Genomic DNA, 63,130 nt, shown 5'->3' on the forward strand with positions numbered 1-63,130 from the left:
ACATCGGGAAAATCCCTCACAACTGGGACAAAATCAATACTAGGAGTCTCAGCTCCAACATCCCTTACAAATACTAAATATGACAGACAACCCTTTCTAACCATACGCTGGGCCTTCAAGAAAGAGATCACTCTACTAGGAACATAATCAATCATGCCACGCCACTCGATCTGCGGTACACCCGGCATAGCCAAAGTTACTAACTTAGCATGACAGTCTAGAATAGCATGACACAGAGATAACCAATCTATGCCCAAAATAACATCAAAGTCCACCATGCTCAATAGAAATAGATCAACCAGACCCCCAATAGTCATAACACATGACCGGTACACACGGTCCACAACAACAGTATCGCCCATCGGGGTAGATATATGAACAAGTAAAGCAAGAAACTCACGGGGCGTACCCAAATAATGAGCAAAATATAAGGACACATAAGAATAGGTGGAACTGGGATCAAATAATATAGAGGCATCTCTGTGGCAGACTGAAATAATACCTTTAATGACATCATCTGAAACGATAGCATCTGTCCTGCCTGGAATGGCATAGAAACGAGCCTGATCATCGCCTGATCGACCTCCCCCTCTGGGGAGACCCCTGGCTACCTGACCTCCACCCCTAGCTGGGTGGGTGGGTGGTAAAGTAACTGGAGCAGAGGTTGAGGGCTGACCCCTCTGCTAAAACTGACCATCACGAAGTCGAGGGCATTGCCTCCTCATATGTCCAAACTCCCCGCACTCATAACAACTACCCAGTGCTGGAGATGGGGACTGAAGGGAACCCCTCACACCGGAGTGACTAGTAGATGTACTCGACGCAGAAGAACCTTGAGCTGATGGGGCACGAGATGAACTCTGAGCTGGGAGGGTGCTGAGTGAAGACTGGCCCTGCTGAGACCCATGATGACCACGGCCTGAAGATGCCCCACGATACTCTGGACGAGCCGACTGCGCAGGCCTGAAAGAACGACCTCTACCATGCTGGAACTGGCCCCTCGAAGGAGCACCGCTGTAACTGCCTAATCCTCGAGGCCTCTTGGCCTCCCTCTCCTCTCGCTCCCGACGGCGAACTGTCTCAATCTCATGAGCGATATCAACCACCTCCTCGAACGTAGCACCCAATACTCTCTCTCTAGTCATCAGAATACGGAGATGGTAGTTAAGGCCATCCACAAATCTCCTGATCCTCTCACGATCCGTCAGAGTCATCCAAATGGCATGACGAGCCAACTCAGAAAACCTCATCTCATACTGGGTCACGGTCATATCCCCTTGCGTCAACAACTCAAACTGCCTACACAGCTCCTCTCTGCGGGACTGCGGTACATACTTCTCTAAGAAGAGAGCGAAGAACTGCTACCAAGAAAGGGATGTTGCACCGACAGGCCTACGCCTCTCAAAATCCTCCCACCAATAAAAGGCAGCCCTCGAGAACTGAAAGATGGTAAATGCCACACCACTAGACTCAAGAATCCCTGATATACGGAGCATCCGCTGACACTTGTCAAGAAAACCCTGGGCATCCTCGCCCTCAGCACCACTGAACGATGGAGGCTAGAGCCCACCAAACCTCTTAAGATGATGCTGCTCATCATCGGGCATAACTGGTACTACGAACTCCTGAACTGGTGCAACCGTCTAGGCTGGAGGTACCCCCGACGTCTATAGTCCCTGCATTGCCTACTCAGGTGTGCGAGCAGCGGGGTCTTATTACCTCCCCCGACCTGTGAAGTAGCTGCTGTTGTAGTGGCTGAAACTGCCTAAGCCAGGCCAGTGTAAACCGATAAGATCTGTGCCAAGGCCTCTTGAAGACCCAGAATCACGATGGGCACAGCTGGTGCCTGAACTGGTGCTGCTGGAGCATCCGTAACTGGAGCCTGATCCGGAGCTAGGGCAGTTGGTGGATCTGCAGGTGCTTCCCTCACTACTCTGCCTCTGCCACGACCACGACCGCGCCCACAGCCTCTGGTGGTCTCAGTTGGTGGCACTGGTGGTCATCCACCTCGTCCGGTAGCTCGCGTCCTCACCATCTGTGAGAGAATAGAATGACAGAAGTTTAGTTCTCGAATCAAGAAAGTCGTATGACATAATTTCAAGGATGTGAAGTTTTTATCCTAAAGGTTCTGCAGCCTCTCGAGGACAAATACAGACATCTCCGTAGCGATCCGCGAGACTCTACTAAACCGGCTCATGACTTGCGAGACCTATGTAACCTAGGATCTGATACCAACTTGTCACGACCCCAACTCCGATCATGATGGCACCTAACACACTGCTAGGCAAGCCCGACCATATAATGACCTTAACCCGTTTCTCACACAGTTCGTGATTAGTTACCACAGATAATTTACCAAGTCATAATACTTGAAGTCTGAAATAAGAGCTGAAACATGCGGAATCTTAATAATAATCCTACAACATAGCCCAAAAGGATCCGGTGTCACTAGTCTGAGCCTCTAATACAGGTTTATCAACCTAATACATGTCCATCTAGGGAATACTAATTAAAAACAAGGATAGAAGGGAGAGATCAGGGCTGCGGATGCCATGCAGCTACCTCGATGCTCCCGGATATGTGCTGCTCAACTGAAATAATCCTCACTCAGCCTCAGATGCTCCTGGATCTGCACGCAAGGTGCATGGAGTAATGTGAGTACTCCGACCCAGTGAGTAATAAACATAAATAATGGTTGAGAATAAGAAATCATAGAAAAGTACAAGGTAATATATGATTAGGCAATTTAAGACAAGTAGAATGAAAGCGATAAACCAATGAAATCGAAGTATAGAATTACTACCACGGATAAGCAGATAAATGACAGATAAATAAGGAAATGCAACACATAAAACGGTACTCTCTAGTACCCGCTGCGGCATGCAGCCCGATACATTTATTTATCGTCGACGGCGCTCATTGGGGGTGTGCAGACTCCGGGAGGGGACCCTTACGGCCCAAGTGTAATAACAAGTCATCTCGTGGCATCAACTAGGCCCTCGGCCTCAATATCGATATAATACTGTTGCGGCGCGCAGCCCGATCCCATACTCAGTCCAAAAATCACATAAGCCCCTCGAGTAATAATAAAATAGTAGTCCTCAGCCCAAAACATCATTAGAAATATTATTTAAGTTTCAAATTTGAGTAAAAGTGGCTGAGTTTGTAAAATAATATTAAACAATAGGACTGAGATCGAATAATATGTCAAATAGTGAAGAAACAGTGATAACAATCCCCGAAGGGTCCAAATAGTTGGCACAAAGCCCAAATATGGCAATCAGTCCAAATAATGATGATAACAATTATGCTTCAATCAAATACGCGGTAAAAACATCACTCGGGACGGACCAAGTCACAATCCCAATAGTAAACGACCCCACGCTCACCATCAAGCACGTGTCTCACCTTAATATAGCACTACGATGTGCAAATCCGGGGTTTCAAACCCTCAGGACATTATTTACATTCATTACTCACCTCGAACCGGCTAAAGCTCTAGCTCGCTATGCCCTTGCCTCTCAAATCGACCTCATCGCGCGTCGAATCTGACCAAAACCACAACGGATACATTACAATAGGCTAAGTGAACAAAACCCAAGCGAAAATAATCGAAAAGCATCAAAAATCCCGAAATTAGCAAAACCCGAGCCCCGGGCCCACTTCTCGAAACTTAGAAATTTTCATATCAACGGATTTCTCATCTCGCCACGAGTTCATACATATCAAAATCACAAGAATCGGAGTTCAATTGACCCCTCAAATCCCTAATCTTAGCTCTCTTAAGTTCAAGCCCTAACCTCCATTTTTAGTCCTTGTTTTTCTTAATTTTTCAGTCTTACTTCATGTAATAACACCATAGGATTGTGTTTGAGGTCCAAGAATCATTACCTTATCGAAGCTCCTTGAAACCCCTCTTCAAAATCGCCCACAATTCTCCAAGCCCGAAGTGAAAAAAAATGACAAACCCTATAAAATTCGCGAAGGAGAACTTAACTACCTTCTCCTAGTCATAACCGCTTCTGTGGTCAGAAACCGCTTCTACGGTACAGCTTCTGCGGTCCTACCTCCGCTTCTGCAGAATTCCTTAAGTCCAGTCTGACCGCATCTGCGGTCCTATAGCCGCATCTGCGGTTCCGCAGGTGCGGTCACCTATCTGTATCTGCGATCCCAGCCTTTGCCTTGCCTTTCCGCTTCTGCGACCTCCAACCCGCATATGCGACATCGCACCTGCGGCTTCCAAATCGCAGGTGCGAAAATACTAGAACAGCAGCAATCTGCAACATCACAAGTCCAAATTCTTCCTGCTTAGCCATCCGAAATGACCCCGAGGCCCCCGGGACCTCAACCAAAAGCACCAACACCTACTAAAACACCATCCAAACTTGTTCCAATCATCAAAACACCTCAAACAACACCAAAACCATCAAATTACATCGAATTCAAGCCTAAGTTCTTCTAAAACTTCCGAAACACGCATTCGATCAAAAATCCAATCAAATCACCTCCGAGTGACCTGAAATTTTACACACACATCCCAAATCACATAAGGAAGCCACAACAACTCTCGAAATTCCATTTCGACTCTCGGATCAAAATCTCACCTATCAACCGAAATTCGCCAAAATACTAACTTCGCCAATTCAAGCCTACTTTTACATCGGACCTCCAAAACCACTTACGATCACACTCCTAAATCACAAATCATCCCCCGAATCTAACCGAACCACCGGAAATCACATCCGAGCCCTCTAACTTATAAGTCAATATCTGATTGACATTCTAAACTAGGCTTTTCTTAAAGAGACTAAGTGTCTCATTTCCTACCCAAACCAATCCAAATCAACTCGATCATACCAAATACAGAAAATGAAGCATAAAGAAGCAGAAAATGGGGGAAACAGAGCGGTAACTCATGAGACGACGGGTCAGGTCATCACACAAACGCTTATGGTCATAGCCAATTCCTTCATGAACTGGAGGACTCCCTCAAAAGAGAGTTTAATAATTGCCTTAAGATGGAGGAAGACTATTGGAAACTTAGAGCTAGAGTTCAATGGTTAAACGAGGGCGACTGTAACTCAATTTTTTTTCCATTTAACTGCTACTAATAAAAGAAGAACTAATAAAATACTCTACTTTAAGGACTCAGATGGTAATTGGACTGATGAACCTTCTAAAATAATGGATCATACCTACTCTTACTTCCAACAAGTGTTTAAGACAAGCCATACTATGTCAAACTGGAAATCTATCAAATTTGACCCCCTCAAGTCACAAATGTATTGACCTGTCACCGTTTGATAAATCCTTAACCTCTCAAGAAATAAAAAATTCAATATTTTCATTCAAGCCTTTAAATCACCCGACCCTGATGGTTTACACCCATTTTTCTTCCAACAATACTAGGACATTGTTAAATCCTCAGTATCTAACCTTTGCCTGAAGGCATTTGAATCAGGCACGCTCCCTGACAATATCAATGATACCTATCTCTGTCTCATACCAAAAATTCCTAATGCTAATAACCTAAAAAAACTTCCGACCTATTGGGTTATGTAACACCATCTACAAAGTGATTACCAAATTGATTGCAAACAAACTAAGACACCACCTGTCTTACATTATCAGTCCTCAACAAGCTAGTTTTTTAAAGGGCATAAGGCCGAGTGACAATGACATTATCATTCAGGAACTCATACTAAAAATGCACAAACAACTTGGCAAGAAAGCCAACATAATTTTAAAAATAGATGTGGAAAAAGCATTTGATCGTTTGGAATAGTCTTTTATCCACAGAACTCTTTGTCACTTCAAATTTCCTCCTAAGATCACCAATCTAATAGTGAGTTACATTACCACTAGTAGGATCTTTATTCTAGTAAATGGCAATAGAAGTAAGTTCTTCAATCCTAGTAGAGAAATCAGACAAGGTGATCTTTTGTCTCCCTATATATTCATACTTTGTATGGATATGCTATCTACCCAAATATCTTATAATGTGGACATTAAACGTTGGTCTCCTGTCAGACTGGGGAAACATAATTTCCCCCTATCTCATCTATTTTATGTGGATGACCTTACTTTGATGTGCAATATTGATAACAACTCACCTACCACTATTCTCTCATGTCTCAAGAGATTTTGTTTCCTATTCGGTCAAAAAATTAATAGCTCAAAATAAAAAATCTTGGTGTCCAAGAATTGTCCAATTACTACCTCCAAGTATCTAGCCAAGTTATTTGGTATTAGAATCAGCAATACCTTTGGTAAATACTTAGGATTCCCAATTACTAATACAAAACCTAAATCCTCTGACTATTAATTCATTCTAGATAACATGTCTAGGAGATTATCTTCTTGGAAAGTAAATTTCCTAAATATGGCAGGCAGAACTACTCTACCAAATTTTGTTCTAAACAGCATGCCCAACCATATTATGCAATACAACTTCTTCCCCATAAAAATCCTCAAGCACATAGAAAAAATTCAAAAATATTTTATCTGGGGTACAACAAATACAAAAAAAAAAACCTCCACCTCGTCAGTTGGAAAACCATCACTAGTGATAAAAGCAGAGGAGGTCTAGGTATTCATGTTGCCAAAGATAAAAATGTGGTCAATTTAGAAAATCTTTCATGGAGACTGATTCACATTACACATTTCCCCTAGGTCCAAATCCAGTCCTCCATCTACGGCTCCAACACAAACCTCAAAGGTACCTCCTTCATATGGAAAAGCATTATGAAAGGTTGGGAACTATGCAACAAAGGAATCAACTGGATCCCTAGTAAATATTCAAAAATGAATATATAGGAGTCCAATTGGATTCCAAATTTTCAAAACCTTAGGCAAACCATCCAAATGCCTATTACAAACCAAGCCAAATGTCTTAGAATAAGCGATATCTGGATTAACAATACATGGGACCTCAAAAATCTATCGTTTGACTTACCCAAACCATTAGCTAATAGCATTCTTTCTATTATCCCAAAGGATAGCCCCATAGATACCCCTACCTGGGCTCTAACTGGAAATAGTAAATTCACGTCAAAATCTTGTTACAACCTTGTTTCATCAAACGATCAAAACTTACCAGATTTCAACTGGATATGGAACCTCCAATGCCCTAATAAGATAAAGTTTTTTTTGTGGAAATGATTTCATAATAAACTTCATACTCGTCCCTACCTCAACTATATTGGTATTAACATAGATCCTAATTTCCCAATCTGTAAAATGAAAACGAAACTACTGATCACATCTTCATTGGGTGTAAAATGATTCACGACACCTGGGAATTAAGAGGTCTTTATAAACAACCCATTAGAAACCAACACAATTGGCTAACTAATATAAGAGACCTCAATACTCCAGTCTTATCTCCTTTCCTCACATGACTAAACCTATTCCCTTTTATAATTTGGAATATTTGGATTAACCGAAATAAAAACAATGTAGACAACACTTCTCACAAATTCTCCCTTGGAAGTTCTATCAAGTTGGCCACTGAATATAAACTCCTCACCCAGAAAGAAAGATTGAGAGTCCACACCCATGCAATCAACATTACGTGGCACAAACCTCACAACAGTTTTCTTAAGCTAAACATTGATGGTGTCTTCCGTGAAAAAGAATATTTGGCAGGATTAGGAGGAACCATCCGAGACAGCAGCGACCATTGAATATTAGGTTTCCAACACCAATGTCCGGCATCTTCAACACTCCAATCAGAGTTAGAAGCACTCAAGGAGGGTCTAAACTTAGACTTGATAAAAGGGCTTACTCCTTTAGTAATAGAAACTGACTCAACTGAGGTTATTAAAGTACTGCATGAAGATTACCAATCTCACCACACGACTGTTTCTTCTTGTAGGTGGTTACTGCACCAACTGAAGGACCTAACAATCTAGCATAACTTCAGGGATGGAAATCAAGTTGTGCACAAGCTGGCAAAGGAAGCTCTCAAGAATCCAAAATTTCATGTTGTGTTAGATAGGCCACCCCCCCCCCTTTCGTTATAAATAAGCTTGACACAGACAGGGATGGTTATGTTTAACTTATTAAGTCTTTACCTACTAATGTCTATATTAATCTTGCCAACTTAGGCAATATCAGTGTTCTTACGTCGTCTAGTTATGGCGGTGATGTAACAAACTCTATTCCGTAGTTATAATATATATTTTCCTGTTTTGTCAAAAAAGTGATAAATCTTGCTTGTGTTGTTCAATTACATATCATGCAATTCATGTGGTGATTTATCCCTTTTTCCATATTTAGTAACTCTTATTTTTTTGACTCCACAAACTAAAAAAAGAAAAACTTACATTTTAATTGTCGACTAGCTGAAGGAAAATAACATCGCCCATGAAGACACATTCTGCTTTGAGGTTGGATTTATTATCGTAGTCCTCTGCTGTTGAACCGATCAAAAACGCCATGAACAATCATTGAAGCTCGCTTAAGTTTGAGTTTGAAAATTTGTGTTTTTTAAAATGAAATTTATTCTGAACGGATATTGTTAAAATAGATTGATATATTTGAATTACAATTTTGGTATAATTTGGTGAAAATTTAAATGTTGTTTGAGTTGAACATTTGCATGTATAACTAAGTATCTTTTGTGTATCCTATAATCATATGTATCCCTTATGTATACGAATATATTTTGTATACCTATATATACTTGTGTGTGAGTTACGTGTGATATACATATGTCATAGAGAAAAAATTTAACGATTTCAACTCTGAAGACTCCAAATCAATTCAAATCACCTAAATCTTCCTCAAATTTTGTATATTGCCTCGTATTCTCAATGATATTCTAAATATACCTATTGAAAATATAACTACTTTTTTTTGACAACTTTTTACTGGCAAAAATGAGTAAATGATTAAAATGGCTAAGAGATTGTAAATGTTTCGTATTTCGAGTTGTTCTCGTAGTTCTCCCATTATTCTGTAAAAATTTCATGAGGCGTCGTATTTGGTCACCCCCATTTAATTTGTACGTACTTTAAACAATGTTTAACTAATACCTATTTTTTTGATAGCTTCAGATATATCACTTTTCTATTCTTCTTCGCTGCTGCATTCTTCTTCTTTGTATTCATGTCACATGTATCCAGGAGCTTTGTCGTTGCTTTCTTCTTCTCTATATTCATGTTTCATGTATCCATGAGTCGTTTGACTTCTTCTTCTTCTTCTTCTTATTCTTCTTCTTCTTCTTCTTCTTCTTCTTCTTCTTCTTCTTCTTCTTCTTCTTCTTCTCACTTGCAATACACCATTTGCAGGTTGTGCTTAGGGTTTCTTCTTCTTCTTAGTTGCAGAATGGGTTTGTTAGATTTATTGTTGTTTTGACAATTTGATGCTTGGGGTTTGTTTTTATTAGATTTGAAAGTTATGTTTTAATTTGAGCTCATTTGAAGTAGATTTCAGTATTGAATTGTGTGTTCGATTGTTGAAATTCGAAGAATAGATTTATGTTTTAAAACTTAAGATTCGATTTCTGAATTTGCATTGAAGATTGAACTACTTAAGATATGAATTTTCTGAAGTTATATTTGAAAGATAGAAGAACTTAAGATTTGATATATGAAGTTGCATTGAAGAAATTGAACTACTTCTAATCGTGAATGCTAAATTTTACAAGTTTTTGTGCAATGTGAGTATAACTTAAATTATCTGTGCAAAAGCCCCCATTTATTGGTTGGCCGGAGCACCCAAACAGCCTAGAAAAAATAACATTGTATAGCCGCTTTCAAAATAAATAGCCGAAAAAATATATATTTGTGTGTGTGTATGTGTGTGTGTGTGCGTATATATATATATATATATATATATATATATATATATATATATATATATATATATAAATTTTAAACGTTATTAGCAAAAATTATATAAATTTTAAACGTTTTTTTGATTATCAAATATAAATAATTTTGAGCGCGGGCTAAAAATATTAATACCCCAACCGCCTATATTAGCGGTTGGCTCCACTCGGCAGTCGGCACCACCATGATCTCCCAAACAATATTTAATGCTCATTTTATTCAACTTTATATGGTAGTAGTATGTAATTTAAAATATAAATTAACCATTAATTTAATTTATCTATATGTATCTATCTATATCTATCTATATTATTATAAAAACACGAATTATTTATGCTAAATGTTGAACGGCTAAAATATCCTTAAAATATTGATCGACTTTTATGCCCTTAAATATTTGTATAATTTAAAGATATAATTGTAAATCACCTACGACTAGAATTCTATTCCGATTTAAATTATACATACGCCGAGCAAAAAGGAACACGTGGGAAGGTGAAATTAATTTTATATTTTTCTTAGTGTCTCAAATTGCAGTCACTAACTTTTGTTATATTTTGTCAGTCATGCTAAATGTTGAACGACTAAAATATCATTAAAATATTAATACACTTTTATGCCCTTAAATGTTTGTATAATTTAAGAATATAATTGTAAATCACCTGCGGCTAAAATTCTATTCCGATTTAAATTATACATACGCCGAGCAAAAAAGGAAAACTTGGGAAGGTGAAATTAATTTTATATTTTTCTTAGAGTTTCAAATTGCAGTCATTAACTTTTGTTATATTTTGTTAGTCTTTTTTTAGATTATGTATTCCACAAGTTTCATGTTGATAAATTACCGGAGTATCCGGTGACTACTTTTGCTTACCATTAAAACGACTCGAAGTCCCCCTATTATCGGTATATATATATATATATATATGGTTTGAGTTTTTTTATTCCGAATGTTGTTCAAATTGTATTTTAAATTTAATAGTGTAAATCCTTTTTACACTTTAGTTTAATATTGTGTTGCAGGATATTGTATATTTTATGGGTTAAAAGCTTATTACTTGTGCTTGGCTTTTGAACGGCCTAATATTGTCAAAAAAAGTCTCACTATTTGTGTATTACTGTTAGACTCAAATATAACAGTATTTTCTTGTAAGTATAGCAAGTTCATATATTTAAGATTACCAGTTTAATTTAGTTTACTGAAGAAGAATTAACCGCTATATGTATATGGTGGATTTGGGAATAAAATGATAGATTTTAAAAGGTATTTTTTTTAAAAAGATAATTATTTGTTGATAAAATTGTCATATTTAGAACTTTTCCTAATTTGAAAACTTTGAATTCAATTCATATTTTATATCTGAAAACTTTTGAGTAACTTTTAACTATGGGTAAATTGTCGCATGGATTAAAAAGCAAAAGTGAAACTTTATTGGATTTAAAAGTCTTTCCTTGTAATAAAGACTGCGTTAAAAGTAATACATAAATATATTTTATCTGCTATAGAAACTTTTGGCTAAAGAATCCTTAAATGAAAGGGAAAGACATGAATTAGAAAAGGAATGGTCTGCATTTTACCATAAATTTACAATAGTACAAAAAAAATCACGTCCTACAATCATGATGGTTTTTTTGTTAATCTCTTTTTTTAAGTCATGTCGTAAGAAGATATTTGGATATATATAAAGAATTAAAATCCAAGTAACAAACATTCTCACACTATCTATTAAGATTCAAGTTATGTTGGTTAATTATTTTACCGTTTTGTTTTTAGTTATAAGGCCCCACATGCGAGGCACGTGAAATAGAGACTAGTACTATATTAAAAGCACGAAGGCCCTCAACGAAATGTCGTTTGCTTTTTTTACCCTTAATAAACAGATTTTACACTGGACAAAATTGTCATTCAATTATTTTTCCTATAATTAGGAGTTTAAAATCAACTAAAATTTTGGTCATTAAATATTTTCCTATTTGAATTGTGTAGCAATTCCTAATATTTAGGAGTTTAAAATCGATTATATTATTCTTTATAAAAATTCTTCCTTATTTTAAAACTTTTACTTATTAGAAAAGCTGCATTTATAAAATTACAAAACCTTGAATAGTTGGAAGTCCGTAATGTAGAATACAATTCCTTCACTATATTATGTTATTAGAATACTTTTAGTTGGGGCCGAGAAAAAATTGTTTATATATTTGGTTAATTTTTAATTATCTTCTTTTAATTTTTTGTTACCTTCGAAGTAAATATGTGAAATTTACACACACACACACACACACACACACACATATATATATATATATATATATATGTATGTATGTATATATGTTCACATATTTACATTATATTGAAGTCATTTCATCGGTAATCTGTAAAATATTTTAATACTTAGCTCATCAATTAGAATAACAAAGAAAATACTTAGAATATAAATGAGAAAGAAAGTGAGCGAAAATTAGTCCACGAACGTTAAATAACACTGGCGGTTCAATAACATAAAGATCCAAAACTAAAGTACTCATTGATTCTTTACTATTTTAGAATAAATTTTTATTTAAAATTAAATTTTGTAATGTATTTGATAAAAGTGTAATTACAATTAATATTTTAGATTTGTGACGAGCTATATCTCTTACACTTTTATATCTTACACTTAGATTATATCAAAGTAAAAAAACTGCAGCTAAAAATTCATAATCTATTTATTTACATTAACATATCTTGCACTTTTATTATAACTCAAGCACACATTTTAATATAATATTAATAAAATTTTATTTTAAATAGTTAATCATTGTGACAGGATACACGCGCAACGCGCGTACACTAAAACTAGTTTATTATATAAGTGGCTGTCATATATTAAAAGTAAACTTAGTTCAAAATATTATAATTGTTGAAAGGCTAATGGATGAAGAAAATCCAATTATAAAATTTGAATAATCAAATAAATTTACGTTCTTAAAAACTGAGAAAATCATTGGACATAATATTATTTGCAAAGTAATTATAGCGATTTACATTCTTGAAACGATATCTTACTGAAACAATCTTATACATTAATTTGAATAATAAAATGAATCATATTTTTGAAAGTTGTGAAAGTCCAATTAATGGAATAGCTTCAAATATGTTTGAATGTCTCTAAAACCAAAAAAAATTCTCATATAAATCGAAACATAGTTCTAAAACAAATTAAAAGAAAGATCAACACAGCTAGTACTCCATCATTTAGTACCAGTTGGATAATTTTGTGATTTGAAAATCCAATTAAAGGTATGCACACTAAGATATAATCTAAAGATATGAGTTAAGCTTTCAGTACCACCAAAACAATATAATGGCATGGATGAGATCTCTCGGGTTCCAAATTAAGAGTGCTTCTCCCTGTATGGGTCTTGAGTGACGCGAACTTAAAGTAGTCGAACCGTAATTTCGAGATATCTAAGGATTAGACAAAAAAAGGTTAAGGAGTTAAGCCTTCAATACTATCAAGAATATGATAAGATGAATGAGATTCTCCATTATTAATCAGAAATTTCGAGTACAAATTTACATTAACCGAACCAATATATTTCGAGAATAGATGGTTAAAAAAATGAGTTAGACTTGTTGTAAAAATAAAAATGTGCCTGTAAGAATTGGCTAAGTTGGTTGGGTGAGTGGTTTTCCACATCGGAGACCTGTGATTGATTTCCCTCACCAGCAGTCTTTTCAGGCAGAGCTCGTCGTATCGGGCTTGCCTAGTGTGATTTATATCTCATATGTGATTTGCGAGCTATTGCACAGTGAACAAGTTACCGTGCGCATCCAACGGGTTCCACGGGAATTTTCCCACAAAAAAAAAAAAAAAAAAAGTGTAAGTAATCTCTTCAAATATGTCTAATCAACTAATCACCTTTATTAGAAGAAAATCCAAACAAATAAATTAAATTTAGTCGCGTACGAAAAAGCACATAGCAAAATCCTACGTGTCAAGATCCCAGTGGAAGATCCACAAAACCAAATTTTCCAAAGACACGTGGCATAAGCCGATAGGCTAATCTAACGTGGAATGACACGAGAAACCTTTAACCTTTGAAACCCCTCTTTGTCACTTGTAACACAAACAAAGCTTTACATTGTGCGAAAAACGCAAATCTATATAGTTTGGTTCAAAAATTACACACATATATGTATTGTATTTTGTATGTATTTACAGCCAATTGAATAATGGAGCCATTGATTAAGAAGCTATGGAGCTTTGATTATTTCGTGGCGTGGAGGGGCTTCTTATTTTCAGCATTGATACTCAACTTTGTATTTGCCTGCCAATTTCTTTTTCTTCAACCCCTTGTATCTGCCTTAGGTAAACTTTCAAGATTTGATTTTTATGATTATATTGTTTAATTTTTTTATTTGGGGTTTTTAAATTTTTAGCTGTGAATTTGGATACCGAGATTCGTGCATTGTGATTAATAGTGACAGTTGATTTGGGGATTTGAGCTTTGAGCAAAAATGTTATGGTTTTCTTGGCTTGGAATGCATATTGCTGTTGTACCAGAATCAACTCATTTAATTTTTAACTTAGAGAGTATGAAGATTACAAATTTAATTCTAAAAAAGTGTAGAAGTGAAAAAGAATTTGCTGTTCTTCTTTTGGTTGGTCGTTATTAACTTCTAAGATATTGCATTCTTTTTCCTCTCTTTTAGTCTTTCTGCTAATGAATTGTCTTCAAAGTAATGAAAAATATGCTTTTGATCCCATCTGCCTAAGCCTTGGTGGACATAGTTACTCAATACCTGTGCTGGTAGGACGTAGTAGATATGATTGTGCGCACAGGTTGGCACGAGCACCAACATTATCCCAAAAAGAAACTAGGCAGGTGAAGTTTGTGTATTCATAGGCTTGTCGTAATTAAAGTTCTTTTGTGAAAAGGAAATTAGAGAATTAGTCTAATGAGAAAGAACTAGATCTGGTAAAATGATGAAACGTGAGTGGTTGAACTTTAAAGTAATGCAATGTTGTAAACGTGGATCTTTGATACTTTAAATTGGGAGGGGGAATTAAATTATTATTTGATGTTATCTTGAGTGATTCCGGTAGTTGTGTTGTCGTAAGGAAGGAGCAAAGAGATTATGTGCCTATTAACACCTCTAGCTTGATCCAATTTAAATGCCAAGGAACATGATTTACACTGTTCTTTTGTCATGTCATTGAAGTGGCATTTATTGTTCTCTGATATTTTCTTGTTATTCTTGATACATAGACACCAAACCTGGAGATGCTGCTGCACTGTTTGAGAGAGTTTCACAAAATGTAAAAGTTAAGAAATACAGTGAGGCACTTAATGATCTAAATTCAGCCATAGAGGCAGACCCAGCGCTTTCAGAGGCGTATTGGCGTCGTGCATCTCTTCTTCGTCAGTTGTGCAGGTTAAGTCCAACTCTTTTACTGCATATTAAAAGTTGGTCATCTTGATATAAGATTGTTTGATGTACGTGAACATCTTTGTTAGATGCTTCCTATTATCTACCATTTAATGGTGTGTGCTGCATGTTGTTGTTGATGGTGCTTGCAACTCCTAGAAAGCAAAGAATTACAATGGCTAGTGGGGTACGCCTTCAATGATTAGACTCCTAGGCAGTGGCGTAACCAAGAATTATAACAAGAGTATTCAAAAAATTGCAAGAATGCTACTCCTGGGATTTAAACCTATTGCCCAAAACATTTTTGAACCACCTTTGCCACTGGACTGGAATATTCTCGTATGTCATGGGGAGTCAAAACATATATATATATATATATGCAAGAAGTTTACTTTTGCCGTAGTTGTACTTGTAATTTTCCTGTAAAGCTAATTCAACTGAACCTCCTTGCATCTACCTAACACCCCCCTCCTCCTAGGAATTGCTATAACTGCGACCATTTAGAATTTCTATATTCTGACCCCACTGGGGTGCGGCCCTCTGGACTTTGCGTGAACGTAGGATGCTTCATGCACCGGGCTGCCCTTTTTTTTGAATTCGTTATTCTGACATAGGTTTGAGATATTTAGGTGTGTAAATATGGTAACAACCATTTGCATCATGTCCAGGGCTTGAATACACTAGCATATCATCAAAATTGTTGTTTTCTAGATCAACTCATGTACCTCCTAATTTTGTTGCCATCTTGCTCAAGTAGCCTATTGCCTCAAATTGTGGGCTATTTACTTTGGAATGGTGCAGTAAATGTATCTGTGATCCCGCAAACCTTGTTCCCCAGTAGTTAGTGTTCAAGCATTTAAGATCTTATATCTATAGGTAGCATCTTATCTGAAAATTATATGATTAAGGCTTTTACCTTTCATCAAATAATCATATGATTTAGGCGATCTTTGGCTTATGTAGATATGATGAATCAGAAAGAAGCTACAAAAAGTTTCTGGAGATGAAACCAGGAGACTCAGCTGCGGAAAAGGAGCTTTCTCAGTTGCACCAATCTAAGAGTGCTTTTGATTCAGCTACCAACCTGTTGGACACAGGTGACATTAAAAAAGCATTGGAGTATATTGATAAAGTCGTACTTGTTTTCTCTCCAGCATGCTCCAAGGTATTCATTTCTAACAATTTGAGGCTTTTGTCATTGTTACAGATGAAGTCATATTGTATTATTGTCCTAACTTCCTGTGGAAAAGCCACTTGGTGTTACACCGAGCATGATGGTTTCTTAATGTGAATTTCTAGGCCAAACTCCTTAAGGCGAAACTATTGCTCTCAGATAAAGATTATTCCAGTGTCATATCTGAAACGGGATACATACTTAAAGAAGATGAGGATAATCTGGAGGCTTTACTGCTACGAGGCCGTGCCTACTACTATCTGGCTGATCATGATGTCGCCTTAAGGTAACTATCGACCTTGTCACTATTTCCCTACCTCCCGCTACACCAATCCAAGATAAAATCATTCAGCATTAATGCTGAAATGAGAGAACCCAAAAGAAAATGAAGGGCCAATGTTAAAAAAGCCAAATGTCATGTTATGAAGATTTTTTAAAGAAGCTTTTTACGCCCTTCTTCAGGCACTACCAAAAAGGTCTTCGTTCAGACCCAGAGCACGGGGAATTGAAGAAAGCATATTTTGGCTTGAAAAACTTACTGAAAAAGACTAAAAGTGTAAGCCTCACTATCTTTCCTGACAATCTTCCCATAAATGCAGACTTTTTTTCTGTTGCTATATCTTTAAGATATGATACAATATGAGCTTCTCCAACCTTGACCTTTCGCGCAGGCCGAAGATAATGCAAGTAAGGGTAAGCTTCGCCTTGCTGTGGAGGAGTATAAAGCAGCACTGACAATGGACCCCAACCATTCTGCACATAATGTAAATCTTCATCTTGGTTTGTGTAAAGTCTTGGTGAAGCTTGGAAGAGGGAAGGATGCCATATCGAGTTGCTCAGAAGCTCTTGAGCTTGATGGAGAGCTTATTGATGCTCTAGTGCAGGTTCTATCTTCATCTGCTTATGCTTTGTTTCAACCTGTAAATAAATATAGTCAATGGGCATTAGGATGTCCTACTTGCTAAGTTGCTCGGAGTCTTCACTTTCGATGCCGCACATCGACGGTGAAATTCGGAGCAGATACGGTAATTTCTGAAATCAAAACTAAAGCTAGGATAAAATTGAAGAAAATGGAATATCTTGTATATAGAAAATTCTATGTTAGTCATTTTCGTTTTCTCTTTCTCGGATTCTCCTCTTGATCAATATTTCTCCTTCTCGGAATACTTTGTAAGTTTTCTGCGTATTGACTCATAATTTAGACATATTTTTATAACTTTTTTTTAGATATTTGAATTATTTTTAGTCGAATCCCTGCACCTGTATCCATACCTGGATGTATCCCCGAATCTTAAAATTTAGATCATGAAGAATCCGACCTCTATATCGGCACCCATATCGGATACCCGCACCCGAGTCGGAGCAACTTAGCCCAATTTTACTAGATCAAGTTGTTTGCTTAGAAATATCAAGTTTACACCATAAATCCTGAATCTTGGAGTTGGACATATTTTTACAGAGGGGTGAAGCCAAGCTTCTAACAGAAGATTGGGAGGGAGCTGTTGCAGATTTGAAAGAAGCAGCCGAAAAATCTCCTCAGGTTTGTTGGCAACTATTTGCTTTTTTTAACTACAACCTTTTCTTCTCAGCGTGTTGTTTCTTGACATGGTAATACTGCATCTAGGATGAGAGAAGACATTGGCATGATAACTCAATCTGGCCAACACATATGGTGGATATATGATATGATTTGCGTTTTTTATTTTGAAGAGGGGGGGGGGGGTATTGAGTTTTGATCGCAACAAGGCTTAGACTTGGCAAGCTTTGTGATAACCGTGAACCAAAAGTCAGCATATTGAAAAGCAAAAAAATTCATGATTCACTGTCTCCAAGTCAAAATAAGATCTTTCCTTTTTACTCAAAACCAGTTCTCTTGTCCGATGTTTTCCTACATATGAATCCATATATCTACATCTATATCTGTGGTCCTCTCTATAGAAGTTTATCTTTTTAGCCTTAATCTGAATATCAAATAATCTGAAGTATACTTCTATAGGATAGGAATATTCGTGAAGCGCTGATGAGGGCTGAGAGATCTTTGAAATTGAGCCAACGGAAGGATTGGTACAAGATCTTGGGAGTCTCAAAGACAGCATCTGTTTCAGAGATCAAAAAGGCATACAAAAAGCTTGCTCTGCAATGGCATCCAGACAAGAACGTTGAAAACAGAGAAGAAGCAGAAAACAAATTTCGTGAAATAGCAGCTGCATATGAGGTTTGTTTTTCTTTTCTTTTCCATCAGTTTTCATTTGATCTGTTTCAGTCTTATGTGTTAGTAGCCACATTGCAGTGTTAGATTGACGACACAAGTGAGTCATTTCAGATAAAGTAGTTTGAAATTATGCCTATCTATTAACAGATCTCTTAGTATAAAATGGCTTTTCTTTGATTTTTTTTCCCCTTAATTTTTCCTCTATTAGCATGTCACGCTATGGGGGTTCTGCTATTTGTCTGAATGTCATGCCTCTCTTAACAGGTTCTAGGTGACGAGGAAAAACGTACACGATATGACCAAGGGGAAGACATTGACGACATGGGTTCAGGAATGGGTGGTGGGGGATTCAACCCTTTCGGCGGAGGAGGGCAGCAGTATACATTCCACTTTGAAGGAGGATTTCCAGGTGGGGGATTTGGCGGATTCCATTTTTGACCTCGACAGTGTTCTTTGCCAAGAAACTCCTCACATTGTTTCTGCAAGGGATGCACAGTTCAAAAGTACAGTAGGCTCTCATACTCATTCCCAAGAAGTTTTTGCTTTGCGGATACCATTTTTTCTTTCATTTATGTATTGTAGCAGTAGATTTAAGGAGAATTGATCGGATCGATAACAGGTCCATGTGTAACTTCCTAACTCAAAATATGGATGTTGTGGAGGAGATAACTGATGTAGCTACAATATCAAATAGTTCTTCTGATGTGACAAAAGATTCGAAATAATTTCTCGTTTCTGTACTGAGTTCACATGAGCAATTGTACGCATCGTCTACCTCCTGAAACAAGGTAGTATGAGGTTTGTTAAGCCAAGTAACTCAGATTTGAGAGTGACAAGTTGAAGTACAGGTAGTTGATGCAGTTGGTTATGTTTTTTTTTTCTTTTAGTTGCATTTAGTGATACTTTTAAATGCTTTTCTGATTATACTGAGTTTATGAAAGAAACTTGACACTCAACTATGAAAAGGGATTCATACTCTCTTTTTGTTTGAATCACTATTTAAACTCTCAACTAGTATTTGTACCAAATAATTGTAAAATATAGGGTTTCTTTATTAACATATGTTAGTTCAATTGCAATGATGTAACTAGTGATGACAAAATGGATTGAAAAAACAATTATCCATTCATATTATCTATCTAAAAATGAGCTGAATAATCAACTTTTTAAAAATGGGTTAAATATGGATAAGATCCATATCATCTGCTTAAAAATGAATAATCAATAGATTTAAATATTACATTTGCAAAGACTGAAATTGGGTTTTGTCAAATTTGAGGGACTAGGAATTTTTCCAAAAGTGATCTATATTATCTGTCGGTTAACCTATTTTTTATCTATATTAAATATGAGCCGGGTCATGTAATTTATTCATTTTTTGTATTACCCGTTTTCGACTTGTCTATATCCTACCCGACGCGCCGTTTTGCACCTCTAGGCTCTAGATGTAACTATGCTAGGATAGGCTGATTTTACAATTAAGGAAGAGTGTCTTTAAGCAGATAAAATCTAAATATCATAGATATTTATAGCAATTAAGAGCATTTGAGCAAACTTATCAATTATTCGTACAAAACAAAAATAAATCACATGTAAATACAATAAATGATGTCAAATACAAGGGGATCCCGAGCTACTATACCAACAACAAAAGTACAAAAGAAACAGACAAAAATAATAAATGAAACTGAAACTGAAACTGAAACTGAAAGAAAGGATATAGTACTAGATGATTTTGTTTTTTAAATGCAAAAATCCATTGTTTAGCACATCCACATTCGGAATTCTCAGAAATCAGAATATTCGCCTGCAGAATATTGCCTATAGAATTATTGCTATTGCCTCGTAATTCTGGACACGTGCACTCATTTTTACAACAACAATAATGAGAGAATAATCAATTTCTTATCTTTAGTACCTCTATATACTTGATCAGTGAGTGACATAGGTCAATTCCTTGTATCAATAATGGAGTCCAGACCAAAATCACTGCACCTTTTTATGCTCTTCTATTGCTTATCATCAGCAATAATAACTGCGCAATCTTCCTTTCCCAAAGAAGCCCTGCCAACAAAATCAGGTTACCTCACAGTTAACTCAACAACTGGTTCAGCCATTTTTTACACTTTCTATGAAGCTCAAAAATCCAGCACAAAACTCAATCTTTCTGAAACCCCAATTCTTATTTGGCTCCAAGGTGGTCCTGGTTGCTCTTCTATGCTTGGAAACTTCTATGAACTTGGTCCTTACCGTGTCTCATCTTCTTTCAGGCATAACGTCGAACACCTTTCGCTCGAACCTAATTCTGGCTCTTGGAATCGAATATTTGGGCTCCTTTTTCTTGATAATCCTATTGGAACTGGATTTAGTATTGCTTCAAGTCCAGATGAGATACCAAGAAACTTACACGATGTTGCTAAACACCTTTTTAAAGCTACAAGGGAGTTTATTGCATTAGATCCTTTGTTTATGACGCGTCCGATTTACTTAACTGGTGAAAGTTATGCTGGTAAGTATGTGCCAGCATTTGGGTACTATACAGTGAAAAAGAATGCGGGTTTGCCTAAATCAAGACGGTTGAATTTAGCTGGGATTGCGATTGGGAATGGATTGACTGACCCTGAAACTCAAGTTGGCACTCATGCTCTAAGTGCTTACTATTCCGGATTGATCAATGAGAAGCAAAAGACACAACTGGAATCACTTCAAAAGGAAGCGATTCGACTTACCAAAAATGGCAATTGGAGCGCGGCAACGAGTGCTAGATCGAGGGTGTTGGGGATGTTGGCGAATATGACGGGGCTTGCCACTTTATATGATTTTAGGAGGCTAGAGCCTTATGAAGATGAATTGGTGGCTAAATTTTTAAGCAATGTAGATATCAAGAGGGCTCTAAAAGCAAATGAATCCATAGCTTTCGAAGTATGCAGTGATTCAGTAGGCAAAGCATTGCACGAGGACGTGATGAAAAGCGTGAAGTACATGGTGGAGTACTTGATTAAGCATACTAAGGTGTTGTTATACCAGGGACAGTGTGATTTGAGAGATGGAGTGGTGTCGACTGAGGCATGGATGAAGACGATGAAGTGGGACGGAATTGAAAAGTTTTTGGAGGCGGAGCGGAAGGTTTGGAGAGTGAATGACGGGCTTGCTGGATATGTGCAAAAGTGGGAGAGTTTGAGCCATGTTGTCGTAATGAACGCAGGGCATCTTGTTCCTACCGATCAGGCAGTGAATTCTCAGGTGATGATTGAAGATTGGGTATTGGAAAAGGGATTGTTTGCCACAGGTCAGATTAAGCAAAAGCCAAGCAATATTGGTAAATCACTTTGAGCTCTTTGTGGCATGTGCTGCTCTGTGTTGTAGTTGTACTATGACTTCCTGGAAATTTGAGTTTTATGCTTGTTGTATCAGTTCGTTTCACGAAGTTTGAAATGTTCTAACTAGAAATAAAAGGCAAAACTTTCTGATAATCGAATGCTTGGAGTTCATTTGACCATCACAAATGTCATTGTATGTGTTTAGATAATGAAAGTATACCTAATCGAAGGAAGCACACTATTTTCCTATGGTTTGGAGAGCAAAACAAAACAACATTGGCCAATAACCATTAGACCAGTGTATATTTTCTTTGACAATTTCAATAGAAGTAGCTAAAGGTAATGAACTTTTTTCAATCTCCTTCCTCCTGCTCCTTCAAATATAGAAATTTCATTCTTATAAAGATCTGTCATTTACTCAATGGTCGAGGCCTTCATGCTCACTCCACTCAGATATTTCATTGTTGAGTCCATGTGAGTACCAGCAGTCGACCACCTCAAGTTCCCTTTTCTCCTTGCTGTCTCATGCTACAAATGCATACTGGTTGAGATGATAAATGACAAGAGGAAGATCCAGTTAGAATCTCTCCAAGCTAAAGCCATTTCATTGACAAAAGGTGGCAATCGGAGTGAAGCAACAAATGTCAGAATTAAGGTTTTCAACACATCTCGAATCATGACTAGATTGGAAACATTCTAGTACCCTAAGGCAAAAGCCATTTGCAGTAATACAATAACAACAAACCCAGTGTGACCCACAAGTGAGGTCTGGGGAGGATAGTGTGTCCGCATACCTTACCCCTACCTTGTAAAGGTAGATAAGTTGTTTCCGATAGACCCTCGGCTCAGTAAAAGCATAGTCACAACATTATTAAAAAGAAATGTAGTAATAGATACAGTAATGGAAAAGAAGCAGTAACTAGGAGTCATTTGCAGTAATACATTTAAGAAATTATTCACCAAGGATACCGCCGGCTGGATCCAAGAATAGAAACATGGACTTGATGCCTCTCCGTAAGCTTTATGATAACGGTGACCCAAGAGTCAGCAAGAATTCATGATCACTGTCTCCAGTCTAAGTGAGGTCCTTCCTTTTGGCTCAAACCAAGTTAGCATGGTCTTTGCTCAAGCGGTTTGCTGTTGCTTGTCTGTTGTTTTTCTGTATATGAATCCAAATATCTATCTATATCTGTAAGCCATACTATACAGGTTTATCTTCTTTAGCCTTAATCTGGATATGTACACTTCCATACATACTGAAAAATATTTGTAAGTAGCTACCTTACAATGTTAGACTGATGACACAAGTGAGTCATTTTGGATAAAGTTGTTTGAAAATATTATGTTAGTGCATGGTGACATTTACTGGTTGAATTTGTACACCAATCTTTTAACAGATCACGTTCTGTAAAATGGTCTTTCTACAACTTTTTCCCCCCTTAGCTTCTTCTCTAGCATTTTGCCCAATGTTACTTTGCTATAATCCCGATTTCAAAAAGGATGACCTCTTTGAACTTTTTGCTATTTGTTTCATTGTTATGTCTCTCTTAACAGATTCTCGGCGATGAGGAAAAATGTACATAATATGATAGGAGAGAAGACATTGTGACATTGGTTCAGGAATGGTTTGTGGGGGATTCAACCCCTTCGGCGGAGGAGGGCAGCAGTTTACTTTCCACTTTTGAAGGAGGATTTCCAGCTGATGGTTTTCCAGGTGGGGGATTTGGCGGATTCCATTTTTGACCTCAATGGTGTTTGTTTTTCATGTTTCCTAAATGGTTTTGGCAAGAAACTCCTCACATGATTGCTGCAAGGGGTGCACAGCACAAACTACAGTAGGCTCTTGTACTCATTTCCAAGAAGTTTTGCTTTGGGGATACCTTTTTCCTTTCTTTTATGTATTGAGTAGCAGTAGATCTAAAGGAGAACTGTTCAGATCGATAAACAGGTCCATTTGTAACTTCCTTACTCGAACGGGATGTTATGAGCAGATAATGATGTAGTTACATTAGAAACAGTTCTTCTGATACTGAATCTAGTTACTTTCTTATTTCTATACTGGCTAATTTGAGATAAAGGTGTAGTTTTAATTGAGTGATATACACTGGTTGAACTATTTTTGGAGTACGTTTACCTTTTGTGACTAATGCATGATCATCAATGTTCTTCATTTATGTTATAAGATCACTTAATCTGTATTTGTCCAGCAATTTTAATGCAGAAAAATGAAGGTCTGATTGTCAGAGCTTGAGATGAATTTAAATGGAAAAACATAGATTCGTGTAACTGACCTTAACTTGTTTGGAATTGAGACCTTGATGTAATATCTCACTGTCGGAATGACAAGCTTTTGAAAATCTACTCTTAGCCACTAAATTCTGGTTGCACTATCTTGTCATGCATTGATATTGCAAAATCATACCTAATAACCAACAATTTGACATATAATCTTGCTATGTTGCATTATACATTATCATTAGCTGTACCAATATTTTCTGGATTGTGACCAATGTAGTTGCAAATTGCAACTAAATTAGCCCTCTTGTCCCACCATTCCTATCAATTATAATTGATGATTATCCTCCTGTAATTTTTTAGCCATTGAGTACATATTCCAACTAAAAAGATTCTAGTTGGGGATTGTACCCCAGCAGAAATCACAATTGAGAAACTGAATAGGATTCACAACTTCAAAAAACTTACCTCACTTTTCCCCATCTGTTTTCCTTCAATCATAAGCTAACCAGCAGCTGCTATAACATCATCAAAAACTTATTATTATCCACTTCTTCACCTTAAATGTAACCCTTCACCAAACATCACCCTCATTTTCATTTCATCCCAATACCCTTTTTATTGAAGGGGAGTCTTGGAGCAACAGTAAATTTGTCTCTGTATGACATACATGTCATGGGTTCGAGCCGTGGAATCACTCACTGATGCTTGCATCAGGATATGCTGCCTACATCACACCCCTTTGGGTGCGGCCCTTTTCCGAACCCTGCATAAACGCGAGATACTTCGTGCACCGGGCTGCCCTTTTGCCCAATACCCCACTAACTTTTTTCTATCATTTTCCCTTTTTTAGTTTCCTTAATTGTTTTAGAGCAAGGAGTCTACACACTCATTATTTAAGTGGCATAATCTTCTTTTGCCACCACCAAAGCAACTTCAAATTAAGCTTAACCAAAAAAGACAAAATGAAACATAACTTAGTGTCAACCTTTCTCTTCTTGTTTCTCCAATGCATTGGCATTTTGGCTCAAGGTCCAACTCCAGCTCCAACTCCACCACCTACTCGAGCTTCGGCTCCTGCTCCCGGACCACCTGGTCCGACTAATGTGACAAAAATCCTAGAAAAAGCAGGCCAATGTTCAACGTTTATTCGATTGTTACAAACCACTCAAGAAATCAGCCAAATAACCTCATTACTAAACAATTCCAACAGTATCACTATCTTTGTGCCACCAGATAATGCATTTTTGAGTATGAAAGCCGGGACTTTGAATTCGTTTAATGATCAGCAGAAAGCAGAACTGATCAAATTCCACATTCTGCCACAATACTTCTCCATTTCTCAGTTCCAAACTGCTAGCAATCCTGTACAGACACAAGCCGGTGGAACCAGTAACCGCGAATTCCCAATCAACATAACAACAAATGGCACTTCAGTGAATATAACTACTGGAATTGTCAATGCAAGTATTTCTAGTACAATTTACACAGATAGCCAGTTAGCTATTTATCAAGTGGACAAAGTTCTTCTCCCATTGCAATTCTTTGTCCCTCCTGCACCAGCACCTGCTCCTGCACCACCTAAGCCGAAAAAGAAAGCTGATTCGTCGGATTCTGACTCTACTTCTGCTCTATCTTCTGGTGCAATCTCTCTGGTTCCAGATATATTTTGTGCAATCAACTCTCCCCGCGGATTTGTCTTGTTCTTGGCTGTGTTTTCTTTTGTATATGTGAGCTCATAATTAAGTTGAAGTTGATATTATTGTGCATGCCTGCATTGCTGTGATTTCATTTAATTGTAATTTTGGTTTCTGCCATTTAATTGTATTGCATGCATGCATTGTTGTGATTTCATTTAATTGTAATTTTGGTATACGCCGTGTAAATTTGATTTGGTTTTATTACCTGATTTTCTACCTACTCGCTGTTAAATAGTTTGTAATAGGAAGTGGGGTTGTCTCGTATCAGAAGGTAAATATGATTTTGAAGACTTTGTATATTAAGAGACTTAGTTTTCTTGACTGTTAACGCCTGAAAGCCTACTGCTTTACTATGTTTATTCTATTTCTCTAACATTTGCACTATAACGTTCACTAAAATGTAGAAGAGTAATAAAAAGGGATTATTCTTTTTCTGTTTCTATACTTTCCAATTTATGTTATAATCTTCAACTGCATGTTTGTTTTCCAAGTTAGATTTCTGTAAACCCGTTTCCCTCCTTGAGGCTATGAAAAGGAGTTAAGTTCTATGCACTAACCACATGTAACTTTAAACAATCAGGTCAATTATAAGGTAATTCTCTAAATTCATTTTAGTTGATAACCTAACTCGAGTATGATTTACACATTCGTGAATTTGACATTATAACTTAAATCGATGAAAAAGTATCAACCAACCCTGGTGTTCTATCGACCATACAGGGAATTGGAGTAGCATTCTACCGATGTCAAGTCATGGACTGGTTTCTTCAGCCCTTTTTCTATGTGTTGGTATTCTATATGACCGACATAAGACTCGGTTGTTAGATATTTCGGACGTTCAGTGAGCACCATGCCGCATCTCTCTACTATTTTTTCTCTTCCACTTTGGCCAATATGAGTTTACCTTGTACTGGCAGCTTTAACGGGGGAATTTCTCATCTTAGTAGGAGCTTTCCAAAGAAATAGGAGTCTACCTGCTTGATGAACTAAACAACAACTTGGGAAATAGCATCCCGGTACACTAAGCTCCCGCTATGCGCGGAGTCCGGGAAAGGGCAGGACCAATTGTACGCAGCCTTACCCTGCATTTCTGCAAGAGGCTGTTTCCACAAGGGTCTATTGCTTGAACTAAACAGCAACTTGGGAGTCTTTTTATTTGATCCATCCAAAGCTTCTCTTCCTAAAGGCAATTTCAATCATTTAACAGTGCTCCAAGTTTTGTGGAGTTAATGAAACAGCTCCATTTAGGTATAAAATATTGTGAACCAACATACTTGGTTAACCCTGATTATAAGCAGTCCATACACATGTGACCATTGGCTCAAACTTGGACTATAGATATGTATATGTTAAATGAAATAAGGTTTATGATTAAGAAGCTTATGACCATTATGTCAAATGTTCAATGAAATAAAGTTTCAAGCCATTGGACTCTGAGACTCTAAATACATCATCTCACTGGGGATTCTGGACAGGAATGAGGGAAGAAAATTTATCCTTATTTATGTGGTATTTAAGTGGAGAAAGGTAGAGGGGCGGGTCCTTTATCCCCATGTTTAAGGCTGCGCTTGATCCTAAGGATTGGTCCCAGATGGATTTCTCGACCGTGACAAAAAAAAAAAGAATTATCCTCATTTAAAAAGTATAGTAGCTAATTACACCATAAGAGGCCTCTGAAATCTTTCCAAAATTACAACTGCTAAATTTTGCTTATACTGTTTGTCACTAATTTACATTGCAAAAACATACCTAATAACCAATAAAGTTGTTTGCTGGATTACAAGTTGCTATCTTACATTGATCTCATCAGTTGTACCTAGAGTTTTGTCGATTGTGACTGTTGAAATTACATCTTAATTAGCCCCCCTGTCCCATTATAACCATAAATAATGATTGTCCTCCTCTAAATATATTTACATTACATACATGGATTAAGGATTTTCCCTCGTACATTTTCGACAACAAACAACAACAACAATCTCAGTGTAATCTCATAGGTGAGATTTGCGAAGGATAGTGACTATGCAGTCTTACTCCTACCTTATGTAGGTAGAGAGGCGGTTTTCAACAACAATAATAAACCCAGTGTAATCTCACAAATAAAACTGAGGAGGGTAGTGTGTACACAGACCTTACACCTGGCTTGAAGAAGGCAGAGAGGCGGTTTGTGATATAGATTTTTCTCAACATCTAGCTCAAAACAAAAAATTGAATAGTATCCACACAAAAACACAAACTTACTGTAGACATAAAATAAACTTATCTCTGCTATTCTCAGCTGTTTTTCCTCCCATCATAAGCAAACTAACAGCTGCTCTGAGTTTATCAAATACCTATGATGTTCCTTCCCACCTTAAATTACACTCTTTCACCTAACTTTACACTCAATTTGTTTCTACCTCAATACCCCACAAATCCTTTCTTTCATTGTTTTCAAATCAAGAAATCCACCCTCTCAAATATATAAATTCCCACATTTTCCCTCCTCCCTCCACCACACCTAGAAATATAAACACCATTTACTGCAACAACAACAAAAAAAACCAAAGAAAAGAAAAATGAAAAACATGTTCTTGTTCTTGTTCTTTTTGTTCTTGCAATGCATGGGCATTTTGGCTCAGGCTCCGGCTCCAGCACCAGGCCCACCACCTCCATTAAACGTGACAAAGATCCTCGATAAAGCAGGCCAATGTTCAACGTTTATCCGTCTACTACAGAACACACAGCAACTCAACGAAATCACCTCACAACTCAACAATTCCAACAATGGAATCACAATGTTTGTGCCCACAGACAATGCATTCTTGAGTATGAAAGCAGGAACTTTAAATTCTTTCACTGATCAACAAAAAGCTGAACTTATCCAATTCCATATTCTTCCTACATATTATTCTTTAACTCAATTCCAAACTGCAAGCAATCCTTTAAGAACACAAGCTGGTGGAACCAGCAACCGCGAATTTCCAATAAATATTACTACAACAGGAAGTTCAGTTAATATAACAACTGGTATTGTTAATGCAAGTGTGTCAAATACTATATATACTGATAACCAATTAGCTATATATCAAGTGGATCAAGTTCTTCTTCCATTGAAATTCTTTGTACCTCCTGCACCAGCTCCTGCTCCTACGCCTATTAAGCCGAAAAAGAAAGCCGGGTCCGCAGATTCTTCTACTGAACCGGCTGTTTCCTTTGCTACTTCTCTGGTTCCAAACATGATCTACAAAACCGGTTTTTTCTTCTTCTTTTCTGTTGTGTTTTGTTGGAGTTTATGAGGTTATAAGTCTGTTGTTAGTATTTGTGTGCATGTATGCTTGTGATTCTTTACGTACATTTCATTCATATTGAATTTTGAGTGTTAAGTGGTCTTGTCATTTTTTACAAGAATTGATCTTGGTTAGTATTAGTTGTACTTACCCTCGGACCCCTCTATAACATTATCGGTATATAACAATCATTCACTATAAAAACTAAGTTTCTTTTGGAACTAATTTCCATGGTATGTTATAATATATATTCTATATAATAGCACTCCGCTATAACAATCAAATTTTTTGGAACAAACGAGGTTGTTATAAAGAGATTTAATTGTATTTTATTTCAAGAGGCAAAGAGAGGTGAAGTATTTAGAGTAGTGAACAAATTTTAGCAGTAAATTACAAAATATAAAGGTGTACATTTGTAATAAATTCTAACAACTTGTTTGGATGGTTGTTACATATAGTTTCATAATGTATCGTATTTTATTGTATTGTATTATATTGTATAATTTGATGAATATAATGTTTGGATAGATTATACCGTTTGACGTTGCTTGATGATATCACGCACCAATAATATGAAGAATAAACTTGTACTATTATAAACAAAAATTATGATACGGGGTAAAATTATTATATGAAAATATAGGATAAATAATAAAATAAAATTATTTAATTATAATGAAGGGTGAGATTGAGAGAAAAAGACAAGGTAACGACGCGACCACACCAAATCGGTTGTTACATAAAGTGGCACATTTTTATCGTTACGTAACGACGAATTTAACACTACGATACAATAAAATTTAAATAACAATCAAAACAAACATCGTATTTAAATTAACAATACAACCATCCAAACAAGCTGTAAAGTAGCATCAATAAAATTTGAGAACATTTGTGTGATTGGATCGGATGTAACTTCTATGATCAATTCATTAAGGACAAGCTACACTTTTAACCGGTTGACAAAAATAATTATATTTTCTAACCAAATATACAAAAAAATACATTGATTGGATACAAAATATGTATATTTTATATATATATTATACATTTATATAAAAATATTTATTTTGGCAGTTATTATTTATTGGAGCAGATATAATACATAGTTTTCCCATTAATTCAATAATTTCAATAGTTAATTATGCCTCAAATCCAAATTGATACATTTAACTATAATCATCTATATCATATACTTTGTTCAGTTTTAATAATATTTATGCGATCATCAAGGATTGCAGTAAGATAAATGGATAGAATTCTTTCACGGATAACCAGAAGTTTTAGATTCTCGAGCCTTAAAAATGAAAAATATCCTCGTAGAAAGAGCTTGCTCCTTTAACGAGCCTTACGGGGCGTGAAAAAAAATGATTTATGCAAATATTGCAGAAATAAAGCCTGATATTTAATTAGTCTTTACTCGGGTGCGGAAACACAACCACAAAGGTAAGGGGATCGTGAATTAGGCTCCTAGAAGGTGAAACACTATTTACCCTAATGATGAGACAAAGAAAAGCAACCTCCATTGATATTTAGGGAAAAAGATAATTTCAGCTTCCACTTATAGTTGTCCACTCCATTTTTGTGAAAAATAGAGAGAGTCACCCTCACGTATGTTTTATCATATTTATAGAATCTATTACTATTGTTTATTTTGCAACCTCCACCACAAAATATTAAAGTAACCACATACTATATGATATATAGGCTTCCAAAAATTTCCTTTGCTTTTCCACCTCATATTATTATGTCTACTTCTACCTTTTTCTCATTCTACTTTTTCTTCTTTTCAAAGTGAGATACTTTTCTCAAGTAGATAGAACAAAAAATGGATGGATTTAAATGGAACGACGTAGACGTCAAGAATTCTTATCGCCCAATCCCAATTTGCTTGAAGTTTACATGCAGTAGTAGTTTTTTTTGTACATAGAATAAAAAGTAGCACATGGTTTAATTCTTAACAACCATATTGGCTATACTCTTCGTATCATATCAATTATACCTCTTGGATAATATAAGAATACATAAATGCCGAGGGATGGCAATTGAGCGGTGCGAGTTTAGATACATGCGGAACGGTACGGGTTTAAATATATGTGGGTGCGCTGCGGGCGGGCCAAAAAAAAAAAATCTATACAGGTGCGGGTTTAAAAACTTCATCAAAGAAGGAAACTCAATTTTCTGACTTTCTGATGATGAAATTGGTTCAATATAATATATTGAAGTAAAATTAAGTTTCATATTGTTTTAACTTTGAACCCAATGCTTGCACGTCAAATTCTTATTCTTTTATGACAAGTTCTGATAATGTAATATCTAACACATAATTATTAAGTAATTATAAAATTATTTTATTGATCAAAGTGTTATTCCTTATTTTGCTCAAATAGACTACTGATTAAAAAAAGAAAAATATCTATTAATTGGTCTTGATATAGATCTTTTGTATTTCTAATGTATGCTTGAATAGGGTAAAATTAACATATATACTTTTATCAAATATAAAAAGTTAAAAAACAAAGAGATATCATGATATCAAAGATTTTTTTTAAGTTGCTTTTAGGCAGAATAGTCTAAATGTCACTTATACTTGTGCCACTTTGTCATGACGGTCCCCAAACTTATCATTTTGCCAATTGAACACTTACACTAATTCAAATCGTATGTTCACACTACTGCAAATAATGGATGAGCCTTCAAAGGCTTGTTTTGATTATTGTTGTTGTGTTTCACTATTTGAATCTTTATTCGAATTTTGGTGAAGAGATTCAAAGGCTTGTTTGTTGAGAATTTTCGAAATTCCATTGCTGGTCTTGGAAAGAACGAATCTAGTGGTTTGAAACCTAGTACTAAAACTCAGTTGCGTATTGAAATTTAGACTTGAAAATGCGATAAACATTTGTGTTTGAGGATCAAAACCGAAGGGACAAGCAGAGACGCCATTAAAGCTCGCTTGAAGCTTCTGGGTATGTGTGGTTCGAAGATTTCAATTTTAAGGCTCTCTGTGTTTCGGATTCCCCCTCTTTGGTCCATCTCTATGAAGCATCTCGTCGCCTTTATGGGATTGTGTCGAAAGCCCAATGCAACTTAGTTGTGGACTGTGGATTTTCATTTACTCATGCCTCACCCGTGTTTCAGAATTTCACATTGAATTACGGACGTCTTACGTGTAGGAGATTATATTACACGCACTGGTAACCTCCTATCATAAGCGTTTATTATATACGATTTGAACTAGTGTAAGTATTCAATTGGCAAAATGATAAGTTTGGGGACTGACATGACAAAGTGGCACAAGTATAAGTGTCATTTAGACTATTCTGCCTTGCTTTTATTGTATACAGACAAGATTTAATTTTCGTAAGTATCTTACCTCCTTTTCGTAACTGAAGTCTTCCATAATCAGTAGAATTAATAAAAAGCACAAGTATATATATTAAAAGTGTAAAAAAAATTCCAACCAAAGGATTAAAAAAAATTAAAACTAACAAAATAAAAAATAAAAAAAATTATGCGGGGCGGGTGAATACGAGTTAAGGGTGTATTGTGGGCCGGGCCGGGCCCGCGTGCCAAACGGGCCAAATGGGCCGATCTCTAGTGGTGCAAAAGCCCATAGCGGGACGGTCCTGACCAAATAGCCCGTGAGCCCGGGACCATTTAGCCCGGGACCGGCAGGCGGGCCTGGGCCGGTTCAACCGGGCCAAACGGTCCAAACGGGCCCCAACAGAAAAATGGCCAACGGTCAGATTTTTAAAATCTAGCCGCTGGCCTTCAATTTTCAATCGTTTGGAACTTTAAAAAATAGTCATTTGGCCCCCAAACTTTATTTTAACCCCAAACCTTTTATAATTACACTTTTTCCCTATTCTCAACTATAAATACCCCCTCATTCTTTCATTTTTACTCACAAATTCATCAATCTCTCTTTAATTTTCTTCTATAATTGCTTACTTTATTATTGCAATTTCGTGAAAAATTGTGAAGTTGGTGAATTGAAGTATGCAAGTCTTCAACGATATTCAATTTTCAAGAAGTTGTTCGTCAATTCGGTAAACTCGTTCAAACTCTTAATTTTTAATATTATAGTTTTGTTTGTTTTATTTAGTATAATTATAATTAATATGGACTTTTTCTTTGAAAAAAATATTTGGTGGTAAGGGTAAGAGAAAATCTAAAATTGGTGAATTTAGTCGTCAAACTACTACTCTTCCCCCGGCTCCCCGACCCAGACCTGTTACCCGTCCTCCTTCACCTATTATTCTTGATAGTGATAACCCTTGTTTTCAATTTTTCGATAGTCAATTTTGCCATGATGTTGCACCAGGTCAACAATTAAATGAAGAAGTTATGAATGCTCTTTATCCTAATCAAACTATCTTTGAAAATGATGAGGAAAATGATGATTTAGATTAAACGCAACCGGATTTAGATGATACACATACTAGTCCTGTTAAAAATCCAACTGATGCCCCGCCTAACCCTCCTGTAGTAACTCCTACTTTTAATAGAAAATCTTCTAAACGGCCCGAAACATCTCTTGTTTGGCACTTTTTTACTCAACTAAGAGAACAAAATAAGGCTAAGTATAAAACTTGTGGGTCTTTGATGGCTCATAAATATACTGGAGACCGTAGCGGTACGGGTAGCTTGAGTAGACACATATTGAAACACCTTAGAGATAAAGCTAGATATTTACAAATGAAAGCTGTGCAAGAGGGGACACGTGTAGATACTACGGTTAACCCTAGTACAAGTTCAAATCTAGTTCAACCGGGAATTAACACTGTTACCGGTGGCATTTTATATTAAGATCCAAATAAAGATCGTGAAGAATTGGCAAAAATGGTTACTGTTATGTGCTTACCCTATAGTTTTCCTTCTAACCCTCATTTTGTGCATTATATTAGAAGAATTTTTAATCCTACTTATAAAGGATGGCCTCGCGCAACCATAAAGAGTGATATTTATAAATATAAACATGAATATGAACAATATTTGCGCTATTTATTTACTCATATAGATTGTCGCATTACTATTACTACTGATATTGGTAGAAGTGGTAATGACTGTGATTATCTAACTATTACAAGTCATTGGATAGATGAGGAGTGGATAATGCAAAAGCGCATTATTGCTTATAGAATAATTAATTCACGCCACATAGGTAAGTTTATTGCTAACACAGATGCAGATATTTGTAGATATTTTTGCATTAGAGATAAAATAATGTCGGTTTCAATGGATAATGCTTCTAGTAGCACTAATGTTATAGGCTTGCTTACAACTACACTAAATCCTGCATTTAGTAATTTTTTTCATGTTAGATGTATTTGTCATATTTACCATTTAATCGTCGATGATGGTATGAAAGTTTTAAATGTAGAAATTGAAAAGGTTAAAATGTCTCTTAATTGGCTTTTTTATTCAAACCATAGAAGTAGACTTAGAGATTATTTTAAAAAATGTGATGAATTTGGCCTTAGAGAAAGAAAGGTTCCTAAACCTTGTCCGACTAGATGGAATTACATGTATGAAAGTTTAGTTGTTGCATATGAATATAGAAATCCAATAAGCGCAACATATAATGCTCGTGTAGGTGATGATGATGATGATGATGAGCACCTTACAAATCAAGATTGGACTAATGTTAAAATGCTTGTAGACTTTTTAGAACAATTTCATGTTGCTACAAATGAATTATCTGGGCAATATTATCCTACTATTTCTAACTATTTAGTTTATATTGCAGCACTTGCAGATTTATTTACTCAATTTTCAGAGGGTGGGGTAATTTATGAACAAGCTATTAATTCTATGAAAGCTAAGTTTAAAAAAAAAATTTCCATATCCCCCCTATATTTGGTGTTGCTGTAGTGTTAAATCCTACAATGAAATTAGGAGGTCCTCACTTTTGGTACTCAAAAATTTATAGCGCTTTATCACTTTCAGCTGAGGAATTTGCTACACTTGGAGATGCAAAAGCCTCAATTAAAATAAATGCTCAAACAATTTATAATGCTTATCAACTTGCCTTAGATCATGCTAGACCAAATGTTTCAACTCCTACTTCGTCTAGTTCGCAATCATCTAAAAGAACTGCGGGCCTAAAAGCCCTTAGTTCTTGGACGGAGTTCCGGGTCAAGGTGATAATATTGGTGATAGTTCACAACTAAATGAGCTTCCAGTTTATTTATCGTAGGAACTTGAATTAGAGAATCCCGACGGCTCTTTCAATGTTTTGGAATGGTGGAAGGACAAACAAAAACACTATCCGGTTCTTTCAATGATGGCTCGAGATATTTTAAGTGTTCAAGCTTCAATAGTGGCATCGGAGAGCGCTTTCAGTTAAGCGAGATTTCAAATCGGTGATCACAGAGCGTCTATGCGGGAGAGCTTGGAAAAATCAGTACTCTTCAGAGATTGGATCCGTTCGGAAAAAAGAAATTTTGGACTTGCAGAATCACAACTGGAGATAGACGAAGCTTATGAAGAAATGCTAGCGGAACTTGCACAGGATGCTGCTTCGCTCGGAAATGGTGATGAACAAGCTTCTTTTCCACCACTACCAATGAAAATTCATCCGGACCTTGAAGGATTTATGAGATTTATTAGAGATAATACATAGACTAATATGTAACTTGTATTTTGGCACATCTTTCTTAGTTTTTTTTCCTTTTAATGGTGGTATTACTACATTGTTGTGCTCATTCCATTGAGGGGAGGAAGACTAAGAAAGATATTGCCATTTTTTTTTTTAATGTTGTAATAATAAAAAGTATAAGACATTCCCTTGAATATTTCTTTGCAATTTATTTTGTGTTTAAATTTGATATAGTGTGCATATATATATAGATATAGATATAGTATATATAATATATATAAGCTATATATTATATAAGGCAATATATAATTATATATACATACTATATATACTATATATATTTATATAGTTGTATATAAGCAATTTATATTAATATATACATATATAGTTTACAAGAAATTGCCTTAGATAAAAAAAATAAAAAATAAATAGCCCGGAACAAAAAAGTCTGTTTAGGCCCACAGGCCCGGCCCATTTAGCCCGAGACCATGTGGGCTTAGGACCGCAGTGGGCCGGTTCCACTCATTTGGCCCGTTAGGCCTGGGTCCGCCTAAGCCTAGGCCCATTTGGCCCATTTAGGTCCGTGTCCGGACCACAATACAGCTGCTATGTGGGGCGAGTTGAAATTTTATGGGTTAAGAGAAAACCCGCACCGCTTGCCATTCCTATGTCAGCCATATATAGTAAATGCAAATTTAATGAGTATGCAACTTTTGGATTGATTGAAGAGGAGATATATATATTGCCGATTCTTTGTTCCTTCACACTCGTAAGGAACAACAAGAATACAATATATGCATAAGAAATTAGCGTTTAAGTAAGATGGATGAGATTTTATACAAGACTTTTTTTGTCCAAATAAACTTCTGTCCAGAGGCGGATGCATCACGGTAGTTACGGGTTCAATTGAACCTATAACTTTTGACGCGAAGTAAAAATTTATGTGTAAAAATTTATTAAAATTATAAAAATAATAGATTTGAACCCATAACTTTAAAAATATAATGGGTTCAATATTAAAATCTTAAAAAATCGAACCCATAGAATTTAAATCCTGGATCTGCATCTGCTTCTGTCATGTGTAGATTTGGCCAACGCTTTAACATTTAGATCCTAACCAGCCTGATCCTGTGATCTGTCGGGTCAAGTCGACATGCATATAGTACGTATTGGAATTTTTACATTCTTATACACTATGAAACTATATTACTCCCTACTCAAGTTTTACTATAATTACATTTTATATACTCAATTACCATTTATGTACATTTTAAGGAATTAATGATAATAATTAGTATACTAAAATCACTCTATATCTTCCACTCCCACTCCCCCCACGTTTCTCTCTCCACATCCCACCCCCTCCCCCGTGTATCTTGCATAAGAGAACAGCAATTCCATCATTGACAACCATTAAAAAGTTTTGAAGCTTTAAATTCGAATTTGAGTTTTCAAAAAAAAAAAATTATTTGTTCGAATTGAGTGTTGTTGCAAAGAATTGAGAATTCTCTTTATGTCTCTCTCTATCTTTCAATCCCTAATTTCAGTAATGCAAAGCAAAGGAAAAGAGAGCAGCAATTCCACCATTGACAGCCATTAAAATGTTTTGAAGCTTTGAATTCGAATTTGGGTTTTCAAAAATCATTATTTGTTTGGATTGAGTGTTGTTACAAACAATTGGGAATATGATTTGGAGTTTATATCTCAATTTTGAGGGTGTTTTGGTGAAGATTAGACTTGATTTTGGCTAAATTTCAGATTGAAACTCGTCGAAGAAGAAGAAGAAGAAGACATGATATATATTATATTTATGAAATTGTAGTAAAATTGTAGAAAAATTGTATTCTGTTGTTTTATATATATATATATATATATATATATATATATATATATTGTATGAAAGTTGAACAATATTGTATACAATTTGTATTTAAGTTATATGTTATTGTAGTTGTATTTAACTGGGTACAAATAATGTATAAAAATTGTAGATAAGTTATAGATAAGTTGTATAATATATAATTAGTTGTATGAAATTTGTTTTTACTATGTATAAATCAGATACAAAATATACAAAAGACATATTGTATAAAATTTGTACAAAAATTATATTAGAGTGGTATGATATTGTAGATGTATATAATTGGATATAAATAATGTAGATAAGTTGTATAAATCTCATCCATATTTGGAATATTATTTCCTCTCGAGAAGAAGCCACGTTTATGAGATTTAACACCTCTCTTTGTAGAAGAAGAAAAATTACCTTTGAAGCTGTAAAACTTGCCATTATTTTCATTTTCTGCACCACAACAATATGGAACTTTGAAATGCAAAAGCCCCAGAAGAAGAATAACACATAAAAATGCGAAACTCAACTATTTCTTGCTAAAAACCCAAGTCATGGCTCATGGGAATTTTCAAGAAAAGATCTATATTTTTCCATGGCTCATGGGAATTTTCAAGAAACTTAATGCATAAATTAAGTCCCAAATGGGATGAAATTGGTCAGTATTAAACAGCGTGGTGCACATTCAATTGCATTTGGAGAGAAGAGGGGAGAGAAGAGAGAACAAAAGAAAAAGGTGTAATTAAATGAAACACAAATAATGGATATATTAATAATGGATATATTGTATATATTTTGTAAACAAAACTTGTTTATACTAGGTAATTAATTAAACATAAATATTTAGAGTAATAAAATTTTCAATAGGGTATAAGAATGAAAAAATCCCTTTCGTATTCTCTTAACTAATAAAAGGAAGAAGAAAAGAAGAAGAAGAACGAGGAGAAGAAGAAGAAAGAAAGGGACAGGGCATTTGAACATATAGCCTTTTTAGCCACTATTCAAATTCTGACCCCGTTAGTCAATTATTTTTTTAATTTTATTATTTTTTTTTTATTTTTTTTGGGTTTGCTCAAAAGAGTTAATCTGCAAAAAGAAAATACATTCAACTACCTTTTGAAGCAAAATTTAGATTATTGTGACAAAATTTAAAGTCAGCTCAAATTATATGGTGCAAATAATCCTGGTTTAATGGGGCAGATTTATCACTATTTTCTTTGCAAGTTTTCAAAGAATTAAAAATTTATTTGCATTTAATATTTATAGTAAATTATTTAAATTATTATAATTAAAAATAATAAATTAAAGTGATGATATATCTTAGTTAACTATTTTTATTATAATAATACATGTACATATATCACGTATTTATTAAATTGAGATAGATTAATTTTAATTGGATAAGTCTTTACCTTCCAAAGGCCAAAAGCCTAAATTAGACACAAACACATTCCTAGTGAATCTCAACCCCCTCAAACTCTCAAACTGACAGCGAAATAGAAAAAGAAAAAGAAAGAAAAAAAAAGTAGCAGCAGCAGAAGAAGAACGGGGCCAAGTAGAAGAAGAAGAAATAGTCAATCTCACCTTTCTCAAAGCTTCATCACTCTACACACTTTGATCTAGAGAAGCAATTCACATCCAACAATTTATTAAGAGCACTTTTGAACAAAAAGACCCAATTGCTTAAATGATCTCATTATTACATGTATAAACCACATATATTGAATTGTAGATAAGAAAGAGAAAAAGGGTTTTTCTTTTTTGGATTGGTTAAGAATGATGAATTCTGGGGTTAGTAGTAGTAGTAATAATAATAATACGATGTCGTCTGCGAACAATAACAACGCAGCACAATCACCAGGTTTGAAGACTTATTTTAAGACCCCAGAAGGAAGGTACAAGCTTCACTATGAGAAGACTCACCCTGCTGGTCTTCTTCACTATGCTCATGGAAAGACTGTTACTCAGGTATAATTAGTTATTAGCTCTTATGCTTTTGTGGGTTCTTGTTTTTACATTCTTGATTGTGAATATTGATAATTTGAATGTTATGTTCTGTAAGATGCTCAAGAGTGGATTTTGAGCATGACCCATTTAGTAATATCCATATTTTGAGCCGAATATAGAAGGGGTTTGGCTAATATGGTTAATTTCAACTTTAGTGGTTTGTAAGATGGTCGAGATTGGATTTTGGCATGACCCACTTGGTAATATCCATGTTTTTAGCTGAATATAGAAGGGGAGTCTTGGAGCAACGGTAAAGTTGTCTCCATATGGCCTATAAGTTACGGGTTTGAGCCGTGGCTCCGTGCGTCAAGTTAGGCTGCCTACATCACACCCTTGAGATGTGGCCCTTACCCAGACCTTACCTGAATGCCGGATGCTTTGTGCACCGGCTACCCTTTTTTGGTGTGATGATAAAGATTGGATTTTGGGGTTGACCCACTTGGTAATATCCATGTCTGAAGCTGAGTATAGAAGGGGTTTAGCTAATATGGTTAATTTCAAATATGGAGGTTCTACATCTCTACACCATCCTTTTCCAGAAAAGGAAAAAAAGAGAGTTTACTTTAGGTCTACATGGCACATGTATTTGTGCATGTAGCAGGTTACCCAGTGGATTATTCGAAGCTGATACGCCGACATAGTCCTTTTCCAAAAAAAAGAAAAAAAAAGGAGGTTAATTTCAAGTTCAAGGTATGTTCTGGGGGTTTGAATAATTGAGTTTTACAGTAAATTGGTTTTGTTCTTATCTGCCTTTTAACTCCGAATCGAAAATCCATTATCTGTCTTTTTACCCGAAATCGAGGATCCACCAAAGAGATAATAGTAATTTTTTGTTCCAGGTAACCCTTGCTCATCTCAAGGATAAACCGATGCAGGCGCAGCCCCAATCATCATCAAGTTTTGGAGTGAGCAGTGGTGTTAGGTCAGCTGCAGCAAGGTTCTTAGGTGGAAATGGTAGTAAAACACATAGTTTTGTTGGAGGAAATGGTGGAAGTAAGTCTATTAGTGGCATGAGTGGTAGGGTTGGATCATTTAGCGTGTCAAGTTCAAGCAATTCTCTTGGCAATTCGAACTTTGATGGCAAAGGAACCTATTTGGTGTTCAATGTTGGTGATGCAATTTTTATCAGTGACTTGAATTCTCGAGATAAGGTATGCTCATCAACAGATTTTGCTTTTCTGAGATGGTAGATTTGATGATACAGATTATGAAAGATTTACTGTCCAGTACAGGATCCTGTAAAGTCTATACATTTCAGCAATTCAAACCCCGTTTGCCATGCATTTGATCCGGATGCAAAGGAAGGACATGACTTGCTCATTGGTTTAAATTCTGGAGATGGTAAATTTCCATTTATCAGTCATGACATATAGTTTACAGCTTCTAGTAGGATTTTTTTTTTTTTTTTTTTGAGAAGGTAAAGTGTCCAGTATATTCAAAAAATCATCAGCACAAACTTTGTGCTGGAAGCCAAAATAGGCAATTATAATATGGAAAAGCAAAAATATAGTCCTTGTTCTTCTTACAAGGAACTCAAAACATCTAGGATTGAATCAGGATCCTCTACATATTCTGATTTACACCAAAAACAAAAAAGAAGAATACACTTCATCTTAATCTTTTGTAGAGAGTTGGTTCTATCAATAAAGCATCTCAGGTTCTTTTCTTTCCAAATTGTCCACCAAATAGTTGCTGACAATTTTCCATTTGTTTTTGTATGTGGTAAAGTCTATCTCTGTGTTCCAGCATAATAAAAGTTCAGAGGTTCTCCCTGGCATTATCCATCTAGTAGGATTCTGTTTTGAACCATAATGTCTGTTTTCACACTTGCAGTTTATTCAGTATCTTTACGGCAACAATTACAAGATGTTGGGAAGAAGCTTATTGGGGCACAACATTACAACAAGGATGGTGCTGTTAACAACAGGCAAGGCTGTCAAATCAAACCCTGTGATTCTTGTCTTTATCTTGTTTTTGGGGAATAGTGTTTGTACACCTAAGCTTCCTTGACATCCTTTTAAATTGAGTTTGAAAGTAGATGAATATTTAGTCGGACAGACGTCATATGTACTTATCGGTGGCTAGTACGGCTTTTGAGTTCCCTAAAATTTGTTTATAGTAGATAGTTTTCCCTTTTAATAAATGTGGATGTGTACTTTTTAACTAATCTTACTGACCCTCTATAAATGGAAGCCTCATTTGCTGATTGGCATAATAGCATAATTTGAATTAAGTGCCATTGAGCTGGTTATTTCCCATTTATGGGGGTCAGAAGTTAGATTTAAATTGGTAATCATAGTTGAGTCATCCAGAAAATATACTGCTTTTGCAATGCATTTATTAAATGGCATTTATGATTACTGAATATTCTTTGAGGCACTCCATCTCATATTTCAAAGTAACATTGTAAGAAAACAATCAGTAACCTAAAAAGAATATTCCATTAGGCATTAGCTTATAAATGTACTGCTATCATTAACTATACGTCGTCTCCTATGGACCATTAGAGATACTTTGACACCTCCCATGTACAAACTCGCCCTTCCCCTGAGTTGAGGGAAGATAAGTAGATTAATCTATGAAGTGTAAGGATGAAAACAAAAATATGATTAGATTTATTTTTCAGTTTTTCAGAACCGTCACGTAATCAAGAAGTTATTGAAGTTGACAAGAAAGCTTTTCTTTTTGAATAAATAAGAGGCACTATATATAAGAAAGAGCATTAAGGAGATTGAAGATACCCCCCAAAAAAAGGAGAAGATAGAAACAACTAAATAAGATAAGGAACAAAGAAAAAGAAGAGGGGTAAGATCTTGAAGGCACCATCATTTAGACAAAGGAAATCTTGGAACAATAAAAAATCTTTAGCTCCTTCCATCAGCTCTTCCTTGGTCAAAAGAGAAAATTAAATAAAGAGACAAATTCTTACATGTTTAACAGAAGCTGCAGGAGTAGTTCAAATTATTTTTTCATGCTGATTAATTGAGGACAACTTGTAGTGAAATTTGGTGACATGGTAAATACTGTTATAATATAAAAATATTTATGTTCCACACATGCCTTCTTTAATGTATTTTTAGGAAGATATTTAATTTTCTTTGACATCGTAGACTTCACCACTCAAAGCCCCTACCCACGAGCCCAACCATGCCCCTTTCTCACTTTACCCCTTTGGTGACTCAAACCCCCAACCTTATTATTAGAGGTGGGGGCTCTTTACCATTAGGCTACCCCTCCCTTTCCAGAAGATCCATAATTCATTTAAGTGTTTGTCGCGTTCATCACTTGGTGAATATTTTACAATTAGTTTCATGCAATGTCTAGCCATGCTAGTACTGCAAGTGTGATAGTTACACAAACAACAAAGATGTTTATATACCAAGATGAGAATGATTTATTTGCCAATTTAACAATTTCCTTTGTATTCAACACCAGTCGTTGTACTAGTGTCGCATGGGTGCCTAACAGTGATGGCGCTTTTGTCGTTGCTCATGCGGATGGAAACTTTTATGTCTACGATAAGGTAAATATTGAATCTGAATGGTGTCTTACTAATTTCCAATGTTAATGATTCTCATATTTCCAACTTCTGTTAGACCAATGTGCAATTTGTTGTTTTGCAGAGCAAAGATGGTTCTGCTGATCCTTCATTTCCGGTCATCAAGGATCAAACTCAATTTTCTGTTTCCCATGCACGCTATAGTAAGGTATAGTGCTTATAGACATAGTACTTTTCTGCAGTAATTTGCCACGGATATAAATACCGAGAAACAAGCCTACAATTGTCTCTTGTTTGTCTCCAACAATTGCCAATTTATTTGTTTATCTTTTGAGATCGAGAGATCAACCACACCTCAATCCCTTAATTATTTGGGGTCAGTTGTATGGATTTGTGTATCCATACCGTGGTATTTAGGTTCATTAATTTCATTACTGAGTTAATTGACTTGTAAAGCATATTAGGGGTTCTCTAAATCTCACACTTAACCCTATGCAGACGTACAAGTCTCCAACCAGGATAAATAGAATAAAGAGACTCTTGACGCACAGTAGACTTGTTGCAAGTATAACACAATAATGAAACCTTAATTACAACTAGTTGCTATAGCCTATATGGATCATTTATTTCCGTTTCATCATGTTTTTAGCTAAATAAGCATTGATTTGGAGAGGTTGTAGGTATACCAAGATAACTTCCATTCATGTATTTTACATCACCTTATTCCTCCTCTCTCTCTTTTTTTTTTTTTTTTTTGGAGAAGGAACCTTATTCCTCTTTTATCACCTTAGATCATCATATTGTCACACCTATGCTGGTGCATATGATGGTCTATATAGGACATGATTAAACAATCTCAGGTGATCTATCATTTTTCCCTATATTGTGTTTTCCTTGCACCCTCGCAGTCTTAGATGATCATTTCTAATCCTTATAAAAAATCTTGCTGCGATCTGATAATATCTGTTTTTATGTCATATATCTAATGGATGTCATCCCACCTGTGGGATTACAACACTGGGTTTGTTGTTGTTGTTGTTGTTGTTGTTGTTGTTGTTGTTGTTGTTGTTGTTGTTGTTGCTGTTATTGTTGTTGTTGTTGTTGTTGTTGTTGTTGTTGTTGTTGTTGTTGTTGTTGTTGTTGTTGTTGTTGTTGTTATCTAATGGATGCCACACTTTATTAATATTTTATTGCTTTTCTTTAAGGTTCTTCTCGAATCCTTTTAAATAGACTTATGAAAGCACCTGCATGTTCCTTCTGTTTGATAACATGATGGATAAAGGGCCTATATTCCTTCTGCTATTCTTCTTCTTGATATGGTGGGGTTATACTTCTAATGAGTGTAGTCTTATACTCTATTTTGAGGTAGTGTCTACATCGAAGATCAGATGGGTGAACGAGAAGATTGAGATGTGATTAGCCCTTAAGCAGCTTTTTTTTTCCACATGATTTAAAGATGCGTTTGCTCCTTTTTAAGTTATCCTTCTCTGTTAGTTGTGTTAATTTGAGGGGGTCATGTTATATGAGTACACTGGGCTGTTGTTGTTGTTGTTGCATGTTATATGAGTACAACGATATTAGTCTGGATCTTGGTACTTTCTTCTAACTTTACCAGCGGAGTTTTCTATATAGACATATAGGACATGACTAAACCATTTCCAAGTGATCTCTCATTTTACTCTTTATTCTGTGTTCCTTGCACCTATGCTGTCATCGATCATGCCAGACTAGATGATGTTGCAAAACAATTTATAAAGCCAGAAAATGTGGCAAATTAAATGACGTTGGTCCTGTGTTTTCTTTTTTCTTTTTGATAAGGTAAAACTTTTTTAACTGAGTACCAATATGGTACCAAAAAATAACACAACGCTGTTGTGAATATCTATACAGGCAGTACAACATCTCCTTAACAATTCCAGAAAGTCCATATATTGATTGATACTATCAATGAAACTACTCTTACACCAAAGAAACAATTTATGCAAACACTTGTTTTTACTCTAAAAGTATGATCTTTAAACCCATCAAAACAAGCTCTATTTTCTCTAGTCAAATAGCCCAAAATATTCTCAGAGGTATGGTTCTCCAAATCTGCTTCAATGTTCTATGAGGCATGGTCCATGAGATCCCACGGATATTGAAAAAGAGTTCCCAGCATTGCCTTGATTAGAGGGTGTTTGGATTGGCTTATAAAAAGTAGCTTTTAAGGTAAAAGCCAAAAGCCATAAGTTGGTAATACCCAACTTTTGGCTTATTTTTGTACTTTTTATGCCTAAAAGTAAGTGCTTTTAAGCACTTTTTATCATTGCCAAACACCACACAAACTAAAAAAGTGCTTAAAAGCCAATAAACACTTAAAATAAGCTAATCCAAACACCCTCTAAATCTGCACTGCAGAAGAAGATGATTCACAGTCTCCGCCTCGTCTTCACACAAATAGCACATATTACTTAGTACAAAACCCCTCTTGTGAAGATTATTCTGGGTAAGACAAGCTTCTTAAGTTGCAGTTCAGCAAATGTCGGGTCCTCTAATATTTTAGCATGAGCTAATTGTTAAAAGCCTCTTCATCGAGGCATAGGCACATTGCTAGTTTCTAGACTTTCTGACTCCTACTAATAGCTTATTTACTTTTTTCGAGGCTATTCTAAGCAAAGACACTCTTTTATTGATGAGGTTTACCACTTGTTTGGATGGTTTTGTCTATTGTTTCATGATGTATCAACCGATAAGCTTACGAAAATGCCTTTAACTGCTATATGTATTGAATTTATGAACAACTTCTTTTCCCTATATAATCAAACAATTATGCCTTATACATATATTAAGTTATTAAATCCACTCGACTCCTAATGAAATTAAACAAAAACAAGATAATAATGCAAACGACAATTAAGTACACGCATTTCATTTGGAACATAAATAATATTTCCTAACAACATGCATTCAAATAATCCATGACATAAAATGCCAGAATAAGACCATCATTTGCTTTGTTTTATCATACAGGTATGTCAAATCCGATAGATATAAGTTATCACATGGATTCATAAGAAAAGACAAATAAAAGACATGGCAAATAATTGTCATAAGTAATCATTACACAAAGTAAAAAGAATAGAAAAAAAGAAATCATGAAACAAGTACACAATGATTTCATAGTCTTACCTGTGGTCTCAAATTGGACCATGCTACAGACAAAAGGAAAAGGCAGTAGCAAAACCACGAACCAATTCAAGTTATGAACTCTGTGAATACTGAATAGCAATTTTAAGTTATTCCTTTCACCTTTTATCATTTGGCTTTATAGTTCTTTCTTCAATTTCCTTATGCAGAATCCTATAGCTAGATGGCATATTTGTCAAGGTTCAATCAATAGCATTGCTATCTCAAATGATGGGTCATATATCGCAACTGTAGGGAGGGATGGTATTTCCTTCATCTGATAACATTTGGATCTTTATTATGTCCTTTTCATTGTTAACTCGGCTGATAATGGCTAATAAAATGCAGGTTATCTGCGAGTATTTGACTACAAAAATGAACAGCTTATATGTGGTGGGAAAAGCTACTATGGTGCTCTATTATGTTGTGCTTGGAGGTTAGTGTGTGTGGTGTTTTAGATGCAAGATATATCTCTGTCTTGACGTTGCTTTTGCCTTCCATTTAAACTTTGAATCCTTCCCCTTTAGTACACATTTTCTGCTCCATCTCCCCCCCCCCACACACACACAACCCCCCACCCCCAAAAGTTGTTATTAATGTTTACTGAGAGTGCATGAACTGACAGTACGGACGGGAAGTACATTTTAACTGGTGGAGAAGATGACCTAGTTCAGGTTTGGAGCGTGGAGGAACATAAAGTAGTTGCATGGGGTGAGGGACACAGCTCTTGGGTGAGTTTGTAGCAGATTAGTAAAACTTACCTTATCTTCTCTGTGATGTTCAATCTTCCTTATTGTCTTGACTCGTGTCTGATAGGTAAGTGGAGTGGCATTCGATTCATATTGGACAGCACCAAATTCAGATGGCACGGATGAAAGTGTTGTCTACCGATTTGGTTCTGTTGGTCAGGTATTGTTCAAATGAAGTACTATAACTGTTTTTGTTTTTGTTTTTGTTTTTTTTACTAGGAAAACGAAATTTAAGATGAGATCCCACCGGGAGTCAAAACCAGGTCGCATGAAGCGCTATAGCTGTTTGAATCACTGTTGAAACTAGAATCTTATGTGCCTATTCAAGATGAACACTTTACCCGAGTTGAAGCTTATGTTCTTCTCTTGCTCAACAAAGGAAATGAGATCAGAACTTATCTTCTTTTTTTCCCTCTTAACAAACATACCTTTATAAATCTTCGTGCAGTGTGATATATTGACGCTTACTCTCTTTAGTCTAGCTGTTTATCCCTCTTATCAAGCTTATATTACAACAGCAACTACTACACCTCAATTCCAAGCAAGTTGGAGTCTACTATAAGGACCCTCTAACCATATTACTGCATATTATCTCATCTCAAAGTGTACCCTTATGATAAGATGTGACAAGTTCCTGATAAACACTTAGCAGGTGGTTTTGTGTGTGTGGCCCTTTTTTTTTTTTTGGGGGGGGGGGGGATCCAGTATCTTTACCACTGCATTTCATTTGTGATATGTAGTTTTTGTACTACTTGCTTCCTCAAATCTTTACATTAGTCCTAACAAATTTATTTATTTCTTAATCTTTGTATGTATCTCCAAAAAGTGTTGCAAATAAACTTTTGTAATCGTAATTTGTTATTTTGAGGATATTTGTAAAAATTGTATATTTTTTAAATCTTTTTTGTGCCGTGAAGTTGGTACTTCCTTGCTGGTAGCGGGTTGGAGCTAATCTCCACAAGGAACCTGCTAAGCGGAGGATTTTCTCTTCTTTAATATGCTTATCCAATAGTTGAGTATGAATTGAGCATACATGATATATTTTTGCGTGTCTTTTGCAGGACACACAATTACTTCTATGGGATCTTGAAATGGATGAAATTGTAGTACCAATGCGCCGTCCTCCAGGTGGATCCCCAACTTTCAGCACCGGGAGTCAATCGTCACATTGGGATAATGCTTGCCCCGGTGGTACTTTACAACCTGCTCCAAGCATGCGAGATATTCCAAAAATATCACCCCTGGTTACTCATCGTGTTCATACTGAACCACTTTCTAGTTTAATATTTACTCATGAATCAGTCCTTACTGTCTGTCGGGAGGGGCACATTAAGATTTGGATGAGACCAGGCTTTGGTGAAAGCCCATCAAGCAACTCGGATTCTTTATTGAGTACTAGTATTAAGGAGAAGCAATCGATATCGGGGAAGGTTGTTACTTCAAATTACAAGTAATGACATATACATTATTACGGTGGAGTGCAAAAATGGAGAATGCAGTAAATGGAGGTCTTTTACATACTGACATTCACTGGTCTTCAGTTTAGTTTGCTCGATGCTGATAAGCATATGATATGAGGTTGTGCGGTGAGATTAACTGACCAATTGTATAGCGAACAATGAATTTGCTGATGGGAGCAAGATGAGGGAGCAAGATGAGGTTGGAAGAAGGGTGCACACCCCGCGTGTAAGTATGAAATGTTAAGAGAATATTTAAACTGATAGGCTGAAATAATTATCGACATCTTTTGAGATGTGTTACTAGTTTCCACCCTCTCAGAACTCCTTAACCCCTCCTATTTTCCCTTTTGTTCCTTTCTTTCTTTCCTTCTTTTAGCCAATTTTGCATAGAAACTACTGGTTGACATTTGATTTGCATTGGATTAACCTCATGTTTTGCTGTGTCCAACATTTTGGCCGTGGTTTTATGGGGTTGATAACGCTTTTTCATGTGATTTTTTTTGTGCAAGTATAGTCATTGAGCCCTTTTCTTTTTACTATATTGTGACACCTTTCCATTAAAGGCAATAACATATTGTGACTTGGTAGAAAAACAAACTAAGACAATTAAATGTCAGCTTGTGATGTGATGTGTGGATTAGGCGCAACATTACGAGTCAAAACCTTGTAGCAGACAAAAACCTAGTATTTAAGGTGGAGAAGGGTAACGAGACAAACTCATTATCCACTGAGTTTTGAATTGTGCACCACTGAACTACTGGGATTTCTCGATTATAAAAATAAAGATTTATATAATATTTTTTTTAAATACACTATTACATGGGGAGAAAGGATAAGAGGGCTAGTCCACCTATATTGTGTGGGAGACTCCCACAAATACCAGTAAACTGTAACATGCGAACAAAGATGTGCCAAGCAATTGAATAGAAAAATTAACAGGAAAGATACAAGATTACATTTTTCAACAGAAAAAGGAAAGGAGAAAATCAATCTTAGTTACATTCTGATATTTACATTATTTCAGTTTCCCTTTCAAGCACTACCTATCTGCTGGAACAATGAACCAGCCGCGTAACTCAAAACTGTACAGTTGTGACTTGCAACGACTAGCTATACACTCCAATGATTTTCTTACAGGAGACGGAAATGTTTTAATCTTGAATATAAGTAGATTATGTGTTCCTTGCGTTCAGCTTCCATGCACAGCTCCAGAAGTACCAGCTTCAGCTCCATGCATTTGGCTTTCCACCTGGGGCGTCGGACTAACTTCAGATGATTGATTTGGACGCGGCCCTTCCTGAGATTCGCGTTGTGAATTCCATCTCCTCCTCAATTTCAAAAGCTCAAGAAGGATAGAAGTCCCACACATTGTACCCCCAAAACCCGCAAAGGTGGCAAGTAGAATCGATAAAACTGCTTGCACTCGAAGCTACAATTCCGAGCAAAAGATAAAAAGCTTTTAGTATTAGGTGGAGCCCAAGGCAATTCAAGAGAATCACATAATCTTTTTTCTTTCTAGTTGGCCATGTGTTTAAGTTTTTTGTTTATTTGAGCTGAAGCACTACTTACCACTGAGTAGAAAACATGAGCAAACAGAACCACCAAGGCAAACTGACTGACAGCATAAATCCAAGCATATCGTCTTATTACTGAACACGTAAAGCATGTAGTTTGTATGTTAAATAACCATATTGATGTAATCCAACACTATCAAATTTGAAAGAAGCTAGTGAACAAAGGGAGTTTTGTTCATGTACCCATAGTTGTCGATGTCATGGAAGCAAGGAGACCTAATATGCATGAAAAGGGCAGAGATATAGCAATGGCGCCCGATCCCATTCTGGTAACCTGTAAACAAAGCACTATTTAGGACCCTTTCTGGAGTAGGATAATATATTACTGTATAATCTTTACTCACCAAAAGCTGCTCCAGAAAACAAAAGTAGGCAAGCATGCTGACAATGACAAGAACAGGAACGTCCTGCCAAACCCTGTAACCAGTTTTCACAGCTCAAGTTAAATACCATGTACTTCAGCTTAAAACTTTTTCTATAGGTACGATGTAATTCAACTTAAACTATTTTATCATAAGAAATGATACAGAGCAACAAAAGAAGGGGAAAGGCAAGTTCATGCGTATACCTGTATCGTCCAGCTTCAGCTTGAACTCCATTTCCTCTACGATTAGTACTTTGAATCCGCAAAAGAGTGACAGGTAAGTTCCGAACCTCTTCATTGCAGACATCACAGATCTTGTTGCCTTTTATGCTGAACCATTTTATAGCACATTCTTGATGAGCTAAGGCTAGTTCACCTTTACAGCTACATTCCATCTTCAGAGTTTCCGAACCCTCCCCAAGTTCAACGAAGCAGATTCTGCAGACAGCATCTTCTTGAGTGATGTCTTCACCAAAATTAGCATTTCCATCTGAAACCATAACACTAAGAAAGGTGTAGGTTAGTTATCCTAGGTGAGTGAATAGAAGGTTCAAGCTCTAAATGCAATGCTACATAAGAGTAATGCCATCTAGATTTAAAGAATATTCTTCGTCCAAATACAGGTCAAGTACAAGTTCTTACAGTTACCAGATTTTAAACATCGACTATATGGATTGTAAATGCTATAACTCAACTTCTAAGAACTCTTATCCACAAAAATTGCAGTCTATCAGAAATTGGCGATTACATATTCCTATACTCAGATGATCACCGAGCAGCCAAAATTTTATAAATCGCAATCTGTAGTATGAAATCCTAGTTAGCATGGTCTCCTAAAAATAAGTTGAGACAGCGCTCCACTATATTCGTATACAGCTGCTTCTTACTAGAATTATAACTTCAGACACAATAAAGCACGAAAGATGTAACTAACAGAGAATCACAGGTTTGCAGAACCAAGCCTTTATTATACGACAATGCATCAAACATGATTATAGACATAAATTACCTGCGCTAAGAGTTGGAGTCGCATTAAATGATGGAGCATCATGTCTTGGCACGCGAGGAGTAGAGGGGACTACACGATAGATGCTCCCTATGTAATCCATCTGTTTTATGCTCCCATCTTTGATTAGCGTTGGCACTGAATGTGAGCGAGGTATGGGATGTCTAGCTCCTGCTTTCTAGAAGATGGTGAATTCATAAGATTTTAGTAGAGAAAATGAAATGTCCAGAGTGAACAGAGCAAAAGGAATCTTGAAGGTTAAATGAAATTACAAAAACCTTTATATTTATGCCAACAAAACCAGTAAGAAGATCCATAATCAGTATATACATCTAGGTAAATGAATTAACACTTTAGAGTACTGTAATTTGAGAACAATAAATATTTTTGTCTTTTGACTACACTCATCTTTCATTACCCAAAGTAACATACTCTCACATGAGAATTTTACATATAAGAAGACGGGCAACAAATAGACGAACTTACAACTGAATTGAATGCTGCATTTCCGTAACCACCATGTGTTGATTCAGGATTAGAGTGTTCAATTGGAGTTACAGGCAACGATGAAGTTCTTTTCATCTTTGGATTAAAAATCCTTTTAACAGATAGAGTCCTGAAAATCGAAGGCCTGTCCTGAGTTTGCGGAGAGGCTCCAAGAGCTAACATTGCAGCCTTTTCAATATCAGTTGTCCTATTCCGGAATTTGAAACTTAATTTAGGGAGGAGAGATTTGATTGACGATTTAGCTCTTGATAATGAGGGACCTGGAGATCCGTTTACTTTAACATGGCTCGGGCTTGGTAATGGGGAAAAATTCACTCTTTTGGGAGTTTGAGTTGGCGACGGGGACAACATATTTATCCTCACGAAATCCTCTATTGGTCCATCAACGATTCTTTCTGGTACTTCCAGAAGTAGATTTAGCTGTCTTTGCCGTTCGCAGAGTTGTAGTTCTTCTACTATTTCACTTGATTCACCGACCTAAAAGAATTTGAGAACCACAATACCGGAGTTACTAATCCACTTTTTGTCTCACCACACAAAACTATAACTGTACCAATTTGCAATGAAACAAAGATATAATCATGAAACACTTCTCTGATACAAAGATTCAGCACGCAGCATTGGTAACAAGAATTAGCTCCAAGAATGATGTTGAAGCAAAGATAAACAATTCATGCCAAAAATAATATACAAAGCAGTAGGTGATCAAGACACAAATCAAACCAGTTCAGAAATTCCTTGTACAATCCTAAAAATCCAAAATCTTTGGAGTATAAGTTCTATGAACATATGGTGTAAAAAATATTTACAACATCATGTCACTTAAAAGTCAACTACAAGAAATTCTCTATACAACAATAACAACAACAACAAAGCCAGTAAAATCCCACAAGTGGGGTCTGGGGAGGGTAGTGTGTACGCAAGCCTTACCCTACTCTGGGTGGTAGAGAGTCTGTTCCCAAAAGACCCTCGGCTCGAGGGGAAGACAAGTAATTCTCTATACAAACATTAATTGATATCTTGAAAAAAGGGAATCAATCTTCTATAAAGGTCAAAATAAACCGATAGTGTACAAAATTGTTCGCATCATCGGTGCAAAATAAACCGGGCAGCCCAGTGCATGAAGCATCGCGCGTAACATTATCAGTGCACATAACATAAATCCTTTTGCCCTTGAAGATATTTTTAAGAATACAAAGAGAGTTTTGCAAAAGAAAAACAATCCAAGAAAACCATACCATAATTCAGCCTGGAAAACGAGGAAATTGAGTGATATCCAAGCAAAAAAAAAAAAAAAAAATCTATTTTTGAAGGGACATCAAAATTCCAACAAAAAAATGTTAAGCAAATAAGAAAAAGGTTATGAATAAAGATATAGAAACCCAACAAAAGAATTTCTCAGAAAAAGAAAGAAAAAAAAAAGCCATAGCTCAAAGAAATAAATGGGTAAAAGCAGAAAAATACAAAAGACAAACAAAACCCATATACAGCATCCCTTGTTAGTGTTTTACAGCAAAATATAACAAGAAAAAAGTTACCTTTACAAGAGGAAGAGGAGGATCAAGTCTACTGTTGAGGTTATTAGTACAATTCTTATCATCCTCTTCAGCTAATGATCTCTTGTTACTAGTTTCCATTAAATGTAACAATTATCAGAGAAACAAAAAAACAAGGAAGTAAAACCCTAAAGAAAGTCTTGGGAACTGAATTACTGAAAGTAAAGAAGAGTAGCTAATGAACAAAGTTGCAAGCTTTGAGAGAGAAAAAGAGAGACAAGAAAGTAATGAGGAAGCACTCTTCTTGACTATACTATAAAATTTGTTTTTATTACTAGAGTTTATGTCAAAAGAACAAAAAAATGCAAGAGGTCTTTTGTCAAAAATTGTACCCCTCCGCTTCACTTTGTTTCGCATCATATCGTATGTATACTATATTAAAAGCACGAAGGCCCTTAGCGAAATGTCGTTCGTCTTTTTTACCCTTTAAAAATATATTTTACATCGGATAAAATTATAAAATTAAAAAACTTTCCAAATATTTAGGAGTTCTAAATAGACTAAGTTTTTTCTAAGTAATTTACTATTTGATATCTTCTCCTAATAAGGATACAAAATATTAAGACAATAAAAGAATCCAAAAAGGTAGGAGGAAATATTTTTCGTTAGTTCCCAACAAGTAAACTTCACGATTTTGTATAAAATTTCTTTTCTTTGTCCTTGTTTAATCATAAAGACCAATTTTGCCTCTTTATTTCCCTTTCATATAATTTATTTATTATTTTAAAAATTTAAATGAAAAGTATTTTTTTTAGAAGCTTGGTTGTTAAATTTGTTTATTTCTCAAATTTTCTACGACATTAGGTTTTAGGGAAGAGTAATTATTTTTGGAAAAAAGTAATAACTAATTTGTGATAAAATACTAATTAGCGTAATCTAATTTACGAAAATACCTAAAGTACCTCAATAAAAATTCGTGTTAAAAAAGAAACTAATATTATTATTAAGAAATTTTATTGCATAATTTAACTTTAAAAATAGGACTTAGTTACGAAATTCTTCTTGTAGCTGATCACTTTTTTTATTGATCTGTCACTAGCGATAATTTTTTATTATTTAACTACATAATTTTTTCATCGCTAATTTATTTCTTTATGTAGTTGACTTGTCTAGAATACATGGTATCTAGATGATTATTTTGATACGAAACTAATATAAAAGAACACTAAACTTTCAAAATCATCTTGGTTACGTTGTTTCATGCTTAGCTTCTACTTTTGTTTTTTTTTACTAAATAGGCTCAATATTTCTATTGATTTCCCTTTAAAATCAACTAGAATTTTGACTATTAAATATTTTCTTATTGAACTAGGTAAAAAGTCCTAATATTTAGGACCTAACATTTAAGAATTTAAAACCAAATAAGATTTTACTTAAGTAAATTCTTTCCTTATTTACTTCATAATTAATTTGTCTTCGTTAGATTTCTTACGTCTATATTTGTTCTATATAAAGTTTAGGTTTGGTTTATATAAAGGTTGATTCCCATTTAAATTCTACCATTAAATCTATCTTTTCCTTATATAATTTTTTTAATTTAAATTTTTTATATGTTACGCCTTATTTTTACTTTTGGGGAAATTATTCTTGCATATAATATATTTTTCATCAACTCCTTTTAAAAGTATAACGTTAAATATGAAATTATTTTCATAATATATTTAAATTCTAGAAAAAAGGTCTATAGTTTCTATTCTATTTACTATTCAGTTAAAAATAAAATAAAGAATATAGTATTATTCTATTGTATTCTTTTATTTATGTTATTCCTTATACAGATATGAATATATACAATAAGTTTTATTATCTTCTACTTCCATAAGCCGATTTTGTATATTTTTATACTTATTTTGTTTAATGTGTAAGAAGCTATAAGCGATTATTAGAATACATAGAATTTTTTTTATATTATGCTAGCTGGCATAAAGGACCAATGCACAACTATGGACGAAAGGGTAACCTCATTTCGCCTTACCAACCCCATGGAAACTCCGAATACATGCCTAGATTGTTTGTACAGACACACTTTTTGGGTGCTAAAAATCCAAAGTCGAAAGGAAAACAGCTCAAAATCAAACAATAAAGAGGTATAAGATTATTATTTTCAGTATTAGGTAAACTATGATATATTATTTTAATAAAATTATAAAACTGGGAGAAATATTAAGTTGAATATAATAATTGAGATGCATGATTGAGAATCTCTATGAGGTAGAATATTTTTTTTCTTGAGTAATTGGCTAAATTAGATCAACTATTATTATTCTCAAGAATTATTTTTTTGTAAAATTTTATTTTTATAACTCAATAACAAGCATATAATTCATTGAGACAGGTTACGTACTCAAAGAGTAGTTATACTAAAAGTAGGAAGCTCTAAATATCAAAGTTGAATTACCAAAAAGTTCATAAAATTGAAGGACTATTTTACCCATTAACTATATAAATACTGCTTCAATAATATTCTTGTACAAAAAGGTAAAGACAGTCACCTTCCAATAAATAATAAATTTGTACTTAATGCAGCCTATCCAATTCCTAAGTATTCCTTTCATCTTCCATACTTTATTGCAAATGTACATACTATTTCAACCTTTAGAATGCTCATTTAATGTTTACTCCTTTGAGCTTCCAACAATTATTATAGATTCATGTATTTCAGCCTTCTCTCCTTCTTTCATTCACTTTACAAAATTGGACAATGAAATCAATTAAGCAATTCTTCTTAATGTGACACCATTTGTCAATTGGAGAAATGGTCATTAACCATTTGTTCTTTTCATTTGGCATACCTGCTAACTGTCTATAACACATAATACCAATCTATAGTTTTCAAATAAGGTAATATTTTCTTTTCCTATTAGTTATATGAGTCTCGCACAAATTTTACGATTGTTCATGTTTTTTATACAATATTTCCATAGTCTTTATCATGAAAATGACTATCTTTTGTTATGAAAAGTTTGGCTACTATACTATCCTTATTGATTACAGTGAAAAATAACGTTAAGTTTGTTATTTTCCTTTTGTGTATTATTCAAGTGTTAGACTAATTACCAAGCCCATCAATAGACTTAACTTCTTTACTCCCTCTTCTATTTACTTTTACCATTAAGAAGTCATGGGTTATGTGAAAGGGCTACTACGTAAATCAAATATATTGTTATTAACTTATTTCATAAAGAGAAATCTTAGATTATAGAAACAAATAATCTAAGTAAAGAGGGTGAACGATAGTACCTACAATGCACGATTAGTGTTAAATTATTTCATAAGTCAATTGTTATCATTTGAATCTAAGTTTCAACGATATATAAATAGAAGAATATAAGACACGTAGAAGAACATAATTCAAATCCCTTATAAACCAACTATCATTCGGTAGGATTTAGGGCACTATAATTATTACATATCGAAATTAGTTTCGGTGGGAAAAAGAAAAATTAAGTATGTGAATACATTTGATATACATCCATTTTATAGAACTTTTAACAAATCATTTAGATATTTTTGGATATTTTCAATTTTCAAAAGTTTGTAACAATTGATAAGGGTTACACGTGCAACGCACGTGTTCAGAAATTAGTAGTTTTAAATACGAGGGTCAAAATATTTAATTTTAACTATAAATTTGAGTATAGTTAGACATGACATGTTATTGCTTTAGCTTATCGAGATATGTCCCACGATAAAAGGTGTGGAGGTCGATGATTAGGGTTGTAAATTGACAGATAGTAGTGTGTTCCTCCTAGGCCGACCAGTAGTACTAGGACTATTTTTGTAATTTCTTATTTATGGTTCTTTATTATGCATGTTGTGGCATTCCCGCCCGTTACCATGTTAGATTGTTGCTAATACTCTTTGCTGCTTGGTTGCTTTATCTTCACTGCTCCTTGAGCCGAGGATATATCGGAAACAACCTCTCTATCTCTATGAGGTATGTGTAAGGTCTGCGTGCACACTACCCTCTCTAGACCCAGTTCATGGAATCAAACTGGATTTTTTTTTTTTTTTTTTGTTGTTGTTATTTTGAACATAAATTTTTTAAGTTTTTAGAAATAAAATTTGCATATTTAAAAATCATATAAAAATAGTATAAGTCAGTTTTTAGAAATAAATTTGTTTGAAAATTATATAAAAAGTATTATAAGCTAAAGTAGTTAACAATTTAAAATATTAAAAAAAATATTTAAGAAACTATTTTTGACTCTGCAAATAATATATGTGCCGAACAAAATGAAACAGTAGGAGTATGTTTTTTTTTTTTTGAAATAATGGTGTTGAATTATATATATATATATATATATAAATAAATAATGAAAAATGATATTATATAGCTGTTGTGAAAATAATAATCGTAAAAATATATAAAATTTATATATTTTTTGTGTATATATACATTTTGTATATTATATACAAAATTATACAAATTTTATATACTTTTTCTGCTACCAAATATAAATAGTTTTGGCGCGAGCTAAAAGTGATAATACCCCGTTAAAAAGTCAGACAAAAATGTCGGGCAAATTTATAGATAGAATAGACTAGCATTAAAAAACAGAATAGACTAACATTGAAAATTGTAGTAGTTGAATTTGAACCTAAAATATACTAGTATTTTGTTGTTATGTTATGTCTCAATCGATAAGTCATCTCTTAAAACAATTTTTATGTATATGGAAGTCTTATCACATAAATAAAATTTCTTAATGGGAACGTCTGCCTTAATTATATCTAATAGGTTATAGGTCTATATCAAGTTCTTGTTAAAAATTAGTGTTGGTTCTGATTAGGTGTGATATGAAGTGTTTATTCATGCAAATATTTTAGATATTTTGCAATTAAATTGAAGACGAATTTAAAGTCCTTATTTCTTTCGTTGGTGCAATGTTAGCGAAAACCCAAAGTAATTAAATATAGAGTAATATTTAGTTTAATTGTTACTTAAATTTTATTTTATTGTATTGTTAAATTTATCATTACGTAACAATAAGAAGTGTCACTTTATGTAACGATCGATTTAGAGTGGTTGTGTAACTTATATTATTTCTTTCCTATCATCTTGCCTTTTTTTATTATTAAATAATTATATTTTATCTTTTTATATAATAATTCTATATCATACCTTATTTTTTTCTTTAAAATATAACAAAATTTATTCTTCATACTTTTTTAAAAAAATGACTAAAATAAAGAAAAAAGGGAGAAATATTCATCCCATAATTTTTCGCTTACTTTGATTATAAGAAACTTTATCTTTTAATTTCTGATGTCATAATAGCACCTAGATTTCAACCACATTTTGTTTTATTGTGTTTTCCCTATTATTTAATCTTACTTTTTTTTTTTTTTGTTCACTTACTAATACTGTATCAACTCTTTTGTGCCAATTATTGCCTTTGAAAATCCTTTTCTATCAAGTCAATGAGGTGACTCAGTAATGAAAGTTACTTAAACCAACTAGCCATTATAGAAATAGTTCCACATAACTTTAAATGGACTTTGGAATTCCGAAAGGTTTTTGAAAATTAACGACTTATGTTTTCAAGTTTTAGAAAATTAACTACTTATGTTTTCATTCCATATTCGTTGTTATCTTTTTCTTTACTAAGAAACTTTTTAATTTATAATTTTTTGTAAAATTTTAAAGGATATTTTAGTCATTTTTTTAAAAGAATAACTTATCAGCATTTTTCTATCAAACACATAAACTACTTATTATCAGTTCAGCACCTCTATCCAAATACGTAAATACTTATTTAAAAAATCAGGTTCAACACTTCAAATCAAATATCTGACTCTATAGGTTCTACTTTATTTGCAGATAATAATCCAAACGGGCTCTAACTCTTATGTGACACTGGTGCACGTGTATCAAATTGTTTAATTTTCACTGTGTATTTAGAAAGAATTTTTAAGATTTTTAAACAAAATCTAAATACTTAAAAGTTAAATAAAAATACTATAAGTTATAACAATTAAAAAGTTAAAATATTTAAAAAGTGTTTGAAAAATTATGGTTAAGAAAACTCTTTGAACTCTCCAATGAAAGAGGAGTATATTATCACATTTTTTTCAAGTGTATTAAACAAAAACTTATTTTCAGAAACTTTTTTATATATATATGCACACACATTAACATATTTCTAAAGAAAAACATCCTTACAAGTAATGCCTATTTATCCTAAAAATTGGATAATAATTAAATTTATAATGTGATTTTAGGGACACGTGATTTTACCTAATACCAATTGATAAACGTAAAAATTAGCAATAAAGATTAATAATAAAATAAAGCAAATCAGTCTTGAAACGTGATTAAACTCTCGAGCTTAAGTGGGCTCGAACTGATCGGTGCCCAAAATAGTTAAGAAGCAAACTGATGAACAAGAATATTGATGATAGGCTATAATTACGTATTTTAATCACTTATTACACTCTAATTTACTGCACTTTAATTGAGTTTGAGCTTTAATTGCTAATGTTTTGCATTAATTGTGTGTTTTGTGCCTTGTAGGAGTGATTTCGAGCTATGTAGATGTTATGGAATGAATTCAAGTGATTTGGAGCTTTGAAGTCTGAGTAAAAGCCCAAGGAATTAAGCCGGGATCGTGTTCGGGGATCAACGGATGATAGTTAAGAATGAACGAAGAATAGAGTAGGCATATTGCGCACTGCCTAGTAAAATATACATAACTTTTCTATTAGAACTCCATTTGATCTCCACAATATGTGGTTGGAAAGCTAATTCAAAGGGCTAGAACTTTCATATTTTACATTTTTCCAAATTCCAAACACAAAAGGGTGAAAAATGCGTGAAAAGGGTAAAATCCGAGGCTACATCCGCGGTTGAATCCGCGGCCGCGGACGTCCTGACCTGGAAAAGTGTCCTTTTTCGCGTAGGAAAAGGTATAATTGTTTTGGCCTGACCCTACTTGGTATATATACATGGAAACATGGTATCTTGGGGACCTTTGACATACTTTTGACATAATTTAGACCTAAGGAGACTAAGAAGACCGGGGATTCGATCTAAGGAGGCAAGAACACACCAGGAGCAAGGCGTAGAATTCTTCTACAAATTTCTCACTTCCTTCTTCCTATTTCTATTATTGGTTATGAATTCTAGTATTGTATTTCTGCATACTATTATGAATAGATAATTTGTTATCTAGGGTTTTGATGGAACCTTTTGGAGGATGAATTCTTGTTATGTTTTTATGTAATTGAGCCATTGGATTTTTCTACTTGTTCAACTGCGTGTTTGTTGCTGTTGATTGAATGGCCATCAATTGACTGTTCCTATTTAGTGTGTACTACTACTCGAGAGAGAGTATATATGTAGGTAGTTGTTGAACAACATCACTCCTAACGTATGTGAGAGATCAATAACGGGGGGTTTAAAGGCGGGATTAGAGATAACGGAACTTTAGTGCGATCGTAGTGAACGGTGAATTAAGTGCAGCTAGTGTAGTTCGAGAGAATACATCTAGTAAATTGTGGTAGTTGCTCGAGAGAGAATTACGACAACTAAAGTACTCATGATCGGTAGAGAATACTTAGGCGAATTTATAGAAGACACAACGGGAAAGATTCTGACAATTGGGAAAATCATAACTCTAGACCTCTTTAGTCTTGTCTTCAATCCTCATCCTTGTTAATTGATAGTTGTACTGCTTTCTAGTATTTGTTAGTTAATTAGATAAAAATAAACATTGTAATCTTTATAATTAGAAAATTGTTTGGACTTGTGTTTCTTAGCGATATTGAACAGTTATAGTGAAACCTTAGTTCTCTGTGGGATTCGACTCCAGACTTTTAGACCGGATTATCTTTGCAGCGGCCGCTTATCCTTTTTAGGATTAGAGTTGGGTGTGATCAAATATAAGCTAGAAAGTATTGTATTGCTTTGATATGCATGAATGTAAGATGGTTACAAGATGATTAGGACGCTTTTTATATATTAGAGAAATCCTATTTATGGTACAATTCTAATTACGGAAGTAAATCCCATGATTAACTAAATAACCACCCTTGATTTGATTTGTTCCGAGATTTATGCCATGATTTTCGGCCAGTCACGGATATCTCGTCTTCCCGTTATTATGCTTTGCTCGATGTCTGTCTCTTTTGGTCTTGATCGCTATTGGCCTCGATCTTCGATAAGTGCCTCAGTCTTCGAATTCGGTGCCTTGACCTCGTACCTGGGTCTGGTATGTTGCGAGACCGACCTTCGACGCAATTTCCTAACCTCGATCACATAATAAGATCGGGTAGAGCCCGTTTTAACCGTATACAATACCATTTGTGAGTTCTCTTGAATGTGTCTAAGAAGAAATGTTGTCCATATATAATCGTTCCAAAAATTGTCACCTAATAAATATTTTTCGGGGACAAAAGACTTTCAAGTTGGCTAGAGCAAAACAATTATCCTCAGACGTAACGACAAAGAACAAGGGGAAAAAAACAAAAAAGCAGAAAGCAGTAGTGAGGCACTGTTGCCACCTTTTTTTGTTTTATTATTTTTTTACTTAATCAATTGATACCTAAAATTTACTTATCTGACTAATTCAAATTCATGTCCAATAAGCTCATTAAAAAGTAAAATGCTCCTTACAAAAAATATTTCGTTTAAATTTCGAATTTGAAATCTATAATTAAAAGTTTCATCTTATAAATCACCCCTTGGGGAATCAAAAAGTCAGTTATTATCCGTTTCATTAACAGTGTGGACTCTGAAATTGTATATATTTGTGTATATATCACTTCACTTTTTTATATTACATTATGCCAGGACAACGTTTAACGTACGTATTATATTACTTTTGCCAGTTTGCATATTCTCTATTTTAAGTCAAGCATGATTCTTGCCAACTTAACTAGCTTCGGTTATGAAAGTCAACTTATCAAATTATTACGTTTTTAGCGAAAATTAATAAGGATAAATAAGATAAAAGGTTTAAATTTACCCCTCAAATTTTGACCATAGTTTAAAATTATGCTCGAGTAGAAGCTCTGCCACTGATAAGTGATCGCTGTAAATATAATCCGGTTTAAGAGTCCGGAGTCGAATCCCGCAGAGAACCACGACTTAGCTACAACTATTCACTATTACTGAGAATACAAGCTCGAATAATTCCTAAGTTATAAATATAAAGATTCTTATGTCTAACTAATTAACTAATAAATTAAAGGAGTGAATTAATAACTAAAGATGCTAAGATTGGAGACAAGATTAAGGAGGCCTTGTCGGAATCCTTCCCGCTACGTTTCTTTAATATCGCTTAAGTATTTTCTACTGATCATGAGCACTCGACTTATCGTAATTCTCTCTCGAGCAACTACAATAATGTACTAGTAATATTCTCTCGTACTACGCTAACTCACACTTTTTCACTGCTCATTATTATCACGTCAAAGCTTCATTATCTCTAATCCCGTTTTTAAACCCGCTGTATTGATCTCTCATATACGTTAGGAGTGACGTCGTTCCACAACCACCTAAATATGTACTCTTTTTCAAGCAATACATAATAAATAGGCACTGTTAATTGAGAGCTCTTCAGTTTACTAAAATAAACACGTAGTTGAGCAAATAGAAAAATTCAAAGATTCAATTATACCAAAACTGATG

The 63,130-nt window shown here is 34.9% G+C and overlaps 6 protein-coding genes across 7 annotated transcripts; 5 read left to right on the forward strand and 1 right to left on the reverse strand.

Annotated features, from left to right (window-relative positions):
- Positions 1 to 13,939: 13,939 nt before the first annotated feature.
- LOC104220693 (dnaJ protein P58IPK homolog) lies at positions 13,940 to 19,442 on the forward strand. Its single transcript, XM_009771604.2, has 9 exons — positions 13,940 to 14,188; positions 15,090 to 15,255; positions 16,213 to 16,414; positions 16,549 to 16,709; positions 16,886 to 16,979; positions 17,095 to 17,307; positions 17,883 to 17,963; positions 18,420 to 18,638; positions 18,900 to 19,442. Exons 1-9 carry the CDS (start codon positions 14,053 to 14,055, stop codon positions 19,071 to 19,073), a joined length of 1,446 nt encoding a protein of 481 aa, XP_009769906.1. The 5' UTR covers positions 13,940 to 14,052; the 3' UTR covers positions 19,074 to 19,442.
- Positions 19,443 to 20,498: 1,056 nt separating this feature from the next.
- Positions 20,499 to 24,057, forward strand: LOC104220692 (serine carboxypeptidase-like 50). Its single transcript, XM_009771603.2, has 2 exons — positions 20,499 to 21,954; positions 23,510 to 24,057. Exons 1-2 carry the CDS (start codon positions 20,604 to 20,606, stop codon positions 23,521 to 23,523), a joined length of 1,365 nt encoding a protein of 454 aa, XP_009769905.1. The 5' UTR covers positions 20,499 to 20,603; the 3' UTR covers positions 23,524 to 24,057.
- Positions 24,058 to 25,086: 1,029 nt separating this feature from the next.
- On the forward strand, positions 25,087 to 26,106 carry LOC104220691 (fasciclin-like arabinogalactan protein 12). Its single transcript, XM_009771602.2, has one exon. The coding sequence runs from the start codon at positions 25,156 to 25,158 to the stop codon at positions 25,930 to 25,932; it is 777 nt and encodes a 258-aa protein (XP_009769904.1). The 5' UTR covers positions 25,087 to 25,155; the 3' UTR covers positions 25,933 to 26,106.
- Positions 26,107 to 28,145: 2,039 nt separating this feature from the next.
- LOC104220690 (fasciclin-like arabinogalactan protein 12) lies at positions 28,146 to 29,255 on the forward strand. The gene has a single exon (XM_009771601.2). It carries the CDS (start codon positions 28,449 to 28,451, stop codon positions 29,166 to 29,168), a length of 720 nt encoding a protein of 239 aa, XP_009769903.1. The 5' UTR covers positions 28,146 to 28,448; the 3' UTR covers positions 29,169 to 29,255.
- Positions 29,256 to 39,033: 9,778 nt separating this feature from the next.
- Positions 39,034 to 48,983, forward strand: LOC104220689 (uncharacterized). 2 transcript variants are annotated; one of them, XM_009771600.2, is made up of 11 exons: positions 39,035 to 39,577; positions 40,456 to 40,767; positions 40,849 to 40,957; positions 41,450 to 41,543; positions 43,052 to 43,139; positions 43,240 to 43,323; positions 46,451 to 46,544; positions 46,629 to 46,716; positions 46,906 to 47,011; positions 47,097 to 47,189; positions 48,091 to 48,983. In XM_009771600.2, exons 1-11 carry the CDS (start codon positions 39,386 to 39,388, stop codon positions 48,481 to 48,483), a joined length of 1,653 nt encoding a protein of 550 aa, XP_009769902.1. In that variant the 5' UTR covers positions 39,035 to 39,385; the 3' UTR covers positions 48,484 to 48,983. The 2 variants fall into 2 exon arrangements, with proteins under 2 accessions (XP_070006845.1, XP_009769902.1); XM_070150744.1 differs by lacking the exons at positions 47,097 to 47,189; positions 48,091 to 48,983 and adding an exon at positions 47,249 to 47,705 and having other exon boundaries at positions 39,034 to 39,577.
- A 413-nt stretch (positions 48,984 to 49,396) lies between these two features.
- LOC104220688 (uncharacterized) lies at positions 49,397 to 53,748 on the reverse strand. The gene is made up of 8 exons (XM_009771598.2): positions 53,479 to 53,748; positions 51,920 to 52,417; positions 51,437 to 51,611; positions 50,632 to 50,917; positions 50,408 to 50,480; positions 50,247 to 50,337; positions 50,059 to 50,138; positions 49,397 to 49,918 (listed from the first exon to the last, which is right to left on the reverse strand). Exons 1-8 carry the CDS (start codon positions 53,575 to 53,577, stop codon positions 49,679 to 49,681), a joined length of 1,542 nt encoding a protein of 513 aa, XP_009769900.1. The 5' UTR covers positions 53,578 to 53,748; the 3' UTR covers positions 49,397 to 49,678.
- Positions 53,749 to 63,130: the final 9,382 nt, after the last annotated feature.

The sequence above is a fragment of the Nicotiana sylvestris genome, chromosome 7, assembly GCF_000393655.2.
Source record: "Nicotiana sylvestris chromosome 7, ASM39365v2, whole genome shotgun sequence".
Classification (NCBI taxonomy): Eukaryota; Viridiplantae; Streptophyta; class Magnoliopsida; order Solanales; family Solanaceae; genus Nicotiana; species Nicotiana sylvestris.

Excerpts from the sequence above, each read along its gene's own strand:
- LOC104220689 (XM_009771600.2), top strand. The coding sequence starts at position 39,386 with ATGATGAATTCTGGGGTTAGTAGTAGTAGTAATAATAATAATACGATG. Across the intron at positions 43,140-43,239 it reads ACTTTTATGTCTACGATAAG|AGCAAAGATGGTTCTGCTGA; the intron begins GTAAATATTGAA and ends GTTGTTTTGCAG. Across the intron at positions 46,717-46,905 it reads CTATTATGTTGTGCTTGGAG|TACGGACGGGAAGTACATTT; the intron begins GTTAGTGTGTGT and ends ATGAACTGACAG.
- LOC104220688 (XM_009771598.2), bottom strand. The coding sequence starts at position 53,577 with ATGGAAACTAGTAACAAGAGATCATTAGCTGAAGAGGATGATAAGAAT. Across the intron at positions 52,418-53,478 it reads CTCCTCTTCCTCTTGTAAAG|GTCGGTGAATCAAGTGAAAT; the intron begins GTAACTTTTTTC and ends AAATTCTTTTAG. Across the intron at positions 50,481-50,631 it reads GCTGAAGCTGGACGATACAG|GGTTTGGCAGGACGTTCCTG; the intron begins GTATACGCATGA and ends AACTGGTTACAG.
- LOC104220691 (XM_009771602.2), top strand. The coding sequence starts at position 25,156 with ATGAAACATAACTTAGTGTCAACCTTTCTCTTCTTGTTTCTCCAATGC.
- LOC104220692 (XM_009771603.2), top strand. The coding sequence starts at position 20,604 with ATGGAGTCCAGACCAAAATCACTGCACCTTTTTATGCTCTTCTATTGC.
- LOC104220690 (XM_009771601.2), top strand. The coding sequence starts at position 28,449 with ATGAAAAACATGTTCTTGTTCTTGTTCTTTTTGTTCTTGCAATGCATG.
- LOC104220693 (XM_009771604.2), top strand. The coding sequence starts at position 14,053 with ATGGAGCCATTGATTAAGAAGCTATGGAGCTTTGATTATTTCGTGGCG. Across the intron at positions 17,964-18,419 it reads CAGCCGAAAAATCTCCTCAG|GATAGGAATATTCGTGAAGC; the intron begins GTTTGTTGGCAA and ends ATACTTCTATAG. Across the intron at positions 18,639-18,899 it reads AAATAGCAGCTGCATATGAG|GTTCTAGGTGACGAGGAAAA; the intron begins GTTTGTTTTTCT and ends CTCTCTTAACAG.